Source organism: Physcomitrium patens, chromosome 8 (assembly GCF_059467195.1).
Source record: "Physcomitrium patens ecotype Gransden chromosome 8, ASM5946719v1, whole genome shotgun sequence".
In the NCBI taxonomy this organism is placed as follows: domain Eukaryota; kingdom Viridiplantae; phylum Streptophyta; class Bryopsida; order Funariales; family Funariaceae; genus Physcomitrium; species Physcomitrium patens.
The window spans coordinates 2,582,502-2,647,873 of NC_143417.1; the positions used below are offsets into that span (position 1 = coordinate 2,582,502).

Below are 65,372 nucleotides of genomic sequence, written 5' to 3' on the forward strand. Positions count from 1 at the left end.
AGAACTTCTTATTAAAAGCTATTTTATTTACTTTTTGAAAGATCCATTGATAATGCCTGATAATGTGATTCTAAAAGTCACATTAGAAATTAGATTAAGTTTAATGGATGAAGAAATTTAACACATGATAATTACTCCTAAATGGATCTATTTTTTAAAGAATTAAAACTTTTTATAATTTGTTTTTAGTATTTTGAACATTTTTTAAAATTTCAAACTCAATTGCTTAAAATAATTTCAGTTAATATTTTTAATAATGATCTGTATATATTTTGTGTCAACTATGGCCTTTATATAAATTAATAAAAAAATATTAACTTCAATAACTTACACTATTTAAACTATTCAATAGTATTTGTATATATATAGATATATATATATATATATATATATATATATATATATATAATTTCTTTATGAAGACTTATATTTTCTATTAAATAGTATAATTTGTTGTATTAAAATAGTGTAAAATTAATAAAATCAAGAATTTATATTAATAATTACGAATTTAATATAAAATTTATTAATATTAAATTAATTTTATTTTTAATAGAAAGTGGTATGATGGATTATAGTTGTTGTGTTTAAACCATGGCTATTGTACATACATAATAAGATAAAAGTATCACTACACGAATTTCTATTATTTTTTTGATCAATAATCTTTATATATTGTTTATAATGTTTAATGAAAGCCAAAATTTCACTTGGTAAGAAGGTTGTAACATATTTGAACAAAAAAAAGCATAAAAATATCAAAGACATATTACTCTTTTTATACATATCAATCATCAATTACATAACTTTAAATAAAGATTTTTTTTTTTTTTTTTATATGCTTCTAATTTTCTAGCATATAAATTATATGACATTTTAGAATTAGAGTTTAAGATAGGCTTCATTATGTTACTTTTTATTTAATTCTAAGACAATATTGTTAGTTAATCTAATGTTTGATTCTATACTTCACTTATGAAGTATTATTTTTTTATTAGTATCTATAGATTTTACAAAAGAATTATATTTAAAAATATCAAATAAAAAAACATTAATCTACCTCCATCTTAAATTGATGTACTCTACTCCCATAATTCAACCTTTGTAACTACTTCTCTAATATGGGAATAAGAAAACATTCAAAAATCATTAACAACTCCAAAAATAAATTTAAGGTTCTTCTCGGAAAGAAGAGATTTGAAGTCTCACTTCCATAAGCTTGCATCACTTAATCTTGGCTCTAATTTTGAAGCCTTATTAGATATCCAATTATAACAAATACATTGTAAGAACACATCCTCATCAAAAACCATCTACCTTCCTTCTACTCTCACTTAAGTCATTTGCCAAAGCATCGAAGAATTGAATAAATAAGTTTAAAATTGATTTGTTTCTAAATTTGAGAAGTACAAAGATTTAATTAGTGGAGTAAGAAGGATTGATTTAAGATTTAGATGGGTCAGTTCAATATTTTTATATTAATTAAATCATGATTATATAATGTTTTGAATTCTTGTAATTTATAGGTATTCTTATTGTAAGCTGGTTTTCTTCAAACAAATGTTTCTATTCTTTGAAAGTGCTAATTGACATTTTATTATATTTTATTATATTTTATTTTTAAAGAAAAAAACTTTTAAAAGCAATATGCAATATTATGAAGATTTTTGTTGTCCCTATTATTGTAGTATTATAGAAGTTTTAAGTTATTTTTCTTGTCAATTTTTTTAAAATAGTTGCAATTTTCAACCTACTTTTATAAAATATAATATATATTTTTGTATAGTTCTTGAATATTTGATAATTTTAATTATAAAAAAACTATTTTAATGCATGTGAGATAAATTAATTCATAAATTTACAAAACAAATATATGAAATCTTAGTCCAATATAATCTAAAAAATAAACAATAGATATATATATATATATATATATAGTAAATAACCTTTATTTTGATGTTTTGTAAAATATGTGCCATTTGTGATCTTCTTTTAAATTAAAATGTATCAAGCTATATCTAAATAGATTATCTTTTATTATTTAAAGTGTTTTCAAAGAAAATTATTTGTAACATGTCAAAAGATTGCACTTCTGTTGATAACTTCAAAAGACACAATACAATATTCAGAATATTAATACCTTGTACAAAACATTGTCTTTTTATTCACATATTTTTAAACTTATAATTTAGTTATAATTCCTATTCAGATTAATCCTTGTACAGAATCTTACTTTTTTGGATTCTTTAAATAATTATAAAATTAGATTTAAACTAAATGTTAATTGAAAAAATATATTTTTAAATATTTTTGTTGTTCCAAATTTATTTTCTTAAATTTGTATTTTTTATGAAATATTAAAATTTTCTCTAAAACACTCTCAACTTTCATTAAATATTCTATTTATGTAAGATTTTGTGATTTTGACTCAAATCACAAAATCTTACATAAATATTTTTAAAAAATTTGGAAATCTTGAAAGATTCAAAAGATGTTTTTAAAGTTAAAGAAGACATTTTTAGTCATAGTTTATTGTGTGTTACTAATACTTTGTAGTATATAACACTAAAAATATAACAAATAAACTGATGTTCTTATTAAAATCCATCTGAGCTTTATTTAAAAAATTATGGAATTTTAAAAGACTAAACGTTTCTTAATAAAATTATGTTTGTACAAAAAGTATAACAATATGTATTGTACAATAAATTCAACATACTTTTTTTAACGGAAAAAAATGAAATAACACAAACTCTGGAACTATTAACTTAGATATATGGTAAAAACATGTTAGCATCTACAATCTAAATGTGACGATACATGTATATATATATATATATATATATATACACTTAAATTAACATTTACGATGGGTTTAACTTTCCTTCATCACAAAAGCTGCCGCTATGTTTCCGGATCATTTTCAGCAAAAGATTACATTTTGATTTAGTCACCAGAGATACATTCATGACACTATCTCACATTAAGGTGCTTGGAACGTCATTCATGACGCCCCCAATTTTCAGTAATACGCACTCAATTTTCAGTAATACAAAAATGATGATTAACATTCAATTACTTATTTTCAAATTTTTGCAATAATGGAAACCTGAATTAGGAAATCTAATATAATTTGATCTTGAGTACAATTCAGTTGTTATGCTGAAAGTTCTAATAAATCACCAATTTCATTTGACCTAATACATGCCCAGTAATTGACATTCATGTAAGTTTTACTCTGGAATGTTGTTAAAATGTGATAGAAATTTTTCGTACAAGTAATAGAACATAACTAATTATTGATGTTGTGTATTCAATTGGAATATAATAGAAAATGAAGTGAACTTGTTTTCATCAATAACATAGTTTCCAATTTACTCCATCTTCCTTTAAATGCTAATTATTTGCTTCTAATTAGCTTTAAGGTCATCCATTAAACTTCTAATGATGAAAACACGCAATTCTCACTGCTTTATTTGCGTAATTAAAAATAAATAAAAATGTAAACCTGGAAATATTACTTAGATAAGATAATACACACATATATATATATATATATATATCCATGCCTTTCACTATTTAGATTCTATATTTTTAAAGCCTTGGTATCACACATTTTATCAAATTGTATATATACATATACTTTCACAAAATTACAGTAAAGGTTACTTAATTTTTTGAAAGTATATATATTTATATATATATATATATATAATTACATATAAATATGTATATCTAAAGTTTAATTAATTTTCTATTTTATTATAAATTTAAATATATTTAGAGCCAAACATCTACAAAAAGTCTTTTTGTAAAGTAATTTACAATTTTATAGTTATATTGAGCAATAATAGCAACATCTTATGCACACACAGAAATATAGTTTTGAGTTGTGCAAGAATTGAATTTTATCATGCGATTATTTTTTTGAATGGATTATTTCACACAAAAAATGTACAAAAAAAAAAGCACATTAAAAAGCTGTCTACACATTTTTCTATACAAAATTATATATCTATATATCCATGTGCATGTTGGTCTTTGCAAACATTGGAATCCTCCAGAAGAAATTTTTGCAGACTACAATACCTTTAATGATATTCCTGGAAACTGACAAGCTTGTGATAGAGTTTTTATGTGTTGATCACTCATTAATTATATTAATTCATTAATCACGTTTAATTAAAAAAATGAATAATATAAGGCCAGACATGATATGCATGGGAAAAAAGTATGCAGCCTGTAACAAATAATATTGAATAACAGTATTGACTTTGTCATAGTATCAACACAAATCCATTATAACTACAATATTTGTTAATTCAGTTACAATATTATATTTTGAGATTGAAAAGGAATAACATTTTGAAAATCAAGTTTGTCAGTGTTTATGTGTCAAAACAAATTAAATTTTATTTAAAACAAACAAAATCACAAATGTTAAGTTTTTAATTAAAATATCTTTGTAATGTAAAGTGATTGATTTGAGTAGCCCACATCATGAACAGTTGAAACAGGGATTTCATAAAGTTAATATATAAATAATAATTGTACGTAACAATGAAATTGTTGTAGTCACTTATTCAGCACACCCAACGTGTGCATATATGGAATTCAATCACTATTTTATTAAAACACAAAATAAAATGCTTTAAAAAATATAGAAAAACTTTCAAAAGTTGATTCAAAATAAAGTAAAAAAAACAGTTAATTCCTCATCAGACAATTCACAATACCAACGTAACATTTTAATATCACAACCAAAAAAAAAAAAAAAAATATATCTACAAACCAACTAAATTTGTTGATTGTATTGCATAAACCCAAAATTCCATCCATGCACAATCAACTATACACTTAAATAGCAATTCAACGCCAATAGCAATATTAGTTGTGCTCAAATAGATGTGAAATGAACCAAATTTTCAATTAAAAAAAATAGACAAACAAACAAACAAACAAAAATATAAAAATAAAATAAAAAAAAGAAGTAGGGTATTATCACTCACTTAAACAGCACCCCCAATAAATGCACATTCATCCCATTTCCAATACAATACATGGTTCATAACGACAGGATGAACGAAATCTGTCCAATGGATGGATGGATGGATTGATGAATTTGGGGCTTTGTCAGGATGCCCAATAATGGTGGCCATTTCATTCCAGCTAGACTGGCAGTTTAGAGCCTCCATAAAGTAATATTAATAGTATTATTAATAATATTATTATAGTTATTAAATCTTGCCCTCTCAGCTTTCACACACTGCCATGCTCCTTGTTTCTCATTTATTAGATGAATGCTTCTATCCATCCCCTTCTTCATCAAATTTGTGGCACTATATTGTCTTATATATTGGTTTTATATTTGCCATGTTCCCAAATGGGCAAAACTTAGATGGATGCTCTGAACGGCTTTCAATTATTTTGCAATATTTTGTTATGCTTTTCTTTTTTCTTTTTTAATGCATTACATGGCAGAAGCTAGAGTGTCTGAGGGGGAAAGGCAAGGCTGGACCCTAAAGCACGTGAGAGCCATGTGAGTGTGAGTGGGGCCATAGCCTTCCTTGGGATACTACAAAATAAACAATACAATACCAATGGAGCCTAATGTTTACACCAGAAAAATCTCACTCCATCTTGTTTTGATTTTTTGTTCTTATTTTTATGGTTTTTACACCAGATTGTTTGACAACTTGCAATGGGTTGGGTTTTATGTCCAAGCATTAAGTCATATTCAAGCCATTATTATGAATCCTCTTCATTTTTAAGAGATAAGTCTCATTGTTTGATCTTCTCCCACTTAGGTATTGCAACCCTGGGAGCATTCAGCACACACACTTCGAAGTGTGGTGACTTATTTACATACACTCGAATGTGTAATATAGAGTGATGAATAGGAGAAAGAAATAGAGAATTTTGAGATTGAGTACAAATTGCACCATGTTACTTTACCTTATTTACTGTGAATGACATGTTTAACTTGTTTCCATGATGCCACACATTCAAATTCACATTATATATATATATATATATATATATATATAGTTTGCAAATGATACTAGTGGTGAACATATCTTTATATACTCCTTCTCAAACTGTTTGAATATATATATATATATATATATATGGCTATGGTTAGAAACCGTTTTATATATCATTTCAACCTTGAGTGATGTAGTTTCAAGCACTTGCAGTTGTACTTATCATTGTTAATACTGCAAATTACGACTGTTTGAAAAAATGACATTAGTCTTTTAAAAACATTTTAAATGATCCAAAAAATAAAAGTGCAATGGTTTAAATTTCAGTTTTGGGGTTTGTAAACTAAACTATGTGTGAGCATGAACATAGTCTACTACATATTCAAATCCACATTGCAGTTCATGTATTGAACACACTTGATTCACATCAATGTTTGTGTGTAGTCATCACCCTCAATTTTTTCTTTAAATAATTTAGTAATTGATTTATTTATTCTTTAGCATTTAAAGTTTGTAAACGGGATTCAGAAGCATGAATTGTAGTCACATATTTAACTGTTTAAGCCCACAATTTATGAAACACCCAATGCTCACTAGTGTGAAAATGATATGTTTAAAAACGAAAGCTAACTACTTATTCCTAAAAATAACTTTGGATCGTAATCAAAGGGATATCATGTATTATTCAATATGATTTCAACAATAGACGTATTTTCCCTTTGAATCCTGGTTCTTAATTTATTAACACAGATGTACAAGTATTCAACAATTCAATATTACTGGAAACTAAAATAGAAGTAAAACTTTATTTTACAATTTTTCTCTTATCTTACAGTTTTCCTTTGACAAATTCTCTCTCTCTCTCTCTCTCTCTCTCTCTCTCTCAATATATATATATATACTACCATCTAAATCAAGTGTACAAGAAATAAGCCAAGCTAAGTCTAAAAATGCTCAATAATAAGAGAAAACAATATTATTCCTAATACCACAACACAACAAAATACAACAACCTCCATGCTCCTCTCGACTCTGTTTCACTTCCTTCAACCACTGAGATGATACTGATAATCCACAATGTCAATCTAGCCAGCTACATTTGTAACCTTTGAGAATGGTAGCAAGTGATACACACCCATGAGACTTGTGCCTCACCTGCAAAAAAAATGTAAAAGGCAAATAAAGAGGAAAAAAAAAAGCAAAAGCACAAGCAAAAGATGGGTCTGGACATGGTACCACCATGAGAGGCTTCCACCCACAATCCTTGGGGGGAGAGAGTCCAGTCAAATGCAAAAAAAAAAGAAAAAAGAAAAAAGGAAGAAATCTATGTTGATGATGGAAGATCGTTCCCCATGCAGGAATCCAATGTGCTCTCATTCCCCCGTTCCCATGCCAGGGGAACCCATCTCAAGCAGGCACAGCCTAAAAAGTCAGAAACCTCAAAAAAGTCAAAAAATAAAATGAAATCACTACTCCAGTTAATTGAATAGGAGTTGACTGGAAATTTGGACATTCACTGCCTCATTACTGCCCCATCATTTCAGGATGGAAAATTAATTAATTAAAAGGGGGGGGGGTGTTGAAAAGCCTTTTTGAAGGGCATGGAGTTGCCCTTCACAGCCCTTCACAGACAAGTGAGTCCAAAGCTTGACTTTAGAAACTGGGCTACTCTGGGCTGCTGCTCTTGATGAAAGCAAAATTCATTTCACATCAGGAGAGAGAGTGTTGTTTTACCCATTGTGAGAATGACTTTTTCCTTTCTGTGTTATGCTTTTAGAACCTCTGGAACTGCTGCATTTGCTTCAGTTGCTTTGTGTGGAGAGTTTCTGGGGACATTTAGATTTTTGTACAGTGTAGGCTTCAGTGGTGAAGGCTCATAGAAGCTACATGGTTCATTGGAATATTCCATGTGGGTGTCAAATAGCACACTTGGAGTATCCTTGTTGTCAAAATAGGTCATGGTTCAACATTGAAGTTGTGGTTATTTTTGAGATCATTTTTATTTTTATTTGGTTTTTTGTTTTTTTTCTTCTTCTTCTTCCAGCTGACATGGCTGCTACAAGTGATGAGAAGATGGAATTGGCAGCTTCTTAATAGTGCTTGGAGGAGGAAGGACCAAGTCAAATGCCAAAACAAATGCACACACACACACACACATATATATATATATATATATATAGAAAAGAAATTTGATGTATTGGTCAATTGGGTGCAGGGACATGGTTGAGAGAGTAAGCTGGTGTGTGTGTGTGTGTGTGTGTGTGTGTTGTGTCTATTTATAACCCTAAACCTGGTGGCATAACAGGATGTGTGAGTCTGGACAAGTTGTAGTGATTTTCACTATGCTCACCACCACAGTTAGAGCAGCAGCAGCTTTATATACATCATGGAGCACAGGCTTGGGAACATTGGATGGAGATGAGAACCTGGTTTGGGAACGTTACTCCATACACACACACACACACACACATATATATATATATATATATATATATATTAATTATACTGTAGTGTAATCAATGGGATCCAAAAGAATTGTTCGGCAATAGGACTGTACATGCAACAGCTGTGCATTCATCATCATCCATGTGTCCTGTGGATTTAGGTGGGCTTACCCATAATTATTAATATCATTAATATTGTTATTATTGTGTGATTAATAAGCATGATTTTTACTTGTTTTACACAATAGTAATAACAACTGCAAAATTAAATCCAACCAAACCACATACAATTTCTCTAGAAGTGTGGATGTTAGAAAAGGTTACAGTATCTAAAAAAAAATCAAATCTTTTAATAAAAAGTGTGATTTGTGTACATTCACAATTTCTATTTATACTTTCAACATAATATTTATTGCAAAAAATAGTATAATACAATAACAAAGTCCTGGCCACAATGAGTGTGAAAATCAGAACAGTTACAAGAAGCTTAAATGTTCCATCTAAATGACTAAATAATTTTGTATCATACGATAAATTCCAAGATCAGTTTGTAAACATATAACCTGTTTGAAAGCATTCAATGCAATTTATTATTATTATTATTATTATTATTATCACTATTTTATTATGGAAATCAAATGTGGAAAATTTAGTATTTCTTCTTCCTTTAAAGGAGAACACAAAAATTGAATAAATAAATAAATAAATAAATAAATAAATAAAGATAAAAAATCAAGCTCTGACCACGAAAGAGTGAAATGTTAATTAAAAAAAAGGGTTACAAGTTTCAGTTGGATAAAAAAAATAAAAAATAAAAAAATTGATGCATCCTCCATTGAAAACATAACAAAAAAATTCTTATTTAATATTTTCAATTATTTTGTTTCTCACATTCAAATGCTAAACATAAAAGAAAACCAGAATTTAAAATATGAAAACTTAGCACATTAAATCTACAACTTTCACCACATGGAGCACATCAATCTCAGTATCAAACAGTATTTACATGGGTGTTATCTCAAATTCAACATTTTTTCAACTATTGATTGCACATTGAAGAGTAAAATCCACCTTGGATTGATGTAGTCCTGAGTATTGAAACAGATAATTAATTTCACACACACCATCAAGAATCAAATTGTTGCATCCCCTTCTAACTATTGCCTTTTAAAAAACTACAATAAAAATATGCATACTTGATTGATATGTGCATATGAATATATATATATATATATATAGAGAGAGAAAGACAAATGCCTTCACGAAACTATCCAAGATTTATTTATTTATTTATTTACTTTTGATTTACTGAGTTCTTATTTGAAATGAAGGTTCATAAAAGCATCGTTCAATTGATAACCCACAAACAATCATCCATCGTTGAAGCAAGAGATAGTAACTTTTGAAACGATTAGTGACTTAATACTAGTAGCTTTTAATGTAGCTCCTTTTGTATAGAAATCTATTTCCCCATGATTCCCTTTATACAAAAAAGAATGGTGATATTCCTTAACATGGGCCACAGACGTGCAATCAAGGAATCGCTAAGATTGACATTAAATGAGGTTAATTGCAGTGCCCTAGTTCCCCACTCGATATAAACAGAATATTGTATATTAAAGATTCCTTTCGGAGCTACTATGCTTCAGTCAAATGCTTAGAATTTGGCTAAATGACAAAAACCTAAAAACTCTGACAAATTTTCTGACTATGAAGTTGTTGAAAATCCCCCCAAATTAAAATTTCCCATCTTTGTTGTTATTGTTGTTGGTATCCTTACTAATTAAACCCACATTCGCTAATGAAGGAGCGCCCAATGACTCCCTTGTTTTTGACACATACGAAAAATGACTTGTGAAAATATTTCTAAAAATAAGAAGTATCCAATCAATTTTAACATTCACATGTGAAGTGTCCCCTCGCAAGAAAAGTGAGTCCAAGGAATTAAAAAGCTTCAAATTCAGGAACAGAAATTCAAACAAAGGGTTCACAACTTTGCAAACCTCCGCAGATTTAAACCTAATTCATGTCTTATTCCCTACACAATACACTGATAAAAATAAGAAGATTGTGACGAATCTAAGTCTCCATGAAGATCTACATGTTGATCTAGCATTCGAAACAGTCGCAAAATGTTCTCTATGTGAACATGTACCGACCTCCCGTCTTAAATGTCCCAGAAGCTAAGGAAAGAGAGTCCTTGGAGAGAATGCACGGGGCTAGAAAGAGAATTCGAGTTTCGTTACTTTTACGACGACGACGACGAGAATGACGGAGTCACGAAAAGAAGAAGAGAAGGGAAAAGGGAAAGGACAAGGGGGAAAGGGGGGAAAGAGAGGAAGGGGGAGTTGTGACTGGGAGCTGCGCGGCGTCAAAGGAAGTTAAGAGCCCAAATCGCGGACTCTGCGTCGCGCACCACTGCTGAGACACACACACACACACCGAGGAAGGGAGAAAGCGAGAGAGAGGCGAGGTGTATCAGCTACTTCCCCCCTCCCTCGCCCCCTCGCTACCCTCCCTCCCTCCCGCGCAGGCAGGCAGGCAGGCAGGCAGGCAAGCAGGCAGTCCAGGCACGAAGGCAGGGAGGCTTGTTTTCGTTGTTGGCGAGGGGACAACTTCCTGCTGCAAAAAAATAATCCTTCATGGCAGTCGTTTTGCTGTCCAGCTGCGTTTTCCTGAGCAATTGAATCGTCTCCTCTCCCACTGTCGCTCGGTGCCGTGCGATATTCATCAAATACCTGGAGCTAAGAGGAGGAGGAAGCGGGCAGGAAGGGAAGGGTAAGGTCCATCTAGTTTTGTTAGGAAAACCGTTTGTCAATCCAAGCTTGTAGCAATCCAGAAGCTGACGCACATTTTCGGTTTAGCTAAAGAAGTCGACAGTGGAACTCAAGGATGTTCGCAGATTGAGGGTCGAGTAGACTCGGGGAGAGGTACAGAGCTGGGCCAGGTGTTGAATCGCCGTCACCATTTCCGCCGTCGCGACTCTTCATTTTTGGTTTTTTGGTTTTTGGTTTTTGGTTTTTTTGGCGGCGACGCGATGTTGTTAGGCGACGGGGAAAATCTCGGGCGTCTAGGTTTGCGAGGCTGGCTGATGCGGTCGCCCTCGCCCTTGTCGAATTGCAGCGGGATCAGGCGGTTTGGCCTGTTCGGTGTCTAGGCGAGGTTCTCTGAAACTAGGTCTACAGCAGAGACGGGAGAGATGATTGAGGAGGAGCTTTCTCAATATGCGTGAGGAATCTGCTGGCTGCCTAGCCATTTTCCGAGACTTACCTTCTTCCAGGAGATTGCTTGCTGTGGACGTCTTCCTCATTGTGTTGAATCCAAGCCCATCCCCAGACTGGACGGGTGTTTAGCAGATTTCTTGTTCTACAGCAGCGACGCTGTTCTCGCTCGCGCAATGTTTAGTATCAGGCTCGTCAACTGTGGAGGAGAGCTATTTTAGCTTCATTCCACTCTTTGTCTTGCTCTTCCGTCGGGAATGTCTAAAACCCTGAGCAAGTCGTCCAGCGTTCTCGTGGACTAGGACTTGTGCTCATTGAAGTTCAAACTCATACTATAAACTTCAATTCAGATGTGCTCGAATGACTACTGATCCAGGAGTTTTCAGTGACGCCTGCGACTGTTCAAGTAGGACTACTATGTCGAGCTGGAGACACGATCTTTGTGATCCATATAGAATGCCTCCACAATCGCTTCAACGCATGGCGCATGAGCAGAACAAATAAGTGAAACTACAACATTTATACAGCTGCTGTATTTTTTAGAGGTTTCACTGATGGAGTTGTTGAGGTGTTTTCGAGGACTAGTGTAGGGACGGAGGTTCCAAAGGGACAGTGTCACTGCCTGCTATCCACACTCATTGTTAATCTATTCGTGTTGGTTTTGGTGGTCAGTTTCGGAGACGATGACGACGGAACTTCTGCTGACAGGTATATTCTCAGCATCAACCGAGGCTGTCTATAGAAGCTTGAAATGCAGCCCGCGGGGTTGAAGGAGCCAGCAGTACTGGTCTTTCAAGCAGTCTAGGAAATGCGCATCTGGTAGCGACACTGGGCATAGGAGGGAAGCACACTGTTTCGACATTATTTGAAGTATTAAACAGCTGACGTGAACAAGTAAGTGAATAAGAGCCTAGGAGGGCATGGTGTCCTTAGACTTAAGGGCAAGGCTTGGGGAGAGTGGGCTCTTGCTTAGATCAGAAACTTATGCACAAAGTATCCAACATCTACATTTCAATTTACTTCCATGCAGTACTAAATCGTTCAAATCCTTTGAAAAGAGGGAATTAGTTGAGAGCGTAACTCTCTTAGAGCATGTGATCGCATGGGTGAACCTCATCTGTATTATTCATCACGAGCCGGACTAAGAAGAGTACATTTGCACAAGCGTGTGCTTTCTGACGTTCCCCGCGTCTGTTTTGTCGAAGTTTCACTTTTCCTCGTAGATATTTGCGTTTTGTGCAAGTTTGTCTCAGGAATCTCTCTCTAATGCGTCCGAAGTACGAAAAGGCGCGGTTCGAATTTTGCGCTCTCTACCTCTCTCTCGCGCGCTCTTCCAAGGACTTGAAATACTAGTGACAAGGCATAGCATTTTCCGTGAAAAGCCTTTCCTACGATTCTACTACTCATCAAGAGCTACACGAACCGCCCAATTTCTTCGATTTGATTGGATAGATTAATGTGAACGAGTTGCAAACATGCCGTGTGCACGGAATACAAATGCTTGCGCGTCTTTTCTTCGTAGGAAGCGCGGCGAATCGCAGCAGACATTATTCATTGATTCAGCTTAATGAATTTTTTTTGAATCTTGTTTTTTATGGTAGGAATGCAGGATTCAGCTGAGTTTTTGCAACACACAGGGGGTGGAGGCATGAGCAGGAGCCCCCACGGTGGAGGGATGGCGGGTGTACCCAGTCAAGGGTTGCACACACCAATAGCTATTCGACCTCCACCACCGCCATCACCCGGTATTACCCCATCACAGGGTGGCACTCCAGGCATTAGCAGCGCTGTGCCGAATAGTAGCCCGTCCGGTCCTCTTCCAATCATGGCTGTGGCTCCTCCGTCAAGCGCAGGAATGAGCATGGCTATGGTTGGCCCGATTGCTGGGGATGAAAGCAGGAGTGGTAGTGCGGCTGCGACTGCCACTGGGCCTGAACAGTCTCTCAAGAGGAAGAGAGGGAGGCCTCGTAAATTTTCTACTGGTGAATCTTCACCAATTCCTAGTGGTGCTTATCCCGTGTTTCCAGCGCTAATGCCTGGCTCATCATCGCCGTACACGCCCTCTGAAAAGCGAGGAAGAGGTCGCTCACAGTTTTCTGGGAAGAATCAGCAATTAGCTGCTCTAGGTGGGACATCTCGGTAGGATGATGCGCTAGGTTTTTTGGTTCTTCGAGTTCATGAGTCGAATACTATTTGTTTCTATTTTTCTTTTGTAGGGTTTTGTTTTGTTTCTTCTTCTTTTTCTTTTTCCTCTAGCATGCTGTTATAATCAATGCTAACGACGGTTATTCTCATCTCAGGGGTTGTTCTAGCGGGTACAGGACAAGGTTTTACGCCTCACATTCTGACTGTGAATACGGGAGAGGTAGATGTTCGTTTTTTTGTCATCTTTGTGAATCATCTCTTTTCGATATTTGGGCATATTGGATTTAATTGTAAGTGTTCAGATTACTTGTGGTTAAATCAATCCGTTTGTTACTGAACCTGGGAAAGTTATTCACAATTGTTCTTTTGTGTCTGCTTCAGGATGTCGCCACAAAAATCATGCAATTTGCTCAGCATGGTCCACGCGCAATGTGTGTATTGTCAGCCAACGGTGCTATTTCCAATGTAACCTTACGCCAGCAGTCATCATCAGGAGGCACTGTGACTTATGAGGTACGATTTCAATCTCATGTTCTATAGCTTGAAGTATAAATAACAGAAGGTAATTTGTTTTTGACATACACTGTTGAACAATCCGGCAAGTTATCTAGCTCACCTCATCTTCCAAAATTATCAGACATCTGATTTAAGTCGAGCTGTAGCAATAGAGGTGTGCCTTCAGATTTGCCATGTATTACCGATGTTCTAATCAAACTATGGATTTGCATTTGGGCATCCAGGGGCGCTATGAGATACTTTCTTTGTCAGGTTCGTATCTACCCACGGATCTTGGTGGTGGCGCGCGGCAACGGACAGGGGGCTTGAGTGTCTCTTTGGCAGGTATTGATGGGGGTGTGATTGGTGGCGGTGTTGCTGGAATGCTCACTGCAGCCTCTCCCATACAGGTATCCGACATCTATCTGGTCCCATAAGTTAGGTCGCGATTCATACTGAGCTAGGCAACTTGCTTGTTTGTTTGGCGTCCGCTTCATGTGGTGTGTTTACATTAGCACAGCTTGATGGTTGTATCATTTTCACCTGGTGTGCAATATGCAGGTGGTTGTAGGGAGTTTCCTTTCTGATACTTTTAGAAATAAACCAAGACCCGACTCTCCATTCAGCGCCGCACTTGGAAGGTCACCTGGAGTTGGATCACCTCTTGGATCCTTTTCTGGAACTCCGCGTCCTACACCACCGAGACCTGAACCCAAACCAAGTCCAGGTGCATACTATTGCACCAGGAGTTTGTTCCCTTGTATCTATCTACCTGAAATAGCATGTTTTTCATAATGATGAATTGGATGATTCTTGGTTTCATGCATGAGATCTCGTCAGCAGTTCCTTTTTCCAAAACTAATTTCATTGGTTCTACTATGGGTGCAGCATCTGGTCCTCAGCAAGCATCGCCTGATACTCCAACTGGTCAATCGTCCGTGCAGAGGCCGCAAGCCATGAGTATCTTCCAACCGACAACTTGGCAGTTTCCACTGGTCCCAGGAGATGGTCGGAAGACTGATATCAACATCTCCTTGCCAGATGGATTCAGTTGAGTTGAAAAGGACAGAATGACTAGTTTCTTGCTGTTTCCGACTGGGACCTATACAACATCCACACAACTTTTTGGTCTTCCCTTTCCTAAAAGGAAATGGGTTTGTTGCAGTACCGAGCACTAGTGAACATACATGATCTTCTTGCTGATCTGGTTGACTGTTAGAGATCAGCCAGGCTTTCACAGATCCAACAGTCCCCACCGCTGGCATCATTGCACAGCTGATGGAAAGATGTCTAAAAGCATTGCTTTGGGATAAAAGAGGAAGGGGTAATTTCTAATTTGAAAATTTTCATAACAAGCTCTCTGTGAATACGACGTTTGAGTTAATTGAAGACGAAACAAGTGGGTGGAATCGTAGAGTTGGTCCCTAAGGTGAGCTTTCATGTATTGGTCTAGCTGAGGACACCATTATTAGTTTGAATTCCTATCCACCAGCTGTAGCTTTACATCTGTTTGAACATTCGACCATAGACAGATATTTATTTATGCAACTTTCTTCAATGGGGGTTGTATTTTTGAGGATTATCATGCCATTCAAGGCATATCTAGCAGGACCTAGTCTCGAGATAGTTCGTGTAATGCTGAACTATGCTTGGACCATGTAGAGATTGGCCGGAAAGTCGTATACAGTTGGCTTCAATTTCCTTTTGCAGTTAAAGGATTTTTTTAGTTCCATTATTATCTTATATGAATGGTTCCATTTGTCGCTGAATTTGAGCAAGTCGTTATGTAGACAAAACGGCCATGGCGCGTCTTTCACTACTTCTCCACTGCAATTTGCAACGAGTTGGCATTGTGTGGAATCTGACACCCCGACAAGTTCGTTTCGTAGTGTTCGACCCGCTTCGGTTGACTTGTATATTCCTGAAACGTCATTTTTTCTGGGACGATTCCTGGACAAAAAGATGCGTTTTGTCAGTAGTTCACTGTATTTATGTTCAGTTACATTTGTCAAACATAACACTATCCTGCGTATCATATTATATATTTGATGGAATTCACTTGTTCTGCATGGTTCGTTTCGATAGGTGTTTGAGCCCGGAACTTCCTGGAACGCTATCATTTGACAGGGAAGAACTGCGTTGATGACAATTAGGTGAATGATGGAGGCTGCACATGAGCAATTGAGCGTAAATGCCCAGACACAAGTCTCTGACAAATAAATTGATGCTTATGAGAAGGAATAGCGCAACGCTTCAAAAGACACCAGAGAATCTTTCGAGTCCTGTCAGTGGCTAGTACAGTCGATATTCTCATATCAGGATTACTCGAGTCGCGACCGACATTCACAAGAGTACTGTTTGGTGCTTCATTAACACACAACTGGAGTAACTCCCTCAGTAGCCGTAATGGTAACCTGATGCACATCTCTGTTTACTGTACACCTTGTCAATGATGGGATGGTACTCACATGAGAGAGAGAGAGAGAGAGAAGAGACTTACGGGCCAGAGGAAACCGTTAAGTTGGAAGCACATCGACAAAGTACGTTTCAAAGTTTTAGTGCGCTCCATCAGTGCACTCCATCATTTTCTGCAATTTCTTTTGTTTACCAGGAATGTATTAGTAGTCTTCTCCAGTTGAATCTGAAGCTACCGGAATGGCTTGTCCATTCGATCGTTCACCTAACATGCAAAAACACTTCGACTAGTCCTCGTTTCTATAAACATTTATTCACCGTAATCTCTAGCTTTAGATTAATTCTCCGGCTCTTAACGTGCATGTAATTAGGTCGATAATTGGGGCTAAAGATAATTTAGCAGAGTTTTAATCGAAATTATTAATCTCAAGTCCTTTAGGTCGTCAACGTGCCAGGTGGATTTCGACCATATCAAAAACAAAGGGAAAGCATTCGTCCTCGTTCCTGTTGTCCTTAGTATCTCGGTAGACAACGTAGTTGACAATGTACAATCTCCTCCCGCAGTCGACATTTACTTCAAGTGCTTGCCGGCTGCGTGTCGTTATGTCAATAACTGCGCTGGTCTGGCGGGCGCAGCTCGTGGATGGAGGAAAATTCTCGCACCTGACTTAGATGACTTCAAGCAACTCACGCCGCGTTTTGACTAAGTCCGAACCGCCGCTATTTCTCAATTCGCAAGGGTTAAGAAACGACACGCTCTGCTTCTTTAACTATCTACAGTGAATGCTAGTAGTTTCTCTGCCACTCGAGAGCCACCGAACCCCTCAATCTCGAATCGTGAATCCTAATGTGTTAAGGAAATCCCTGGCAAATCCAAAAGGATTACTAAACCTCGCGGACACGACGCATCCCCAGAGGCACACAAAACACGGCGATGGCGACGATGTCAAATAACCAGAACCACAAAATTCAAGGTCCGCGTGAATGAGAAGACCTTGAGCTTTTAAACTTTTACTTTTTTGGGATCAAAGCGGAAAGTCGATTGCAGGAGTCTCTTTAAAAGGTTAACAGGCGTTGTGGAACAATTTTTTTTTATATTTCTGCAATGATTTAATGTCTCCAACATTTAAAATTTGAAAAACAACAGTTGTCTGCATACAAATAAATAAATAAATATATGTATGTTTGTACAGAAAATCCTGCTCCAAAGATTTTTGTGTACAATATTAATGATTCTTTGTTTAATTATTTAATGATATATTATGTTATGTTTTATTTATTTATTTATTTATTATGTTAATCCTTGATTTTTGAAAATTATCCCTTCCTTCTGCCTAAGTCCTATTATATTTTATCCCCTCATTTATTTTTTAAATGAAAAATGAAAAAATGCATAATATAACATCTAATGCAATTGTTCAATATTTATGTACTAATATTACTTTGATGTTAATTCTTGTATAGAATAATAAAATACAAAGCTTACGTACATTATTGAAGTATAAAATTTCCATCTTATTATTGGTCATATCTTTAAATTCATTCAATAAATTCTTTGAATTTATAACCTATGAATCTTGTTATAACAAATGTTAAAGTTCATAAATCAAAAACCTCTAATACTTAAAATATTTGTTAATAATTTATTAAATAAATCAAATAAAATAACTACAGAATTGTTGTTGTAGATGATGTATGGAATAAAATATTATGTACTAAACATATAATATGACATAATATATTTAAACATAAAATATTATAAGACTAAATATAATAATGATAATAATAATAATAATATTATTTTAAATTCAAAATAATATATTACCTTGAGATAATTAAGTTCTAGCATATATAATATATAATATTAAATAATACTAAAACTTATACTTAATATTAATTCAATCTATGCAATTATCAAATAAATATATATGAATCATATCATGTAAAAACTCCTCTCCAATATAATATTTATTTATAAAAATTCTAAATTATAGAGTATTACGAGTAAAACATATTTTATAATTTTTTCTAAATAAATATACTAAGTATCCATCTATTTATTAATTTTAACTATAAATTAATTATTAATTAATATTAAATATCTATATATAATATGCTTAATTTTAAAATATGAATATTTAAATTAATTATTTCTATCCCTAAATATAAAAAATATATAAAAAATAATTTGATAAATTTACTAGCTAATTATAGAAACCTAACCTTATATTTAATTTAATTGTAATTTTTTTATAGATGATTCTGATTATTAAATAATCATATTTATAACTTGTTTTTCTAATATTTTTTAAAAATTAATATATATCATATTTTTAATTAAAAGAATAAAACTATTCCGTATAAGTGGTAATACGAATTTCTTCAATGATTATTGTTAAAATGTTTTTGGTACTCTATTGAGTTTTTCTTAAAAAAATATTCTATATAGAAAATTTGTTCAAATATAAGTAATCTATTTATAATTTGGTATTATTGATAATTTATTGGAATTTGCAATAAAACATCTTCAAGAAACCAATATATTGAAGATTGCAGGTTCCAATTCAGTAAATATCAAATGAATACACATAGTAAGTTATGATGTCTCATTTTTTTCAATCTAGATTATATATATATATATATATATAGGTATAGGATTTATGCTTGGTATAATTAATTACTCGATATATACATAAAATTTGGTGAAGATTTTATATATTTTTCAATGTAAATCTATAAAAATTTGATTGATACGTCTGATTTGAATAAATCAAATATTTGTATACCAAAAGATTTTAATAAAAAGTGAATTTTCAGTGTTAATTTAATTTTTAATTTATTACAATCAATACTTAAAATGATTGGATAAGTTTTTGTAATGTTGTTGAATGTGTGGAAATTATCTATTTCCAGATGATTTTCCTTCCAGTTTCATAACAATCCTTATAGTTGTTGTTGTTTATTTTATTTTATTTCCTTTTTATTCCACAATAAGGAAGGAAATGTTTGACTGTAGGCTAATAAAGTAGATTTCATATGAAAACTTAACTAATTATTTTAAATTATTAATTAAAATATAAACATATATATATATATATATATATATAATTATGGATGTCTAAACATATATATTTTAAAAATCAGATTAGGACTCAATACAAATAATATTTTGATTTTTGTGCTTTAAGTTATGAGAATGATAATGAACAAAAACTATTTTTTTGTAATTAAGAAAAATTACTTTTATAAGTAAACATGATGTTTTTTAAGTCTTCATATATATATATATATATATATATATATGTTTTCACCATTTATTTCTTTTACTGATGTTAAACTATATAAATAATTTTATATAAAAATTCACATGTAATTTTTTGTCATTTTAATAGTTTTTTATATTGTTTTTTTAAACTGATTTTTTTATAATTGTAGAAGGGATAGAAATTTGTTTTTGTAAGATATTGATAAAATAGATTAGTCATTCTTAAGATAATCAATTTAATAAGAGGGGTGATTGAATTAATTGTAATGAATGATTAAATAAGGAATGACGGTTACAATCTGGAATTTCAAAAGTAAAGCATAAGTAAGTTGAAGAAGATATTGTAAGGGCCAGACTATGATAGTCATGAGCCGGGGTATGCTTGGTGCTACCTCTTTGTTTCTTTGTTGTTGAAGAGTAATGGATAGTTTCTGAATACTGAGAAGTGAATCTGTGGAATAAATCAAAGATTGATTTATGAGTTATTGATTATGTAATTGGAATACTATGTGATTAAATTATATGAGAAGTTATTGGAAGTTTGATTATGGATGGAAGATTATGATTATTATATATTGAGAGTTGTAAGTATTTCAACAGAAGAAGTTTGTCATTACAAAAATTGTGTGAATCCAGATTGGTTGGAGTGAAGTCTATTATTTTTGATGTTGAATGGAATTGATGTGTTTTGAGCGATCTTTTGAGAGTGTAAGGTTGCACATTGTTGTTATCAGTAGATGAAGGAATATTGTTATGGAAAAAAAGTATTGTAGTATTTCTTGGTATTTTAATACTTCAAATTATGGTTAATTGTGTGACCCTAATGTATAAGCTCATGCAATAGTCTTTCCATGTATTCAAACCCCCCTCTACAGGTTTATTCTGAAAGAAATTTGTAGATTAAGTAAAATAATAACTATATTTTGGCATCCCTGACGGAGAACAACAATAGTATTGAGAATTAGGAATCAATGGCTGAACGAGTAGTTTTGGATGTTGCGCAAAGAGGTATAAAATTGAAATTGGTTCGAAAGTGAAGAAAATTGTGTAGTTTGATAGAAAACAGGATGAAAATTCAGCAGTATATAATGAAAGATTACGATTATTAAGAATGAGAATGTTGCAGTTAAAAAAATATGCTAGTCGAAAGAAAGAGAAGAGAAAGCGCTATCGTCTTGTAATACGACTATATGGTGAAAATATAAATGAAAAAGATATTATTAATATTTAGTCATCTTCGATGTTAGAAACAGTGGCCAATTCCAGTGCCAATTCTTAGGGTAAGTTAATGTCACTCTACCGGCGTCATCAAATCAAGTACCCTCTTTACCAATGGGACAACCAAGATCATTTTCCAACCCTACATGGAACAAGCCTTGTAGGTATATGTTGGTGGAGACACTCAATATGCATGATGGGGGTATAGGAAGATCACTTCGTCATTTCTATTGCAGACAAGTTGGTCATTATGCTAGTGAATGTTCTAATCTTGAAGCCAATAATGATTACGCGCCAGTGTATAGGAATTGTAAGAAGTCAAGGCATACTTATCAGCAATATAATGCTCTATCTAATTTCAATAAACGGGATCAGCAGATCTAAAGCTAAGAAAAAATTGAGGAGATAAATCAAGGTTGTTAAGATTCTTCAATAAATCGGATGGAATGAGTCCAAGCCATTCTTACCAGGAGTTGACAAAAAGAGAAAGGATCAATTCAATATTCGGATGAGTTTGATGTGAAGGGCCAATTTGACCTAATTACGGGGACATCTAATCTATGTCCTGGTATGGGTCTCTTATTCAGTATGAGACTTGAATTGGTTGGGCAACCCAATGAGGTCCCGAATACGGAGGCTTTGGTTCCATTTCAAGCTGTTCCATTCTCTATGTCGTTTTAGGAGAAACGTCTTTTCTATGGAAAGATCCTCTTAAAGATAGGAATTTTGGGGAAGCACTGTTGGCTGTTCCAATTCGGAGTCTAGGGCGGAAAAAAATGGGACTACACGGAATTAAAAGGAAAGAGAGGATAAGGAAAGGGGGCATTTAGAGAATCAAGATTTTGGGGTCGGAGAGCTAGCTTCAAGCTCCTTCGAAAGGTATAGAATTCGGTTTCATAGGATTTGGAAGGACTTTGGCAATCGTTGCTGAAAGTCAGTGTTTGTATTGGTGATTTGGATATTTTTGCAATAAATTTAAGGCTGGTACTCTTGACTGTTTTGTAAAATTAGAGAAACTTCTATGGTTGAAATTTAGAAGTATCTAGAGGGTTGAGTATGTCGAGTGCATGCAAAAGTTTATGTTAATCTGACAGAACAGATAGAGGATATTTGACCATTAGTGTAAAGAAGTATCGGAAGTTAGTAGATTGGGGTTGTTTAGGGTTCTTATAATATCTGGAGATCTACCTGCTAGAATAAGGTGACTTTTGGCGTGGTAAGTTGAGGACTTGTAGGCGGCAGTTAAGATACATCAGTGTGGATTTACGGTATTTTTTTGCAACCTGTAAGTTAGATTGGATTGAAACTTCTTGAGCATTTAGAAGGCTTGCAAAGACACTAGTGGTAGAAGTTTACAACAATCGGATGGTCAGATTGAGAATTTCAGCTTATCGAGGCTTGCTATCTAGGATTAGGGTTAAAAATAAAATAAAATAATATAAAAAAAATAACAAAAGATTTTATACTTATAATATCTTGAAGTTATTAAAAATAGTATTTCTAAGAATTTTATATTGGAATTAAGCTTTTATATTGAAATCCGAAAAAATTTGTATTTAGATGGTTGAAATCTACTAGCTTATCTGGAAACTTTCAAAACATTGTTTTATCTTCCACCGCCAAACATCCGATGCATTCTCAAGCAAGATAGCACGTAATACGACATAAGTGGTGAACCTGACGTGAAAGCTTGAGGTGGAAGGTATTGGATTTTATTTATTTTCATATTATTTTATAAAGAACAAGAATAAAAATTTTGAAGGATCTTTGGAAGGAGCTTCAAGTGGAGCTTTTGGTGGAGTTTCTTCTAAACGATAGGATATGTATATGGATCCATCCATTGCTAGAATGTTTCATGCCTTATCATTATCTATGCAGCAACAACAAAGCAATGATCACAAAGAAGCTTTAGCAGCCAAAGCTTTGCAAGCAGTGGTCAATAAAATTGACCCGTTTGATGGAAGGAATATTTTAAAGTATTTAAGATGTTATATTCAGGAAATGGAATTAAATCAGGTTTCTGAGAAGAAGATGGTTGAATTATTTGGATTAGCTATGATACCGGAGATAAGAGAGCATATTACCTCAATTATGGAGCATTATAGAAATTCATGGAAGATTTTTTTGCATGCATTAAAAGACGAATATTTCTTGGAGGATATTAATTGTGTTACTAAGAAACTATTTTTAGAATAGATTGAGCGGCCTAATAAGAATTTCAAGCAACATAGCTACTAAGGAAATTTGAGAGGCAATCTTCTCAATTATCAAAAGTAAAAAAATTGACATTAGAGCCGAACAAGATTGAATTATTTCTTCAAGTTGCTGATGGAGAATTATAAGAGAAATTGGAGTTGCTTCTTCAAGACAAAGAAGAAGATGAAGGATTGACAACAAAGTGGAAAAATGTTGAAAATACGGTGGGTTTGCTTACAAAAAGAGAAAAGAGGAAGGATAAGAGTAATATTTCAAAAGTAGTACAAGCACCTAAAAATCCGGTATATACAATATGACCAACAATGCCTACTGTTCAACCTTCGACATCTTTATCAAAGAAAGGAGAGATGGAAATTGAAGAAATTATACGTGGAATGCGAGATCTTTAAATCAAATTGGCAAGACTTGAAGAAAATACTTCTATAAACAATTTGAAGAATGTTTCAAAACAAGGATATGTACAAAGATATATCTAGTGTGATGATGCTTCACATACTAGGAAGGATTGCAATGAATTTAATAATATGATATAGTAAGGAGTTATTTGTTGGAAAGATGGAAAGATTACATTAAAGGATACAGAGGATCTGTTTCAAATCAATTTTGGCAAAAGAGGTATGAGAGCATTGGTTCAAGATTATTTAACAGAACATGGAATAGCAACACAAGAGAGTGCAAGTTATGGTGCTAGAGTAGATGATGACTTTGGCGGAAGTATAGAAACTAGTAAATTTTAGGCTTCTGCCATTTTCACAATGCAAAAGGGAAAAATGCCTCGAGAAGCATTATTGAGGACTGCAGCTACAATATGAGGTGCAAGAGGTTGGGAAGATCTTGTTGTGTGTCTTTTAATTCATGCATATATTCCTAAGAGCCAATATGAAGCTTTGATGGAAGAAAAGAGACGAGGAAATTTTGATGATACAAGAGAAGAAAATTCTTCTAAAAGGCAGACTCGAGGAAACGAGGCTCGTGAGGTGGTTTCACAAGAATTGCCTATAAAGGATACATCAACATCATTTAAAGAAAAAACAAAAGAGACAAAAAAAAGGGTAAATCAATTGCTTATAAGTTACTTTCTGATATTGTAGCAGCAACGAATTTAAAAGGAGTGTTAGAAGAATGTATATTAAATGCTAAGATGGAATTCACATTGAAAGAAATTTTGGAAATTGCAAAGAAGGAGTTTTATGATGTTATCATTGACAGCATTAAGCAAAAGAGATAATTAATGGATGAAGCTAGAATGAATGATGCTATTGATGCAGGGTTATATAAAGATGAAGAAGAGATTGATAATGATTATAAGGAATCAAAAAATGAAAAGAATGGATAAAATCAATGAGTACATTTCAAAGATTATAGTGATAAAGAAATAGAAGCTTCAAGCCATTATACTCAGAAACATTGAATAAGGGTAACTATTGAAGTATTGGTAAAAGTAGGAGATATAGAAGAACCAATTGTTGCTTTAGTTGACCTTGGTTCTGAAATAAATCTTATGTCTAAGGATCTTTATAAGAAGCGGAAATAGCCAATTGATATAGAACATGGATGGGCAATACGAGCAACTAATAATACATGAGGCAAATTATATGGAGCTTGTCTAGATGTCAAAATTTGGATTGGAGATGTTGTGACAGAACAACATTTCTTTGTACAAGATACAACATCTTATCCATTGATTTTAGGACAACCTTATATTATGGCAACACAGATGGAAACAAAAGTACTTGACGATGGTTCTACTTATACAAGGGTACGTAGTGAAGATGGAAGGAAAACTATACAATTTTTGACAATACGTCCTAATCATGAATGGAATCAAGATAGGTTGAGGGAGAAACCATTGCCAATGATTGTTGAAGGATTTAAGGATTTTGGAGAAGTACCACTATAAAGTGGGATTATGGAGGTACAAAAGAGGAGGTACTCTCGCGAGATGAAGGTACCTTTGATGTGAGTTTTATTGGTATTTTTGAAAATAGAAATATTATGTATAAAAAAGTTGATGATTTTAAAAAAAAAGAAAGAAAAAGATTATATAGTATTGAAAGGAAATTACACAAGTTAGGGATATTAGAAGATGATGAGAAGATTTTAGGTGTTTATGAAGAAAATGGATTGGAAGATTCTTTAGAATTAATTGTATCTATTGGATTAGGGGATAATAATAAGATTGTAGAAATTCATTTGAGAGAGGTTTATTCTATACTTGAATCTTTTTAAGCACCAAAAGTTATTGTAGAGACAAAATATAAAATAGTAGATAAAAAAATAAAATCAGTTGTCAGACCTTTACCAGAAGATTCTAAGGAACAAATAAAAGAAGCATCAAAAGAATAGAATTTAAGAGATTCAAAGAAATTTGGACATCAGTTTACAAAGGAGACTTTTGAAGAATTGAAGATTGGATGTGACGGTTCTTTATTTCCAACAGAAATTGAATATTTAAAAAAAATGCTTGCGAAATAAGGTAAATCATTTACCTTTGGGTCTCGTGAAATAGGATGTGTAGATCCTAATGTTGTTGCTCCTATGGTTATCTTTATAGTACCTCATGTGCCTTAGAACTTAAGGCCAATTCTCGTGCTGAGGGCATATTTACGTAAATTGGTGAATGAAAATTTTGGAGCCTTCTTTTGCTCCATATTCTAATCATTGGTTTACGGTGCCTAAGAAAAATGGATTGTTATGTTTTATTCAAGATATGCAGCCAATGAATGGAGTAACTATAAGAAATGCAAGTATAGGATCTTTAATAGACGAGTTTGCAGAAGCATTTTTGGAAAGGGCAATTTATTCAATGGATGATTTATATTTGGGTTATGATCAATTTCAACTTACGTATGGGAGTAGAGATCTAACAACAATGAGAATGCCACTTGGATTGCTTAAAATGTGTACTCTCCCACAAGGTGCTACTAACTTAGCTGCACATATGATGAATGGGATGAGTAAGGTAGTAAGAGACTTCATTCCTAAAAAAACTATACCTTTATTAGATGATTTTCTTATCAAAGGATGTAAAGAAGGAGAAAAAGATGAAACTTTAGATGAGAGGGGGTGTCGCAAATATTTTGTTGATCATATACAAGATTGTGAAAAGATTTTAACTCAACTTGAAGAGGTTCATCTTATACTTTCAGGAGCAAAATCTACATTTGGAGTGCAGGAAGTTCTTATTGTTGGACATTTGTGTGGGTTTTATGGGAGAAAGCCAGATCCAACCAAAGTTGATGCAATTAGAAGAATGAAAGATTCATGTGACTCTTTAACGGAAGTACGCAGGTTTTTAAGGGCTTGTGTATTTTATCGTATATGGATTCTTCATTATGCTCATGTAGCAGATCTATTGTATGAATTATTACGTAAGGATTATCGATTTAAATGGAAAAGAAAGCATACTGAAGCAATGCAAAAGCTAAAGGTGTTATTGATGGCACCTCCAATTTTAAGAAAAAATGATTATGACTGTAATAGACAAGTAATTCTTATTGTGGATACTATTCCTATTGCTATTGGATGAGTTGTGGATCAAGTTGATTCAAGTGAAAATAGATTTTCAGTTTGATTTGGAACTAAAATTTTAAGTATTCACCAACGTGCATATTCGCAAGTCAAAAGAGAACTTTGGAAAGTTGTTTTGGCTATGAAAGCTTAAAATGATTACTTGATTGGTGCAACACTAGTAATTGAAACGGATTGCTTGCCATTGCTTGGAATGATTATTAATTATTCAACATCGGATATTGTAATGTTAAGATGGATTCCTTATATTAAGTCATTAAATCTGGAATTTAAGTATGTTGCTAGAAAGGACAATTTTGTAATAGATATGCTATCTAAAATAAGATATGAAAGAGAAGACGAAATGGCTGAAGACATTAATGATGTTGGATCAAAATTCTATTCAGTATCAAATCTTAACAAAGAAGATAAGCTATTTTTGAAGAATTTTATGAAAGAGAATTATTAGATATTGGTCATTACTTGAATACCTTGACTAAATAAGAAAAATGGTCTATAAAAAAATTTAAACAAATAAGAAAAAAAAACATATGAATTTTTGCTTTAAGAAGGATTCTTATAGAAGAGACCAAAGAAAGGAATTGGAATGCCACAAAGAGTGATAGGCAATAAAGAAGAGAAATTTTTTTTATTAAAGGGGTTTCATGATAGTTTATGGGCAGGACATAGAGGAATTTGGGCTACTTTTGCTAAACTTAAGGAAAAATTTTGGTGGAGAAATATGTATCAAGATGTGCTCTTATTTATAGAATCATGTGAAATTTGTCAAGCGTATTCTAATATACGACATTGAGATGGTCTTCATCCTACATATCCTCTTGTTATTCATTTTAAATGGGTTGTCGATTTGGTTATTATGCCAATCGGGTCATGGCAAATGAGATATTTGGTCTTAGCTCGTGAAGATTTATCAAATCAATTAGAAGGAAGAACATTGAGAACAAAAACTAGAGAAGAAATTTGTAGATTTATGCTTGAAGAATTTATTTGCTACTACGGATATATAGGAAAGATCACTGCAGATCATGGAGAATTAAATGCACAAGAAGATTGTGAATTCTTTGAAAGATGTGGAATTAAACTATCACTAACTACTACTTATAATCCTGAAGGAAATGCAAAAAGTGAACGTGGTTATCTACCGATTGTGAAAGCATTAATTAAAGCTTGTGATGAGAAGATTAGAGAATGGCTATGAATTTTGTCATTTGAATTATGGGCTGATCGAGCAACTCATAGCTCAGTAACGAGATATATGCCTATTAAGCTTATAACATGTCAAAAACTAATTATGCCAATTGAAGGAAAAATACCTACTTGGAGTGTGCTACCATGGAAAGATGGATTGATAAGAGAAGAACTTTTAACTATTAGAATTCAACAATTAGAGTAAAGATCAGAAGATGTGCAAGTAGCATTAGAAAGGTCAAAAAGAACAAGGTTACAAAACAAGATACAATTTGATAAGCAACATGGATTGAAGCCTAAAGTAATTGAAGAAGGTGATTGGATTTTGGTCTATGATAGTAGCGTAGACAATCAACATAGTACTTTAAAGAAGTTTTCTAAATAATGGTTTGGACCGTATGTGGTAACAACTGTTCATGATAATGCAACTTATTTATTGTGGGAGTTAGATGGAATAAGGTTAAAAATACCAATTACAGAGAAGCGAGTAAAAATATTTAAACAAAGACATTTAGAAATAAATATAGAAGACCTTGGTGAAGATATAGATATTCCTCAACATGAAGATAAATTTGACATGGATAGCAAAAATGATGAAGAGAATTTGGACGAAGCCTTGGAGAACGTATTATGAATCAAAAAATAACTAGGTTATTTGGTACATACCAGAGGATGCACAAGTTCAGAGGGGGTGGATGTCCTATTGTAACACGACTATATGGTGAAAATATAAATAAAAAAGATATTATTAATATTTAGTCATCTTCGATGTTAGAAACAGTGGCCAATTCTAGTGCCAATTCTTAGGGTCAGTTAATATCACTCTATCGACGTCATCAAATCAAGTACCCTCTTTACCAATGGGACAACGAAGATCATTTTCCAACCCTACATGGAACAAGCCTTATAGGTATATGTTGGTGGAGACACCCAATATGTATGATGGAGGTATATGAAGATCACTTCGTCGTTTCTATTGCAGACAAGTTGGTCATTATGCTAGTGAATGTTCCAATCTCGAAGCCAATAATGATTACTCGCCAGTGTGTAGGAATTGCAAGAAGTTGAGGCATACTTATCAACAATGTAATGCTCTATCCAATTTCAATAAACGGGATCAGCAGATCTAAAGCTAAGAAAAAATTGAGGAGATAAATCAAGGTTGTTAAGATTCTTCGATAAATCGGATGGAATGAGTCCAAGCCGTTCTTACCAAGAGTCGATAAAAGGAGAAAGGATCAATTCAATATTCAGATGAATTTGATGTGAAGGACTAATTTGACCTAATTATGGGGACATCTAATCTAGGTCCTGGTATGGATCTTTTACCCAGTATGAGACCTGAATTGGTTGAAAAATCCAATGAAGTCCCGAATACGGAGGCTTTGGTTCCATTTCAAGCTGTTCCATTTTCTATGTCGTTTTAGGAGAAACGTCCTTTCTATAGAAAGATCCTCTTAAAGATAGGAATTTTGGAGAAGTGCCATCGATTGTTCCAATTCGGAGTCTAGGGCGGGAAAAAATGGGACTACACGGAGTTAAAAGGGAGGAGAGGATAAGGAAAGGGGGCATTTGGAGAATCAGGATTTCGAGGTTGGAGAGCTAGCTTCAAGCTCCTTCGAAAGGTATAGAATTTGATTATTTTAGGATTTGAAAGGACTTTGGCAATCGTTGCTGAAAGTCAGTGTTTGTATTGGTGATTTGGATATTTTTGTAATAAAGTTAAGGCTGGTACTCTTGACTGTCTTGTGAAATTAGAGAAACTTCTGCAGTTGAAATTTAGAGGTGTCTAGAGGGTTGAGTATGCCGAGTGCATGCAAAAGTTTATGTTAATCTGATAGAATAGATAGAGGATATTTAACCATTAGTATAAAGAAGTATTGGAAGTTAGCAGATTGGGGTTGTTTAGGGTTTTTGTAATATCTAGAGATCTACCTACTGGAATAAGGTAACTATTGGCGTAGTAAGTTGAAGACTTGTAGGTGGCGATTAAGATACATCAGTGTGGATTTATGGCATTTTTTTGCAACCTGTAAGTTAGATTGGATTGAAACTTCTTGAGCATTTAGAAGGCTTGCAAAGACACTAGTGGTAGAAGTTTATAACAATTGGACAGTCAGATTGAGAATTTCAGCTTACCGAAGCTCGCTATCTAGGGTTAGGATTGAAAATAAAATAAAATAAAATAAAAAATAAAAATAAAAATAATAAAATAAAATAAAATAAAATAAAATAATATTAATAAATAAAAACAAACAAATAACAAAAGACTTTGTGCTTATAATATCTTGAAGTTATTAAAAATAGTATTTCTAAGTATTTTGTATTGGAATTAAGCTTTTACATTGAAATCCGAAATAGTTTGTATTTAGATGGTTGAAACCCACTAGCCTATCTAGAAACTTTCAAAACATTGTTTTATCTTCCACAGCTAGACACTTGATTCATTTTCAAGCAAGATAGCATGTAATACGACATAAGTGGTGAACCCGACGTGAAAGCTTGAGGTGGAAGGTATTGGATTTTGTTTATTTTCATATTATTTTATAGAGAACAAGAATAAAAATTTTGAAGGATCTTTGGGAGGAGCTTCAAGTAGAGCTTGTAGTGGACTTTCTTCTAAAAGATAGGGTATGTACATGGATCCATCCATTGCTAGAATGTTTCAAGCCTTATCATTATCTATGCAAGAAGAACAAAGCAATGATCATAAAGAAGCTTTAGAAACCAAAGCTTTGCAAGCAATGGTCAATAAAATTGACTAGTTTGATGGAAGGGATATTTCAAAGTATTTAAGATGTTATGTTCGGAAAATGGAATTAAATTAGGTTTCTGAGAAGAAGATTGTTAAATTGTTTGGACTTTATGGAAATGCCAATTCTTTATGGAAATACCAAATTCCACAATGTCGACTATCGGAAGGCATACATCTTAAGAATACTTTATTAAAGTATATTTTGTAAATACATTGCATGAGACGAGCATTGGATATAGAGGTCAGTATTAAACACGAATTAGAGGCAAGTAAAAAGGTGATATTAGAGCAGAACCAAAGAATTGTAGAATAAGAACGGATCATCTAAGAGAATGCAGAGTCCAAGTTGATATTGGAATGGAGGTTTTTAGAGAAATAAGAAACTTGGATGAAAGAAAAAGAACACACCTTTAAGATTGTAGAATGTCAATGTGACAAATTGATCTAGAATTGCTGGACGTGGAATTTGGAATGGGAGAAAGTTAGGTGCCAATTACAAGTAAAACAAAAAAAAGGACAGTTCTTAGCACAAGAGAAAGCGATGTTGAGTGACCAATATAAATGTGAAACAGAGTGGTTGAGGGTTGAAATTGAGGCATTGAACGCTGATGTTATAATATTGGCAGATGATTTAGTTAATATTTGTTAGTCACAAGTATCGATGATGCCAGTTTTTGAAGTTCCAAAATGGATGATTCAGCATTAGCACCAATTGGAATTAAAAGATGCCCAGATTTTGAAATTGGAGGCTCAAGTCTGTGACTCGGGCAAGTGCAATGAAGACTTTTTAGCCCAATTGAGGAAGGAGTCGATAGAAAGATTGGAAGAAGATGAAAGTTTACATTTGGAACTAGAATTGGTGGAAGCAGCAACAAATAATAAATAGTTGATTAATTGGGTGGGCCAAAGGGATAGCAATTTAATAGAATTTTATTTAGTTTTTTCTAGATGTGTATCAATTTTGTATTTACGAAGATGCTGCACAGTTAGGAATAAGGTTATATAGAAGGAGTAGAAATTTATTTTTGTAAGATATTGATAAAGTAGATTAATCATTTTTAAGATAATCAATTCTATAAGAGTGGTGATTGAATTAATTGTAAAGAATGATTAAATAAGGAATGACAGTTACAATCTGGAATTTCAAAAGTAAAGCATAAGTAAGTTGAAGAAGATATTGTAAGGGCCAGACTGTGATAGTCATGAGCCGGGGTATGCTTGGTGCTACCTCTTTGTTTCTTTGTTGTTGAAGAGTAATGGATAGTTTCTGAATACTGAGAAGTGAATCTAAGGAATAAATCAAAGATTGATTTATGAGTTATTGATTATGTAATTGGAATATTGTGTGATTGAATTATATGAGAAGTTATTGGAAGTTTGATTATAGATGGAAGATTATGATTATTATATATTCAAATTTGTAAGTGTTTCGATAGAGGAAATTTGTGATTACAAAAATTGTGTGAATCCAGATTGGTTAGAGGGAAGTCTATTATTTTTGGTATTGAATGGAATTTATGTATTTTGAGTGATCTTTTGAGAGTGCAGGATTGTACATTGTTGTTATCAGTAGATGAAGGAGTATTGTTATGGGGAGAAAGTATTGTAGTATTTCTTGATATTTTAATACTTCAAATTATGGTTAATTGTGTGACCCTAATGTGTAAGCTCATGCGATAGTCTTTCCATATATTCAAACCCCCCTCTACAGGTTTATTCTGAAAGAAATTTGTAGAATAAGTAAAACGATAATCACAATAATTCTATCAAACATAATAGTTTATATAATACAAGTTTAAAGATATTGATAAGAGCATTTTTTTTTTTTTTTATAATTTTTATCAAAATCAAAAATTAATAAAATAAAGAAAATCTAATTTTTTTATTTATATATATTACATAGATAAATATAATCTTATAATTTTTTTTATATTATTGATAATTTATGATCATTTTCATATAATATATTTTGATTAAATAAAATAACAATAGATTATTAAAAATTATAAGATTGAGTAAATAAAATAACAATAGATTATTAAAAATTATAAGATTGAGTAAATAAAATAACACAATATAGGCACATGCTTCATTGGTTGCAAATAACAAGCTATGGACCAAAATGACAAGAAAATATTTAGAAGTCCAAAATATTGAATGGCAAGTACAACTATAATCTTTTGATAAAAATTACTAAAAATCCTATTTATTGGTAGTTATTAGTAGCCAAAAGAGAGCCTATTTAAAAGCTTTTTTTTAAAAATGTTTCTATATATTATAAATTGGTGGTTTTGTAGAGTGAACATGAATTGTTATTTTTTAAAAAGATACACTATAATGCCATTATATAGGTTTGTTTCAAGCAACTAAAGAGCCACTCACTCATACATACCTTGATAGATGAATTGAAACAAAGAAGTTTGAAGTATATAATATAATATGTTGTTATTAGCTATATTACGTATTTATTTCTAAGTCATTCATTATTTGTCACTAAAGCAAGAAAATACTATAACATGTTACTTTTGAACTATATATAAGACACATTATTTTTAGATATTTCTTTTAAATATTATAGATCAAATATAATTAAATTTAATATTCTATTCTTATTTTTACATTCTTCTTTAAGAAAATAATTGCTTATTATAAGTAGATGTGAGTCATCAAATTGACTCACTTATTATTTTAGGATAAAAATATTCATTTAAAATGCTTTAAATGACAATATATAGTGAGTAGTATAGAAATCCTTTGAGAAATAGAAAATTAGAATGATAGTAGTAGAGATGGAGTCTTAGTAAGTCTTAGAGGCAATTATCTTTGTTGATTTAGTACTTTTATTCATTGTTGAGTATTAAGGATTATTTATTAAGACCAGTATTTATATTGGTCTTCTATCTATATTTAAAATTTATAAAAACTATAAATTTTAGTAGTTAGAAGAAGCATGAGAAAGAACCTCATGTCATGTTAGTTATTGATATAAAAAATAAGATTTATAGTGGATTTAAATTGATGTTTATTATTATCAAAAATCATGAAGGTAGGAAAATTTAGCCTTACATGGATATTAGCATTATAGAAATATTATAGGATTTTTTAAAATTTATTTAGAATTTATTTATAATATTTTAGAAATTTTTTGAGCAATGTTTAAGATCTTCATAAAAATGAGTTTTATCACTTTAGAAGCTATTATGAAGAAAGGGAGTAAGATTTGAAGGCCACACCAAGTTCATATACTAATTGGGTGTTTTTAAACACCAGGGTGAAGTCAAAAATACAAAAAAATGAGTTTTACTAGTAGAAACTAGCAGGACCAGCAGCTAGTCTAGTCCTTATAGGAAAGAAGGTGTATAAGTCCTATATGGGTTGTAGCACCTTGGGTGTAGGTAGGAAGATAAGACTAAGGCCTCAAGGCCTCTTTAGACAACTGATATACACTATATGTGAGCCTTGGTGAGGCTTGAATCCTTGACCTATAAGCAAGTTACCCTTGAAGTAAAACATTTTTACTTAATTTTTATTTATTTATGTGTTATTTTTAAACCTTCATCACTTACTCATAGTAATTCGGATTTACATGTTTCTTATATCATTGGAAAGCTCAAAAAATTAACTTCCTAAAATTAAAATTTTTAATTTTATTCTTTACTTTTTCCTGAGTGATAACTCCTTGAATAGACTATGACCGAGTTTTGGAGTGTATATTTGCTTGTATATATTTCTTTCACTTGTTTGTGTTGTTTCTTCTTTTGTTCTTCTTCATTGCATCTTTCACTTCACACTACCTATTACAAGAAACTCTTAATTGAGGCCATCTTGTAATTTGGATACATGGATGAAATTTACACTCACAATACACATTGATATAAGTCTATGGTCTCTTGAATTGCAAAGCAATGCTAAAGATGATAATTACAAACTTTAATTTAACCTTGATCTTGGAAATTGTAGTAATGTATTTTAAATCTCAACGTTATTTTTTTTTCTTTAACTTATTAAAATAAAATCCTTGTAAATTACAAAAAGCCAATTTAAATCAAATTATAAGTTTAAGAATTCTTATAAGAATAGACATCTATTCTTGCACAAGTAATATATATATATATATATGAATTTATAGATTAATGGTATAAGCTATTGGAGAGCTTCAAAGACATGTATGTTGCCATATCTTATATAGAAGAAATATTGCTATTTCATAAAGAAACATTTATTATAAGATAGACTTTTAAAGTTTTGATTTTGACAATATACAATGCCAATTTTAAAAAGAACTCATTTTTTTTTGAAAAAAATTTCTATAAGTGTCAATTAGTAATTTGTAGTATATAAAAAATTAAACATCAAATAAAAGACTACAAAGTTGCTTTCTATATTCAATACATATATCCACTCTCATATTTATATGTACTAATAAAATCAAATCTTGTAGATTAAATCTTAATGTTTGTAATTAATAAAGTTGATAAGTAATAGATTTGGCTAACAAACAAAGTTTTTTTAGGATTTTATAATAATTCTTTTAGTACAACTATGGATTTATCATGCATTCATAAGCTAGCAAAATTGAAAGAAAAATTGCTCGTAGTAGGACATATCTACTAGCATTCGTATTTCAAGGATGTATTGAAGCCTATTGAGATAACCATAGACATATATCACTTATTTTTTGGATTCAAAAATACTTATATATTATAGAAGATAATTTTTTCAGCTAAATTTTTGCCTAAAAAATTATAGTAGAGGCATTGATAATTCTCACAAATATAATATTTGAGTTGAATTCCAAATATTGAAGAAAATAAAATAAAAAAAATTTACTTTATATTATAAAAAGGCATTAAAACAAGGCAAAAGAACAAGATCAAAAGACTTAAGTTGAGCCACAAGGATTGTATTGTCAAGACTAATGATCTCTTAGCCTTGATTTTTATATACATTAGATATAAAGAATTTCCTTGAGATATTTTGTTGGTGCTTGGAAGTAAAGAAAGTCTCTCAAAACCTTCTACAACCATCTAAGATCTTTTGGAACCTTCTATGATCTTTTAGAAGCTTCTTAGAATCTATTAAAATCTATAAGAGATTTCTTAAAATTATTAGGAATCTTATAGAATCTTCTTTCTTTATATGTTTTTGACAAAACTTCCCTCTTTAGCTCTAAGTTCTATAAGGAGAAATAAAGACATACTTAAACAAATAAAATTGAAGTGAAAGATGTATTATATGGTATTTTTTTCATATCAAGTTATCTTTCTTAAGTTAAAAGATTCATTGATCTTTGCAATAAATAATAGTCATTAATATCTTTTTATTTAATTTTTAATTTTTACTTTGATTGCTGTAGAGTAGTTTTTAATTGTTCTTTGATGTATTTTCATTTAGGTGGTTCTTCTTCTCAAAGCCAATAACATGAATACTTTCTTAAGATGGCCTAATTATCATAAAAGTTCTTTTTTTGACTATGCATATTTAAATTAAGCTCTGAAACTTTTTGAAAATGCTTCTTCTCTTCTTACAAAAATATTATAAAATCTAAAATATACCATATTTTAGATATGCTAAATAAGAGTATTAATCAATATATATTTCTATTTTAAGTTTGAAAGAATATTGTTAATAAAAGTTTTGTACTTTTTGTAATACATTCACTAAATTTGAAGTTGACTCTTATGTGTTATCAAACATATTGTAACTCCATTAATTTACAAAGTAGTATAATTTTTCTTGTCTTAGCCTCAAATCAAACACTTCTTTTATGTCAATTTTTTTATGGTTATTTAATTTATTACAAGGCAATGACAATTATATTCTTTATGCTATACTTGATTCTTTATAGGATCTTAAAAAAAATACATAAAAATCAAGATATACCTTTATAAATGCTAGTAATTCACATTAATAAATAACAAAGTTAATTTTATTTTAAATAAGAAATAGTCCTAACTTTGACTAGTCCAACTTATAAGATGTTCTAATAGTCCAACTTATCATATATATACATATTTATATAAAAAAATATCTAGATTTGAAGAAATAAATAGAAGTAAGTAGAAGTATATAAATTTCATAATTTTTTATGGTAGAACTTCTTAGAAGCTTCACAAATACTAATTTGATATTCTAAGTATTTATAGGTGATTGATAGATTAAAAAATTAGCTAAAAAGTTGATTATATGTTATTGTCAAGTATACAAACTTGATGAAGGTAAATAAACAATTCAGACTTTTTTAAAAGAAAGATGAAGAAATAAAATAAGAAAGTGTCAAGGTATCAATGACATAAATCTTGAAGAGAAAAAACCTCAATATATTCTTGTGTCACTCAAAAAGACTAAAAAATCACTCAAAGATGATATAGTATTGGATTAGAATGGCTGTTGTCAAAGATAAGCACACTTAAAAAGTCTTGAGACAAGATTAAGAATTAGAAAGATATTGACAAGAGTAAAGAAGGCTTCATTTTTGCCTTCATATGTACTCTTAACTAGAAGCTAGGTGGTGATTTCTTATAAGACCTCCAAAACATGTTGACTTTATAAAACACATATTTTAACTTGTAAGACAAGTTTTTTACATGTACGCTGTCGTGTTGTAATACGAAGATACCGTGAAAATATAAAGAAAGAGGACTTTTATTAATGTTCAGTTACCTTGAATATTGGGAGCAACGACCAATTCTAGTGCAAATACTGGGAGGCCAAGTTCAGTCACCCCATTACAGTCAGCCGAGGCATACTGAAATACTCCGTTCGATTCCAATAATGGGAGTCAGCAGGAAGGAAAGGACCAATTCAACGACGGGTGAGCCTGGTTCGAAGAGCCAATTAGATCCAATTTCAAGACATCCAATCCAAATCCTATTACGGGCCTCTTACCCAATATGAGACCTGACTTGGTCGGGCAACCCAATGCGGTCCAATTACGAGAACATCCAGGTCTTCCTACGGGCCTCTTAGCCAATATGAGACTTGAATTGGTCGGGCGACTCAATGTGGTCCCGATTACGGGGGCTCCGATTCCGTTTCAGGCTGTTCCATCCTTTGTGCTGTTCCGGGAACGTCCTTTCGATAAAAAGATCTCTTAAAGGTAAAAATGGAGGAGAAAGCTCTGACGGCGGGAGTCAATTTTGGATCCAAGACGGAAGATTGAAGAAATTCAGAGGCTAGGATTTGAAAGAGGGGAGAATTAGGGTTAAAGGGGAGGATAGGTTAAGAAATGAAGGGGGGAGAGAATAGGTTTTTTAGAAGGGTCGGAGAGCTAGCTTCATGCTTCGGAGTGGGGAAAAAAGACAGAGAATTGGGGGTTTTTTTTTTTCATAGGATTTTGGGAAGACTGAGGCAATCGTTGCTGAAGTTAGTGTTGTACTGGAGAATCGGGATTTTAATGAAGTGGGTATGATTATTCTTGACTGTTTTGTGAAATTGAAGTTACGTTTGTGATTGAAGAATTAAAAGGGTGTCTATAGGATTGAGTATGCGGAGTGAATGAAATTTTTTGGCTTAATCTAACAAGACAGTCAGTGGATACAAGATCGTGAGTATAAAGCGGTATCGAAGATTAGCAGTTTGGGTTGTTCGGGATTCTCTGAAATGTCTAGAGACCTATCGGATGGGGCAAAAAGGACTTCGGTGAGCAGTCGAAGGACATCTGTATAGATTTACGGTGTATTCTTACAGTTGTTTATATTCCAACAGTCAAAAACCAATAGACTGCTTGAATATTAGTGAATCTCCATACTACCTTCTACAGCCAGACGTCCAGCGCATTCTCGAGCAGAAAAGCACGTAATACGACATAAAGTGGTGAACTCGACGTGAAAACTTGAGGTGGAAGGTATTTGATTTCGTTTGATTTTATTTTTATTTTATGAAAAATAAAAATAAAAATTTTGAAGGATCTTTGGGAGGAGTTTTTGATGGAGGTTCTTCTAAAGGACAAGATATGCACATGGATCCATCTATTGCTAGTATGTTTCAAGCCTTCTCATTATCAATGCAGCAACAGAAAAGCAATGATCGAAAGAAAGCTTTAGCAACCAAAGTATTGCAAGCAATGGTCAATAAAATTGATCAATTTGATGGAAGGAATATTTTAAGGTATTTAAGATGTTATATTCGTGAAATGGAATTAAATTGGATTTTTGAGAAGAAAATGGTTGAATTATTTGGACTTGCCACGATATCGGAGATAAGAGACCATATTATATCGATTATGGATCGTTATGGGAATTCATGGGAGATTTTTTCACATGCATTGAAAGACAAATATTTCTTGGAAGATGCTGATTGCGTTACTAAGAAGTTGTTTCTGGAATAGATTGAAGGGCCTAATAAGAATTTGCAAGCAACAGAGCTACTAAGGGAATTTGAGAGGCAGTACTCTCAATTATCGAAGGTAGAAAAATTGACATTGGAGCCGAACAAAGTTGATCTATTTCTTCAAGCTGTTGATGGAGAATTGCAAGGGAAATTAGAACCCCTTCTTGAAGACAAAGAAGAAGATGAAGGATTGACAACAAAGTGGAAGAACGTTGAAGATGCGGTGGGGTTGCTTACAAAAAGAGAAAAGAGGAAGGATAGGAGCAATATTCCAAAAACAATACAAGCACCCAAAGCTCTAGTACGTACAACACCACCAACAATGCCTACAGTTCAACCTTTGACATCCTTATCAAAGAAAGCAGATATGGAGATGGAAGAAATTATACGAGGAATGCGAGATCTTCAAATCAAATTGGCAAGACTTGAAGAGAATACTTCTATAAACAATTCGAAGAATGTTTCAAAACAAGGATATGTACAAAGATGCATTTGGTGTGATGACGCTTCACACACTAGAAAAGATTGCAATGAATTTAATAATATGATATGGCAAGGAATTATTTGCTGGAAAGATGGGAAGATAGCATTAAAAGATAGGAAGGATCTTCTTCAAACCAATTTTGGCAAGGAAGGAATGAGAGCATTGGTTCAAGATTACTTAAAAGAGCATGAAACAGCAGCACGAGAAAGTGCAAGTTATGGTACTAGAGTAGGTGATGACCTTGGTGGAAGTACGGAAACTAATGAGTTTTGGGCTTCTGCCATTTCTATAATGCAAGAAGGGAAATTACCTCGAGAAGCATTATTGAAGACTACAGCTATAATACGAGGTGAAACAGGTTGGGAGGATCCTGTTGAGTCTGTTTCAGTTTATGCATATATTGCTAAGAGCCAACATGAAGCTTTGATGGAAGAAAAGAGACGAGGAAATTTTGTTGATACGAGAGAAGGAAATTCTTCTAAGAGGCAAACTCGAGGAGAGAAGGCTCGGGAGGCAGCTTCACAAGAATTTCCTGTAAAAGATACCTCAGCATCATTGGAAAAAAAAACAACGGAGACAAAAGATAAGGGCAAATCAATTGCTTATAAGCTACTTTCTGACATTGAAGTGGCAACAAATTTGAAAGGGGTGTTGGAAGAACGTATATTAAACGCTAAGGTAGAATTCACATTGAAAGAAGTTTTGAGAATTGCAAAGAAGGAGTTTCATGATGTTATCATTGACAACATTAAGCGAAAGAGGCAATTAATGGACGAAACTGGAATGAGTCATACTATTGATGCAAGAATATATAGAGATGAAGAAGAGGTTGATATTGGTTACAAGCAACCAAAAAATGAAAAGAATGGATATAATCAACGAATACATTTCAAAGATTATAGTGATAAGAAAATGGAAACTTTGAGCCATTATACTCGAAAGCATTGGGCAAGGGCAACTACTGAGGTATTGGTAAAAGTAGGAGATATAGAAGAACCAATTGTTGCTTTAGTCGACCATGGTTCTGTAATAAATCTCATGTCTAAAGATCTTTATAAGAAGCAAAAATGGCCAATTGATATGGAACATGGATGGAGAATACGAGCAGCTAATAACACACAGGACGAATTATATGGAGCTTGTCTAGATGTCAAAATTCGGATTGGGGATGTTGCGACGGAGCAACATTTCTTTGTTCAAGATACAACGTCTTATCCGTTGATTTTATGACAACCTTATATTACGGCAACACGGATGGAAACAAAAGTACTTGACGATGGTTCTGCTTAAGCAAGAGTACGTAGCGAAGATGGGAGGAAAGCTGTATAATTTCTAACAGTACCTCTTAACCATGAACGGAATCGAGATAGATTGAGGGAGAAACCATTGCCAAAGATTTTTGAAAGATTTAAGGATTTTGGGGAGGTACCACTGTAAAGCGAGATTATGGAGGTACAAAAGAGGAGATACTCTCGTGAGATGAAGGTGCCTTTGATGTGAGTTTTATTGATATATTGGAGAATAGAAATATTATGTATAAGAAAGTTCATGATTTTAAAAGAAAAGAAAGAAAAAGATTATATAATATTGAAAGAAAATTATGCAAGTTAGGTACATTGCAAGATAATGAGAGGATTTTAGGTGTTTATGAAGAAAATGGGCTGGAAGATTCATTGGAATTGATTACATTTATTGGATTAGGGGATAATGATAAGATTGTTGAGATTCATTCAAGAGAGGTTTATATCATACTTGAATCTTTTCAAGTACTTGAAGTCACTGTAGAGACGAGATATAAAATGGCAGATAAGAAGATAAAGCCTGTTGTCGGACCATTACTAGAAGATTCTAAAGAACAAATGGGAGAAGCATCAAAAGAAGCAAGTTTAAGAGATCCAATGAGTATTGGACATTAGTTTACTAAAGAGACTTTTGAAGAATTGAAGATTGGTTCTGATGGTTCTTTATTGCCGGAGGAAATTACTTGTTTCAAAAAGATGTTGGCTAAACAAGGTAGATCGTTTGCCTTCGAATCTCATGAAATTGGGTGTGTGGATCCAAATATTATAACACCTATGGTTATCTTCACTGTACCACATGTACCTTGGAATCTAAGACCGATTCCAGTACCGAGGGCACATTTATCTAAATTGGTGGAACTATTAAAAGAAAAGATAAAGATGAAAATATTGGAACCCTCATTTGCGTCGTATTCTAGTCGATGGTTTACGGTGTCGTATTACGTGCTTTCCTGCTCGAGAACATGCCGGGCGTCTGGCTGTAGAAGGTAGTATGGAGATTCGTCGATAGTCAAGCAGTCTATCAGTTTTGACTGCTGGAATATAAACGACTGCAACAATGTACCGTAAATCTATACGGATGCTCTTCGACTGCTTGTCGAAGTCCTTTTTGTCCCAGTCAGTAGGTCTCTAGACGTTACAGAGAACCCCGAACAACCCAAACTGTTAATCTTCAATACCGCTTTGTACTTACGATCTTATATCCACTGACTGTCTTGTTAGATTAACCCAATAAATTTCATTCACTCCGCATACTCAATCCTATAGACGCCTTTTTAATCCTTCAATCACAGACGTAACTTGATTTCACAAAACAGTCAAGAGTATTCAAACCCACTTCATTAAAAATCTCGATTCACCATTACAATACTGACTTCAGCAGCGATTGCCTCAGCTTTCCCAAAACTCTACGAAGAAGAAAAATCCAAATTCTCTGTCTTTTCTTCCCCGACCCGAAGCATGAAGCTCCTCTCTCTAATCCCTTTGATCTTCAAAAACCTCCAATGAAAACCGAACTAGTAACCTTGCAAAAGCTTGAAAACTAGCTCACTTCGATTCCCAGAGAAAAAAAAAACCCCCCCTCTTCAAAACTATATCCCCCCTAACCTTATCCTCTGAATTTCTTCAATCTTCCGTCTTAGATCCGGAATTGGCTCCCACCGTCAAGCTTGGATCTAAAATTGGCTCTCGCCATCAGAGCTTTCTCCTCCGTTTTTACCTTTAAGAAATCCATTTACCGAAAACAACGTTCCCTGAAACGGCACAGAGAACAGGAAAGCCTGAAACAGAATCGAACCCCGTAATCGAGACCACATTGAGTCGCCCGACCAATTCAGGTCTCATATTGGATAAGAGTTCAGTAATAACCTGGATGTTCCCGTAATTGGGTCAAATTTGTCCTCGCGTCACATTGGCTAAGACCCGTAGTAAGACCAGGATTTCCCGTAATTAGACTGCATTGGGTTGACCGGCCAATTCAGGTCTCATATTGGATAAGAGGACCCGGATTGGATTCTCGAAATTGGATCCAATTGGCTCTTCGAACCCGTCGTGTGAATTGGTCCTTCTCTTCCTTCTGACTTCCATTATTGGAATCGAATGGAGCATTTCAGTATACCCCGACTGACTGTAACGAAGTGATTGAACCTGACCACTCAGTATTTGCACTGGAGTTGGTCGATGCTCCCAATATTCGAGGTAACTGAATATTAATAAAATTCCCCATTCTTTTTATTTTCACTGTATACTCGTATTACAATACGACAACGGTACCTAAGAAGAATGGATCACTATGGTTTATTCAAGATATGCAACCGGTAAATACAATAACTGTCAGGAATGCAAGGATTGGACCTATTGTGGATGAATTTGCTGAGGCGTTTGCAAGAAGGGCGATCTATTCAATGGGTGACTTGTATTCAGGTTATGATCAATTTCAACTTGCCGAAGGAAGTAGAAATATGACAACAATGAGGACACCACTTGGATTGGTTAGAATGTGCACTCTTCCTCAAGGCGCGACCAACTCAGTTGCACATATGATGAATGGGATGAATAAGGTATTGAGAGATTTTATTCCGGAAAAGACTATGCCTTTTCTGGATGATGTTCCTATAAAAGGGTGCAGAGAAGGAGACAAGGATGAAACTTTAGATAAGAGGGGGTGTCGCAAATATGTTGTTGATCATATACAAGATTGTGAAAAGATTTTAACTCGGCTCGGAGAAGTTCATCTTACATTATCGGGTATGAAGTCCGTATTTGGAGTACGAGAGGTTGTGATTGTTGGACATTTATGTGGATCTTATGGAAGAAAACCAAATCCGACTAAAGTTGATTCAATTGAAAGGATGAAAGAGGATTGTGATTTTTTAACAGAGGTTCGCAGGTTTTTGGGTGCATGTGCATTTTATCGAATCTGGATCCCTCATTATGCTCACATAGCAGATCCATTATATGAACTGTTACGCAAGGATTACCAATTTAAATGGGAAGAAAGGCATATGCAGGCTATGCAAAGATTGAAGAAATTATTGATGTCACCTCCAATATTGAAGAAGGTTGATTATAAGTGCAATAGACCAGTGATTCTTACTGTGGACGCTAGTCCAATTGCCATTGGATGGGCTATGGGTCAAGATGATTCAAGTGGGAATAGATTTGCAGTTCGATTTGGAGTTAAGTTTTAAGTATTCGTCAGCGTGCATACTCGAAAGTCAAAAGAGAACTTTGGGGAGTCGTTTCAACTATGAAAGCTGAAAAGGACTATTTGATTGGGGCAGTAGTAGTAATTGAAACAGATTGCTTGCCATTGCTTGGAATGATTACTAACTGTTCAACGTCAGATATTGTTATGTTGAGATGGATTGCTTATATTAAGTCACTAAATCCAGAATTTAAGCATGTTACTGGGAAGGACAATTTAATAGCAGACATGTTATCTCGAGCAAGATACGAGAGGGAGGACGAAATGGTTGAAGACATTGATGACGTCGGATTGAAATTCTATTCAATATCAAATCTCAACAGAGAAGACAAGCTATTTCTTGAAGAATCTTATGAAGGAGAATTACTGAATATTGGTCATTACTTGAATACCTTGACTAAGCAAGAGAATTGGTCTACAGAAAAATTCAAACAAATAAGAAAAAAAGCATATGGATTATTGTTTTGAGATGGATTCTTATGGAAGAGACCGAAGAAAGGAATTGGAATGCCACAACGAGTAGTAGGCAAAAAGAAAGAAAAACTAAAATTATTAAAGGAGTTTCATGATAGTTTATGGGCAGGGCATAGAGGAATCTGGGCTACTTTTGCTAAACTCAAGGAACGATATTGGTGGAAAAATATGTATCGAGATGTGCTCTCATTTGTAGAGTCATGTGAAATCTGTCAATCGTATTCTAATATCCGACATCGAGATAGCCTTCATCCTACGTATCCTCTGGCTATTCATTTTAAATGGGTTGTTGATTTGGTTATTATGCCAGTTGGGTTATGGCAGATGAGATATTTGGTTTTAGCTCGTGAAGATTTATCAAATCAAGTAGAAGGAAGAGCGTTGAGAATAAAATCTACAGAGGGGATTTGTAGATTTTTGCTTGAAGATGTCATTTGCTGCTACGGATGCGTAGGAAAAATCACTGCAGATCGTTGAGAATTAAATGCACAAGAAGCTCGTAAGTTCTTTGAAAGATGTGGAGTTAAACTATCACTGACTACTGCTTATAATCTGGAAGGGAATGCAAAAAGTGAATGTGACATCCACCGATTATAAAAGCATTAGTTAAAGCTTGTAACGGGAAAGTTAAAGAGTGGCCACGGCTTTTGTCATTTGCATTATGGGCTGATCGAACAACACATAGTTTAGTGACAAGATATATGCCAGTAGAGCTTATGACAGGTCGAAAACCAATTATGTCAATTGAAGAAAAGGTACTTACTTGGAGTATGCTACCATGGGAAGATGGATTGACAAGAGAAGAACTTCTAGCTGTTAGGATTCTATAATTGGAGCAAAGATCGAAAGATGTGTAAATAGCATTGGAAAGGTTAAAAAGAGCAAGGTTACAAAACAAGGTGCGATTGGATAAGCAACATCGATTGAGACCTAAAGCAATCGAGGAAGGTGACTGGGTACTTGTTTATGACAATAGTCTGGATAATCAACATAGTACTTTGCGAAAATTTTCAAAACATTGGTTTAGACCATATGTAGTAACAACTGTTCATGATAATGCGACTTACTCATTACGGGAATTAGATGGTACAAAATTGAAAATACCAATTGCAGGGAAGCGAGTAAAAATATTTAAACGAAGACATGCGGAGATGAATATGGAAGACCTTAATGAAGATATAGAGATTCCGTAGCAAGAAGATGAAAGTGATTTGGATAATTTAGGTGACGAAGACGAACTGGACAAAGACATAGAGAATATATTCTAAATCAAACAGCAATTGGATAAATTGGTGCATATCGGAGGATGCAAAGGTTTAGAGAGGGTGGATGTCATGTTGTAACACGAGTATATCATGAAAATATAAAGAAAGGGGACTTTTATTAATGTTCAGTTACCTTGAATATTGGGAGCAACGACCAATTCCAGTGCAAATATTGGGAGGCCAAGTTTAGTCACCCCATTACAATCAGCTGGGGCATATTAAAATGCTCCGTTCGATTCCAATAATGGGAATCAGCAGGAAGGAAAAGGACCAATTCAACGACGGGTGAGCCTGGTTCGAAGAGCCAATTAGATCCAATTTCAAGACATCCAATCCAAATCCTATTACGGGCCGCTTACCCAATATGAGACCTGACTTGGTCGGGCAACCCAATTCGGTCCAATTACGAGAACATCCAAGTCTTCCTACGGGCCTCTTAGCCAATATGAGACTTGAATTGGTCGGGCGACTCAATGTGGTCCCGATTACGGGGGCACCAATTCCATTTCAGGTTATTCCATCCTTTGTGCTGTTCCGGGAACGTCCTTTCGATAAAAGGATCTCTTAAAGGTAAAAACGGAGGAGAAAGCTCTGACGGCAGGAGCCAATTTCGGATCCAAGACGGAAGATTGAAGAAATTCAGAGGCTAGGATTTGAAAGAGGGGAGAATTAGGGTTAAAGGGGAGGATAGGTTAAGAAATGAAGGGGGGAGAGAATAGGTTTTTTAGAAGGGTCGGAGAGCTAGCTTCATGCTTCGGAATGGGGAAAAAAGACAGAGAATTGGGGTTTTTTTTTCTTCATAGGATTTTGGGAAGACTGAGGCAATCGTTGCTGAAGTTAGTGTTGTACTGGTGAATCGGGATTTTAATGAAGTGGGTATGATTACTTTTGACTGTTTTGTGAAATTGAAGTTACGTTTGTGATTGAAGAACTAAAAGGGTGTCTATAGGATTGAGTATGTGGAGTGAATGAAATTTTTTGGGTTAATCTAACAAGACAGTTAGTGGATACAAGCTCGTGAGTATAAAGCGATATCGAAGATTAGCAGTTTGGGTTGTTCGGGATTCTCTGTAATGTCTAGAGACCTACCGGCTGGGGCAAAAAGGACTTCGGCGAGCAGTCAAAGGACATCTGTATAGATTTACGGTGTATTCTTACAGTTGTTTATATTCCAACAGTCAAAAACCAATAGACTGCTTGAATATTAGTGAATCTCCATACTACCTTCTACAGCTAGACGCCCGGTGCGTTCTCGAGCAAGAAAGTACGTAATACGACAACACCATATAATTAACTTTTTTTTTAAACTATCAACATGTGATTAACTTGTTGATCAAGTTTCTAACCTATCAATCAATTAGAAATATATGTAAAATCTAAGTAGCATCTATAAAGCTTTTAAGAAGCTATTTTAAAAGGTACTATGAAATTAATCTATTTTTATTTATTTTTACCTACTTCTACCTAATTATATAGGTATTTATTAAAGTATGTATGTATATCCATGATATTATTTTTCTTCTTTCCCCTTGTAGTGACAAGTTTCATGCGGGGTGGTCATTATATATTAATAAAATCTAAGATGCGGAAAATTATATTTGCCACATACTTTGATCTTTATTCTCTTTGAAGATAATAGTTAATGGCTTCAATAATGACTTATTTCAAAGATTCTACTTTCAGCATTGTTTATAATAAATCTTTGACATTATCCTTCAACCCTTATCAAAATTGATTGATAAGTACTTAATCATTTTAGTCCATGTCACAAGCAAGGTTTAGAAATTCAAGAGCATATGTGGTAGGTGATCGTGATCCTTATTGTAAAGATAAGAATTTGATCTCAGATACTTATTCTTGATCACTTTCTTTGAATTTGATTGTAAATACTTCTAAGAAAAAAATTTAAATCATAAAAGAATTAGAAATCTTTCATCAAAGGTGCAAACCAAGAAAGAACACTTCTAGATAGAAGTGTGATTGTGAAGCCAACTTGAGTAAATCCATCTACGTATTTCAAAGGATGTAATCTTAACTAGAGCTTAACTTGTTGTAAAAACCCTTAAAATTTTAATCTTGTTCCATCAAACTTCTTAGGCATATTAATTCTTGCTTCTCTTGAGCTTGTAAAAGCAAGACCCCCTGAATTTGGTTGTGAGGTTGATTGACTTCTTTCCCTCAATTCCACAACTTCTTGATATAGATTCTAGACTTCTTCTATGAGTATAGAAGTAGTGCTTCCATGTTTGACATTAGTGATGCATAAAATTTGCACCCTAAGAGTGTTGACAAGTTCATAAAGATCTGAAATAGTTGCAAATCTATTCTCACTTTTGCTAGGAGTAGCATCTATAATCTTTCCTTCCATAGATAATTCAAATAATTCCAAAAGACTAAATTAGAAGAAGGTAATCTGTAAGCTCTAATAAAAATTTCTAAAAAATAGGATAATCTACTTTCTTGTAAGAAAAAGATCAATGTTAAAAAAAGAAGGTTTTTTGTTTAAAGGAGGGTAGTTCGTAATCTTCAAAACACAACAATAGAAGTAGGATAATCTACTCACTTTCAAAATAAGATAAAAATAGTATGTTAGCACTCTTGTCAAATTGTCAAAGACATGAATTTCAAAGGAAAAACAAATCCTCAATACACTCTTATATCACTCAAAGAAAATAGAAAGTCAATCAAAAGATGATGTAATATTAAACTAGAATGGCTATTATCAAAATTAAAAAGACTAGAAAATCTTGTGATAAGAATAAGGACTAGAAAGGCATTGATAAGAATGAAGAAGGCTTCACTCTTATCTCTATATATATTCTTAATTGAGACCTATGTGGTGATGTCCTATAGGATCTCTAAAACATGTTGACTTAGCTAGCCACATGTCTTAACTTGCAAGGCAAGTTATCTATATAGGTACTACATATTTAGCTTTTTTTATAAGCTACTATATAGAATTAACTTGTTTCATAAGCTATCAACACGTGAATAACTTGTTGGCCAAGTTTCCAACCTATAAACACATCTAAAGTCAAAACCGCATCTATGAAGCTTTTAAGAAGATTTTCTAGAAGACTTTATGAAATTAATCTATATTTATCTACTTCTATCTAATCATATAAGTAATGATTAGGATAAATCTATATGTCTATGTCAATAATAAGAATAAATAATCTCTTTTTATAACTACAAATGTACCAATCAAGTACTCCTTTTCATTTTTCATAGCTATTACTATATCCCATATTTCTCTTTTAATTTGTGCATATGTCTTCTATCTAGTATTCAAAATCTTTGCACCAAATCTTACTACATATCTAATCCCTTATTCATCATCTTGTTCAGCTATCTAACTTATTTCAATTGAACTTGCATGAACTATTGACCTTCCACATTCATAATTTACTTTCTTCAAAGTTAGAGGTGAGGAAAGAAATTCTTTCAATTTTTCTATAGCTTTTCTTTCTTCTCATTTTTAATATTTTTTTTGATTCTTTATAAAAACTAATATAATAGATCTATTATATGTACAAAATGAGGTATCTATATATGATAGAAAATACATGCTCCTAAAAACCTTTGGACTTCTATTTTATTTGCACATTCTTTCATCTTTTTAATAATATCAACCTTTTTCATACTTGGCTTGTGTCCATATGATCTATATATGTATCCTACCACCAAAACTTCATTTACTCCAAACATTGATTTTGTCCCCAATAAAGTTAAATGAACTTCTAATCTTGTCAAAATCTTCTTACAATCACCAATATGATTTGCCACAAATTTCTTACATCCCTTTGAATCCAATATATCATCTTTTCTTTCTTTTTTACATCCTTTAATTGGCACATCATCTAAAAAAAATATTGTTATATTTAGAATAAATTCTCTTAATACCTTATGCATTCTATTCATCGTATGTGCCACAAAACTTGTAGTTCCTTGTAATAATGTACATATTTTGATCAATCTTAATAGTTTCTTTATAGTTGTCAAATACCTATTTTGCTTTGCCAATTGAAATTGATTATAACTTGAATAAAGATCACCTATTGAATAAAAAGCCCTTCCAATAAATGCTTCTCCAAATTCATCCATAATTGAACTTAAATCTATATTTCTAATAATTACTTTATTCACAAGTGGCATGTCTTGTATAAATCTTATTATTCCATTTTTCTTTGGCATCATAAACCATTGATTAGAATAAGGTGCCATAGATGGTTCCAAAATTTTAATTATAATTTTTTCATTGAGTAAATCTATTAATTTAGATAAATGTGCTTTTGATACTAAAATTTGTTGCAAATTCCATGGTTCATAAGGAATAGTAAAAATAACCATAGGTGCTATAATACTTGGATTAATACATTCAATTTCATGTGTCTCAAATGCAAAAGCCTTTCCATGTTGTCTAAGCATATCTTTAAAATATTTTTTTTCACATTTTTTCAAAAATCCATCACATCTAATATTTAATCTATCTAATGTAGCATTTGTAAATTCATGCCCTATCTTCCTAAGATTCCTTAGATTTGGTTGGATAGATGCTCCACTCACCTTTTTTTCTCAATCTAATGATAGTAGCAAAGCTACTAGTTTGATCTTTTTTGCTTCTAATTTATACTTAGTTTCAACATGTACCTCTTGCTGATTTGAATTTTCTATAAATCCCTGGATTTTATCATAAATGTTTTTAGAATATACATTAATAAATCTATTCTTTTCTTACAATCTACCTTGTAATAAATAATTTAATTCTTCTATAGTATTTGTAAATCCCACTTCTTCAAATTTTCTTGAAATAAATTCATTTTCAATCAATTTTTCATTTTCTTTCAATTTTTGTTCAATATTTTTAATATAATATTTGTCCATCTTCTTCATCTTTTCAATATTCTTAAAAGAAAATTCACAATATTTTATCAATCCAATAAGCCTAGTATATAATATCTTCTCTTTTATATTTAGTAGGAGTATCTTTTTTTTTATTCTATTGTAATCCTGCTTTATAATGGTGTGGTGAAAATCCCTCACATACTCATCTCTAAATTATCCAATAATCTTTGGTAAAGGTTGTTCTCTCAAAATCCTAGGATTTTTCTCATGATTAGCACATATTGTCAAAAATTTCATTGTTTTCATTCCATCTTGACTCCTAATTCAAGCATATGCTGATCCATTGTCTATAACCTTTGTTTCTATGTAGATAGCCATAATATAAGGTTGTCTTAAAATGATAGGATAAGTAGATATATCTTATATAAAAAAATTTGTTCATTACTAAAATCTTCTATTATAACCTTCACAATTTGGACATGCCCCATATAATTCTCCTCGTGAATTATTTGCCGCTCAAATCATCCACCCGTACTCAATGTCAATAGGCTATTTTATTCTTTCCTACAATTCTTTTGATACCAAATTGATCTCCGAACCATGATTACTTAATACTACAATAGGTTCCTCTAAATTCCTTAACTTGACCAATGTCTCTATTATTGCTCTAACTCAATGACTTTGAGAATAATAACTTGAAGTTTGGATTTCTTCTTCTTCTTCTATAATCCTTATATATAAAACAACTTCATAAGTATAACCATTGTCCTCTTTATCTACCATCATTCTTGTTCCATGAGCATTTGAAGCCATATTCTCACCCAAAATTTGTCATTTCTTTTTAATAATATCTATAATAACCTCATGAAATTTCTCTTTTATTATTTCAAGAGCTTCCAATATAAATTCCACCTTGCCATTTAAAATTTATTCTTCTATAATCTTCTTAAAATCTTATATTGCCTCAATATCTGATTGTAATTTATAAGTAGGAGCCTTTGTTTTTTTTTTTTTTTTTTTTTTTTTATAACTTTCTTTTCTTTTGTAGAAATATTCTCTATTATTTCTTCATGCATGGAATCTTTTGTTGTCTTGCCTTTTCTCTCCTCATAGTTCTTTTTGATGGCCTTTCATTATTTTCATTTCTTCTTTGTTTTTTTTCTATTAATGCTTCATGTTGATTCCTTGCAACATATGCATGTATAGATAGACTATCAACTAGATTATTTCAATATATGGTTTTTCAAATATACTTACCCAAATTAAATAATATATTATTAGCAACCTCTCTATTTGTTACACGCTTCATTGCACTTGGCGACAATGAACTCATATGATCCGATGTCATAATGCATGGTTTTCAATCTGAAAATATACTAGATACCTAGTTATAGAGAGTTTAATTTTAACTTATTGGCCAAACTTAAAAAAGTTATTTATCCTTTAAAGTAGAAGATAAATAAATACTACAATATCAAAAAGATATAATATTAATAAAACCTTTTATATTTAAGAAGGTTTGTACATAAGGATTTTTAAAATATCCAAGAATTCCCTAACATTCTTGGTTATATCAAAACATAAGTAACTATTTGCTGATAAGTTAGATTTTTAATAATTTCAAACAATATCCAAAATCTTCTCTCAAAAACTCATCTTTATATCAAAATTTAACCATAGCTCTATATATCTATCTTTAATATATATATAAAGTCTTGACTTCCAAAAAATCCCTTTATTTTGTATAAAATTCTCAATTTATAATAAAATACCTTCAAAACATATTTTATCACATTTTTTTTTCTTTTAGAACTTTAAAAATTCATATCTTTTGATTCAACTATTCATCTTTTATCAAATTTATAGATAATATAATATTTATCTTTAAGCATTACTACAAAAAAAATCAACTATATATTTGTTACCAATTTTCTAATATCTTTAAAATAATAGGAGATGCTTCAAACCCTAATTCATAAGCACTCGAGAACTATTTTCTTAATATCTCATAAATTCAAAATCCAAATATCTCAAAATTTATATGTAAAGTTTAATAATATGATTACACATATTGTTAGAACTTTTGAGCCAAAATCTTGTCAAATTTCTCAAAATATAGCTTAAACCACAGTGACTAGTGAACTAGGTCACTTACTACCTTTAAATTTATAAGTGCTGATTTCAACCTCTAATATCTCTTTTATATTTATTTAAAATCCATTAAATAATATGCTAAAACTGTAGCCAAAAAAGTGGTCTCTTCAATCTTAGTCATCGATTCTCTGTTGCTTTCTATACGCATGCATTTTATTTGAAAGAATGACAGTAGGTACAAAATTGACATCTAGACTTTGAGTACCTATATCTCTTTCATAAAAACTCTAATTGACTCAAAATTCGTACCAAAACCATAGTCAAAAATTTGAACGTATTGATTTTAGCCTCTTAAAGCTCAAATGTTCCAAAAATATAACCCTAATTCTTAATATGGCATTGGATAGCCTCCTTGAAGTCCATTGGTCATGATTTTTGACCAATAGGAATGGAGATTTATTTCATCCATCTCCATTCATTCATATTGGTACCTTAACCACATTTTTTTCTACCAAAATCCCTCTCTAATTCTTTTCTTTACAATATTTATATAATATATGCTCTAAACACCATATAAAAGAAAAAAAATGAGACTTTAAAGGTCACAAATATCTAACAAATGTGACTCTAAATATTTAAAAGTTACTACTAATAAGATCAACTTCAAAGTCACTATAAAAAAAAATAAAGTTATATAAATTCTAATAAAAGTCTTTTTAAACTATCTTTTTTTGAGGTAGTAATCTATCCGTATCTTATAACCAACAAAAATCTACTATCATGGCTTTCACCATGTTGTCTAGCATATTATGTATTAAATATATAAACACATTATTTTTGTATGGTATCCAAATTATAAGACAACACCAGTGCTTTAATACTTATGCCTATACAATGTTGAGTAAGTCCAATCCTATATGTCTTTGCTTCCTTTGCATGAACCATCAATGCTTTCATACCTCCATTTCCAAAGTTTGTCTCTAATTTTTCTCCACTTTCTTTTAAATATATCATACCATCTTTGTAAAAAATAATCCCTTTATGTAGTACCTCTATAGAACCTTCACATTTTCTTTTCAAATGATCCATGCTATCACACCACATGCACCTATGTACTACACCTTCTATCAATCCTAATCTTTGTTTTGTTGATACTCTTGATGATTGACCCTTTTCTTCAAATTTTATAAATTTTATTTGTAAATCTGTCATTCATCGTATAATTTCATTGATGCCCATTTCTCCTTTCTTTGGTGTAGCCATTGAAGGTTGACTCATAGATGTAGGATCAATAGTAGGTATTTTTATCTGAGATACTTATAATGGTCTTTGAATACCTATCTTGTCCTTTTTTCTTTCTCTTTTTTCAAGCAATCCTACTACCTCTTTCACTTCCTTCCAATTTGTTGTCAATCCTTCATCTTCTTTTTATCTTCAAGCAAAATTTTTAACTTTTCTTATACTTCTCCTTCAGCCACTTGAAGAAAAATATCTACTTTATTTGGATCCAATAATTATCTTTTTTTCTTTGATAAAGAAGAATATTATTTTTTAAACTTTTTTAATAATTTTGTTACTAGAAGATCCATCTTTGACCTTTCAATCTATTCAAAAAATGACTTTTTTGTGACCATGTCACTATCTTCTAAGAAAAACTCATCTTTCAATGTTAGAGAAAATTTCCTCTGTAAACCTCTAAAATGTCTTATAAGAGACTTTACTTGATTTCTTATCTCCAATGTAGAGGCTTATTCAAATAATTGAACCATCATCTTTTTAAAAATATACTTCAAATCCATTTCTTTTATATAACAACTTAAATATTTTGTAATATCTTTTTTCAAAACATGTTGTTTCAATATGTTTTGTTGTTGCATGAATAAGGCAAAAGCCTCAAATATGCTTGGAAAATTGAGATCAAAATACATACCTTATACTAAAGTAATTCTACGACATATAACTTCAATTAAAGCACCACCCATAGCTCTTCTTTCAACTTTCTTACCTTCTTTCTCTATAATTCAAATAATGAAAGAAAACCAAATACCTTCCACTTTAAGCATTTCACATCAAATTCACCAAATATGTCATATTATATAAAGTCTTGCTTGAGAATGCATCAAAGACTTAGTTATGGAAGGTAGAATAGAAATTGCAACAATAAAATCTTAATTCTAATAGAATACTAAATAAACTCTAATTAAACCTTAAAAATTCTAAATAAGCTTTAATCAAATTCAAAAGAAACTTTAAAGAAATTACATGAGAAGTAATAAGAAATCTTAAAGGGATTGGAAGAAAATCCACAATAAACCTTAAAAGAATCCTTAAGAAGTCCTAAAATATATTAGAATAATCACAATTATATCTTAAATAAATCTCAATCAAGTTTTAATTTAATTCTAATTGAAATCCTAATAGACTTCAATCAAATTCTAGACAAATCCTAAATCCTAAACCAAATCTTAGACAAATTCCAAATTCTAGATCAAATCCTAAAAGAACCTTAAAGCCTAGACTAAATCGTAGATAAATTCTAAACTCCAAATAAATCCTAAATTCTAAATCCTAAATCAAATCCTTAACAAAATTTAAATCCTAAATCAAACCTTTAATAAATCTTAAATCTTAAATCAAACTTTAATCCAAATCTTAATTCTAAACCAAATCCTCATCAAATATTAACCAATTCATTCAACCCGAGGATTGTTTAGAACCTTAATATCTATCAATCAAATCATTGATCTTACTTAAAAACTTACATATTTTTCAATAACTAAATTAGCAATAAGCACATGAAATTTGAAGACAATCACACTTATCAAATAGAAGAAAAATTCTAAAATCCACTTGGATTTGGGCTGGTCTTCTACTCCAATTTGAATGTTGAATTTCCAGTACCAATATTTCTTTTTCAAACTGTTCAATTGTTCTCAAATTTCATACATGTGTAGCAAATCAAGTCTATTACTTTCATATATAAATTTTATTCCAATTTAACTAGTATATTATTGAAGATCTTAGAAATCCTAACTACCTTTCATAGTCCAATTTTCATGACCTCAACCTATTTGAAATTCAATAACCTTTAATTGGACCATAAAGCCCAAAAAATATTATATATCTTTTACTGTTCTTGAAATCTTCCAATCTATGATAGTTTGGACTCTCTTTGGATCCATCATTAGTGCTTCATTGAAAATGATATATCCTAGGAAGTCAATTTAAGTAGTGTGGAATATACACATTTTTAACTTGACATATATTCTTGTATTTGTTAATTTTTGTAATACATAAAAAGTATCAACTTTATGCTTTTTTATGTTTTTAGAGTGAATTAAGATATTGTCTAAATAATCGATAATAAAATCATCAAGAAACTTACAAAAGACATCATTCATTAGATGTTGAAAAATAGATGGTACATTTTTGAGTTTAAAAGGCATGATATTATATTCAAAATGTCCATATTTTATTGAAATAAAATTTTTTATTTATTTATTTTTAATCCATATTAGATTATATGCTCCTCATAGATCTATTTTTTTATAGATCTTTGCTTGATTGAATTGATTAAGAAGTCTTAAAATCAAAAGTAGATGATACTTATTCTTGATTATGATCTTGTTGAGTCCTTAATAGTCCACATATATCTGTAAAGATCCATCTTTTTATTTTATAAATAAAATAATCTTAAAATAATTAGATTATATAGAGATCTTATTATACTAAATATAAGTATGCTATTATGATCTTTAATTGCTACATCTAAAGAAATAGTCTCATACATAATATCTCCAAAAGATAATGAATAACTATCTATGACTTCTATATGTATAAGTTTAGTTTTTTTGACTAATAATATCTCTTATTTTTTGACAAAACCTTCATCTATAAACTAGTCTGAGGCTCATGAATCTAACAAAGCTAAGATTTTGTGATTTTTTGGTCCTAAATAAACTTCTATTATAAAAAAAAGGTAAAGGATTTGAGGAAAAAATAGGACCTTTATTAAGAGTTACATAAGATTCTAGTTGGACGATTCCTATTATAGCTAGAAAAACTTATTTTTTAACACTTTGGCAACCATACTTCTTATTTTGTGATTGCATTGTTTCTTTGGATAATTTTGAGCAATGTGTTTAGTTTCTTCACAATATATGCATAAGTCTTTTTGATGTTGTTGAATCTTTCTTGCTCTGTGAAGGATTTAAAATGTATCCTATTAATTTGCATTGGTTTTGATCTTGATGAATAAGTTTATGAAAACTTAAGAGTTGCTATTATTATTTGACTTATTCTTCTTTATCTAACTCTTTATTCTTGACGTCTTTTAAATAATCAATTATTACATGTAATGGCTTGAATAACAAATTGTTCTAAAGATTTTGTCTTTGGCATTGTCAATAATAAATCTTTGATATTATTCTTCAATCCATATCAAAATTGATTAATAAAAGCTTTATCATTCCAATCCATGTCATAAGTAAGGTTTTGGAATTTAGTAGCATATATGATGGCTAATCATGATCCTTATTGTAAAAATAAGAGCTTGATCTCTGTTACTCTTTTTTGATCATTTTTTTCAAATGTGGCTATAAACACTTCTAGGAATGAATTCAAATCATAAAGGAGTTGTGAATCCTTTTCCATTAAAGGTGCAAATGAAGAGAGAGCACTTTCTCATAGAAGTGTGCCTATAAATCCGACTTGAATAAATCTATTAGGATATTGGAAGGGATGCAACCTTAAATAGAACTTAATTTGTTGAAGAAATCTTCAAAATTTTGATCTTGTTTCATCAAACTTCTCAAGCATACTAATCCTTGTTCCTATCATATTTATAGAAGCAAAACTCCTTGGATTTGATTGTGAAGTCAATCTACTTACATCCTTTAACTATACAACTTCTTATAGTAGATTCTGAACTTCTTCGATAGGCATAGGAATAGTACCTCTATAATTCATGTAAAAAATATATGAGATTTTATTCTTAGAGTGTTGATAAGTTTATGAAGACCTAGAATAGTTACAAATCTATTCTCACTTTTGCTGAGAATAGCATCTATAATCTTTCCTTCTATAAACAACTAATACAAATTTAAAAAGTTAAATTAAAGTAAAATAATCCACAGCTTATAATATCAAATGATTTTTTTTTCAAAAAAGGATAATTCACTCTCTTTTAAAAAAAAGATTTTTTTTAGAAAATAAAATTATTTGTTTAAAGGTGGTTAGTACATAATCTTCAAAATACAACAATAGAAGTGAGATTATCTTTGTACTTCTAAAACAAGACAAAAACAATAAGTTAGTACTCTTGCCAATTTATTAAAGATATTAATCTATTTTTATTTATTTTATCAATTTCTATCTAATTTTATAGGTATTTACTAAAGTACATATGTATATTTATAATACAAAGATAAGAATTCAATGAAGGGAAATAAATAAGTAAAAATTTTTTCAAAAAAAAAAAAAAAAATGAAAGTATGTATATTCAAAAGAAATTAGAATGGCTATTGCCAAAAGATTAAGTGTTCAACCTATCAATCACGTATAGACACATACAAAGATGTAAACGACATCTATAAATCTTCTAAGAAGCTATTCTATAAATTATTATTAAATTAAATTACTTTTATTTATTTTTATTTATCTATATTATCTAATTAAATATTAAAATAAATATATATATGTCTCTGACATTATCTTCTTTTTTAAGAATGAGTTCCATGAAGAACGGTGATCACATATTAAAAAAATCTAAGATGCAACAAATTATATTTGCAACATACTTTGATCTTTGTTTCCTTTAAAGGTAGCTAATAGGTCCTTTCAACCATTGATAATGCCCCATTTTAGGAAAAAAAATACCATGATATTTGATCATTATGGACGTCTTTGTAATTTTTTTTAAATAGAATATTTATAATATTATCAAGAATAGTTCCTATTTTTAATAAAATCTTTAAATATAGGGAGTCTCTTTCAAGGTCATGATACCAAATGCATTATATTTTGCCATTTATTTAAAAAAAAAAAAATGTTATTCTTGAAAGTCTTCATTTTTATTACGTCCTCTTGAAAGTTATGATAATTGCAATATCTTATTTGATAAGTTGGCAAATAATACTTCTTAATTTGAATTTATTAGCTATTGATTTTCCATCCTATTAGATTCCTTAATACAAAGAAATCTCAATGAAAGAAAGAAGATGTAATATAAGCTTTATTGTACATCTTTTCTTTTATACCAAATATTTGCTTGACTCTTTATCTTGATTTCGATGGATGTTATTAATAAAAAGCTTTGAACTTCTTTGTTGCATCTGCAAGATTTTTTGCTAGTTCACACGTGTATTTACTAATATTATATGAATGCCAATAAACAAGTTTTTCTAACTTAAGTCAACATCGCCTTCAGTCTAAGATTTCTTCTACTTCAAACTCTTGATTGTTATCTACTTCTATAGGACGCAGTGGCATTTGTCTTCTTCTTTGGATATTTACTATCTTATATGACTCAAGTAGTGATACATAGAATATATGATAAATCTTCATTAACTCCAATAGATGTAATCAATAACCAATTACATTGATTTGTTCACATATAAGAAATGGTCTAAGACTATAGTAATCCAACTTACTATAAGGGCTAATAGTCTTGATATTACGACAAAGCAAATATATCTTATTGCTAATATGGAATTGAGGTTGTTGCTTGTAATAGACATCCACATTAATCTTTTGTTGTTCTTGAGCTTCTTCTAATTGTACCTTCATTGTTGTATGTAACTCAAATAAATAATTTAATAATTTTTTTGCTATAAGATTATCAACTTTTATAAAGTCAAAGTATCAAGTCATGGATGATAATTTATGAATCATGGAATTAATTCACTTATATATTTAGTATAAAAAAAATGTACTTATGATGTTTTAAGTCACTAATTTAATGAATTAATATAGGAATTCCTGAAATAGGTAGCAAATAATACAATGTCAGTTGCAAGAACTATTTTATAGAAGGAATTCAAAAATAGATAATTTTTCTTGCATTTAGCTAATATAAATTCTTAATTTTATAATATTGGTTTTTATTTTCATTAAATATTTAAATTAGGTTAAAAATTAAGGTAGAATTGTTGATTCAAAGTACCTCAAAAAGGGGAAAAAAAAAAAAGAAAAAAAAAAAAAAAGAAGAAGAAGAAAGAGAAAAGAAAACCAGAAAAGAAAAGTAGAAGGAAGAAAGAAAAAGAAAAAAGAAAAAGAAAAGAAAAAGTTTCTTCACCCGCCGAATGGATGCCGGCAGGATTTTGAATGAAGAGCTAGGTGGGTGAGATTACTTATTGAAGAGCGAGGAGGCAGATTGTGAAGCAAACAGTTTTGGTGCGGCGAGTTGAAGCGATTGTCAAGAAAATTTAGTTCGAGAATCTGCAAGCTGAGGCAACTCGAGGGTCTTCTGGTGCCGGTGGAGCTGTGCAACAATTGTTTGGTTGGTGGATTGCATTACAACAAATTTTGGAATTTGGTTCTCCCTTCAAGCGTCGGTGCTGATCATCTTCATTGATGTGTGGTCATCGGCAGTGACAATCCCGTGTTGTGGGCTGGTTACGGTGGATTTGCGTAGCTTGTGTTTGTGGACGAGCAGCGGGGCATTCCACTCGTCGACGTTGACTTTGCTATAGTTGGAGGCGGAGGATCGACTCATCCATGTCCGAGGACCAGTCCGAGGCGTAGGGCAATTTTTTTTGTTTTTTTAAAGAATAGTTAGGAAGAAAACCAGTATGTTTTGAGCTGGAAGAGAGAACGAGCAGTGCACAAGTACATTGTTGGGTCTAACGAGCATGAGACCTGTGGAATCATTGACAAGCTAATTAGGTTATTGGGTCACTGCAAGGATTTCAATCAGTTACATCCAATTGCTCTTGCAGTGCACATGCGATAGTATTAAAAAAAAACTCCTTGCATCTAAGCTCATACGTTCTGCGGCATTGTTGGAACCGGAATTCAGGCTTCGCACGGAATAACTTGGAACATCATGGCATTATCGGCGCTTAGTTGAGCTGGTCATCCCGGGTTCATTGTGTGATCTGGACCGTAGTTCGTACAGACTGCGAATCGCAAATTAGATTTCCGTCCAGTTGATTGCTACGGATCACGAACTTCTTTGGGAGTCGGAAGCTTGGTTATGGTACTAGCAATTGAAATTAATTCTTTGCTTCAAATCCTTGTTACCATTTGAGGAGCAGCTTCGAGAAAGAGCTTTTGAACTAGAGTCGCTGCTGCGGACGTGGAGCTAGTTGTAGGCCGAATTCTCTTCTTCTTAGTAAGAATTCCAAAGAGGACCAGTTAAGTGGATGAAAAAAAATTGGATATATCATGTAGATGTGGATGAACTAGGGTTAGGATTGAATTGGGTTAGTTTGGATGAACAAGTTAAATTGAATGAAAATTTTAATTTGGATGAAAATATATTTGGATGAATTCTTATACTTGAATGAAAACTTATATTTAGATGAAAACTTATAAAGACAATATTTGTGATGGATGTATTTTAATTAATAAATAATAAAATAAAATAAATAATAGTAAAAAAATAAAAAAATAATTAAATAGATAATTTATTTTTTAATGCATGGATTTGGAATGATTTACTATTACAAGTGTGAGTTGTGGAAGTCCTTTCCTTGATTATTTGGATGATTTAAGAAGAACAAAGAGTGAATTGATTTGGATTTCAATAAAAACTATAAATTATAAAATTTACATAATTAATTTACTTGTTTTGAATTTGAATAAACTTTTAATTAATAGAGGTTTGTTATAGCTCACATAATCATAATTAGTAAAGAAAGGTGTTTGTTGCATAGAAGAATGTATTGTGTTATTATAAGCAAACTCTACCAATGGTAAAAGAATTGTCTAATCATTTTATTGATAGTTGATGTTACATCTCAAATACTACTCCAAAATTTGATTTACTCACTTTGATTATCTATTGGTTTGAGGATGAAAAGTCAAATATAACCTTATATCCATCATTAGAATTTTAAAAAGAATCTTCAAAATCTTGATATAAATTAAGTCCCCCTATTTAATATAATATCCTTGGACATTCCATGATAGTAATAGATGTTGTCAAGAAAAAGCTTAGCTATTTTTTCATATATAATAGATTTTTTAAATGATACAAAATGTGTCATCTTGATAAAACAATCTACTATTATAAATATAGAATCATAAGAATGTGAGACTAGAAGATCCATGATAAAATCTATAGAAAGAAAAGACCACGATTTTTTTAGAATAGATAATAGTTCAAGAAGTCTATTAGGTTGATGATGAAGAGTTTTTGATCTTAAATAAATGTCACATGATTGTACAACATCTTTCATTGCATTTTACATTTGAGGCCATGAAAAATCTTTGGATATTAGCTCCAAAGTCTTGTTATATCCAAAATGTTTGGGTGCTGGAAAGTCATGATAAGCTTGAAGAACCTATAATTATATTTTGTCTTTTGAAATATATAAGTAACCCTTGAAATTGTCAAGGACATGAATCTCTAAGAAAGAAAATCCTCAACACATTCTTATATCACTGAAAGGAACTAGAAAGTCATTCAAAGATGATAAAATATTGAACTAGAATGGCTATTGCCAAAAACAAGAAGATTAGAATGACTTGAAACAAGACTAAGGACTAAAAAGGCATTGATAAGAGTGAAGAAGGCTTCACTCTTACCTCCATATATACTCTTAATTAAGAGCTACATGGCTATATCCTATAAGACCTCCAAAACATATTGACTTTGCAAGATATATATCGTAACTTGCAAGATAAGTTTTCTAAATGTGTACCACATAGTTAGCTTTTTTTGCAAGCTATCAACATGTGGTTAACTTCTTGACCAAGTTTCTAACCTATCAATCAACTACATATATATGTAAAGTCAAGCAACATCTATGAAGCTTTTAAGAAGCTTTTCTAAAAGGTCTTATGAAATTAACATACTTTTATCTACTTTTACCTATTCCTATCTAATCATATAAGTATTTATTAAAATATTTATGTATGTTTGTGACATTATTTCCTTTTCAAGGGACAAGTTCTACGAGAAGCGGTCTTCATATATTTAAAAAATCTAAAATATGACAAATTGTGTTTGCCACATACTCCAATCTTTGTTCTCTTTGAAGATGGTTGATAGGCTTTCTCAACCATCGATAGTGTCCCATATTAGGATAAAAAGACCACCCTGTTATTTGATCATTTTTGAGGCTTTCGTAACTTCCTTCAAATAAAATATTTGAAACACCATCATGAGTTTTTCCTACGTCTAATAAAATCACCAAACATTGGGAGTCTCTTCCAAGATTGTGATACCAAACATGTTGTAACTTGCAATCTATTCGAGAAAAGACATGTCATTCTTGAGGATCTTTATTTCAATTTTATTGTCTTGAAAGTTATGAAAATTGCAATGTCTCATCTAGTAAGTCTGCAAATGAAAGCTTTTGAATTAAATTTGTTGGTTATTGGTTCTTCATTTTTTTAGCATCACAAATATACAGAAGTTATAAAGAAAGATAGAAGGTAGAATGTTATCTTCTTTTGATCTTGTTTCTTTTAAAGCAAAGATTTGTTATTCTTCATCTTGATTTTAATGGATGTTTTTAATAAAAAGCTTCAATTTTTTTTGCTATATTTACAAGATTCTTTTTTAGCTGCCATGTGCATTCATTAATATTATATTCATGCCTATGAACAAGATATTCTAACCTATTTCAGCACCACCTTAAGTCTAGGACTTCTTCTGCTTCAGATTCTTGATTATTATCCACTTCTATAAGAAGAAGTGGTATTTGCCTTCTTCTTAAAATATTCACTATTTTATATGATTCAAGAAGGGATAAAGAAATATAGGGTGGATCTTTATAGACTCTAGTAGATATAATTGATAACCAACTAAATTGATTTGTTGACAAATAGGAAAAGGTCTCACCTTACGATACTCTAATTTATCACAATGACGAGTACCCTTGATATTATGACAAAATAATCATACTTTCTCTCCTATGTTGAATTGTGGTATTTTCTTGCAATAGACATTTGCATTGGTCTTTTGTCATTTTTGAGTTTTTTTTAATAGTGTCTTTATTGTTATATGTAGCTCTAACAAATGATTTATTAAATCTTCTATCATAGGATTATCAACTTTTAAAAAGTCAAAAGTATCAAGTCATGGATGATAACCATAATTGGTAAGAAAAGGTGTTGGTTGAGAAGAAGAATGTACCAAATTATTGTATGCAAACTCTGCCAATGGCAAAAGAGTTGTCCAATTATCTTGATGATAGTTGATGGTAAACCTCAAATACTACTCCAAAATTTGATTCACCCATTCTATTTGTCCATTAGTTTGAAGATGAAAAGCCAAAGAAAGCTTTATATCCACCTTTAGAATCTTGAATAGGATTTTCTAAAATCTTGATACAAATTGAGTCTCCCTATCTAATATAATATCCTTTAAAAATCCGTAATAGTAATAGATATTATCAATAAAAAGCTTAGTTGTTTATTTATTTGAAATAAATTTTGTATATGGTACAAAATGTGCCATTTTGATGAAGCGATCTATGATTATAAATAAAGAGTCATATGAACTTGAACTTCAAAGATCTGTAATGAAATCTATAGAAATAAAAGACATTAATTGTTCAAATATAGGCAATGGTTGGAAAAGTCTATAGGATCAATGATGAGGACTTTTAGATCTTGAACAAATATCACATGACTAGACAGTCTTTTACCACCTTCTACATTTGCGGCCACCAAAAATCTCTAAATATAAGCTCTAAAGTCTTATTGTATCTAAAATATCCTACTGTTGGAAAGTCATGATGTATTTAAAGAACACATCAATGTGTGTCTCCTTTTGAAACATATAGACATCTTTCGAAGTAGAGTAGGTTATTCTTAAACTCAAAATTTAAAACATCATGAGACGTAAAAGAAAGATTCTTGATATTATGAACAAGACAATCAGAGAACATACTTGATTGAATTTATTTGACAAAGATCAATTCTACAGTCAATGCTGATTTCATTGCTCAAGGACGAAAAATACTCTAGCTTCAAGAAAATTATTCTTCATTGATCAAAGATATGTCTCTTTCTTTTAGTACAAGATAAGAGCATTTAGAAAGAACATCTGATAAATCTTGTTGTTTTCTAAGTCAATATGTGAACTTGAAATCAAATCTTAATAATAACATGTTCCAACGGGCTTGGTGACAATTTAAAACACCTGTCGATATGAAATACTCAAGGTTCTTGTGAACTGTATATACTGTGACTAGACTTGAAGTACCTTCTAGATAATGACGACATTCTTGAAATGAATCCATAATTGCAAAAAGTTCTTTGTCATGGATCTCATAGTTAATCTCGGCCATTGAAAATTTAATGGAATAAAAAACTATTAGA

The 65,372-nt window shown here is 31.9% G+C and overlaps 1 protein-coding gene across 6 annotated transcripts; it reads left to right on the plus strand.

Annotated features, from left to right (window-relative positions):
* Positions 1-10,760: 10,760 nt before the first annotated feature.
* Positions 10,761-16,021, plus strand: LOC112286033 (AT-hook motif nuclear-localized protein 7). 6 transcript variants are annotated; one of them, XM_024527540.3, is made up of 8 exons: positions 10,761-11,206; positions 12,358-12,543; positions 13,251-13,775; positions 13,950-14,014; positions 14,176-14,307; positions 14,535-14,699; positions 14,851-15,016; positions 15,178-16,021. In XM_024527540.3, the coding sequence occupies exons 3-8, from the start codon at positions 13,253-13,255 to the stop codon at positions 15,342-15,344; spliced, it is 1,218 nt and encodes a 405-aa protein (XP_024383308.1). In that variant the 5' UTR covers positions 10,761-11,206; positions 12,358-12,543; positions 13,251-13,252; the 3' UTR covers positions 15,345-16,021. The 6 variants fall into 6 exon arrangements, with proteins under 6 accessions (XP_024383308.1, XP_090108460.1, XP_024383306.1 ...); XM_090252334.1 differs by having other exon boundaries at positions 10,824-11,206; positions 12,322-12,543; XM_024527538.3 differs by lacking the exon at positions 12,358-12,543 and adding an exon at positions 12,322-12,357 and having other exon boundaries at positions 10,919-11,206.
* Positions 16,022-65,372: the final 49,351 nt, after the last annotated feature.

Coding starts and splice junctions, on each gene's coding strand:
- LOC112286033 (XM_024527538.3), top strand. CDS start 12,333: ATGACGACGGAACTTCTGCTGACAG. Junction 13,776..13,949: donor TCAGCAATTAGCTGCTCTAG/GTGGGACATCTC, acceptor TTCTCATCTCAG/GGGTTGTTCTAGCGGGTACA. Junction 15,017..15,177: donor TGAACCCAAACCAAGTCCAG/GTGCATACTATT, acceptor CTATGGGTGCAG/CATCTGGTCCTCAGCAAGCA.